The sequence below is a fragment of the Amia ocellicauda genome, assembly GCF_036373705.1.
Source record: "Amia ocellicauda isolate fAmiCal2 chromosome 11 unlocalized genomic scaffold, fAmiCal2.hap1 SUPER_11_unloc_3, whole genome shotgun sequence".
In the NCBI taxonomy this organism is placed as follows: domain Eukaryota; kingdom Metazoa; phylum Chordata; class Actinopteri; order Amiiformes; family Amiidae; genus Amia; species Amia ocellicauda.
This window is the reverse complement of record NW_027102661.1, coordinates 556702-628560: the sequence shown is the minus strand read 5'-3', so window position 1 is coordinate 628560 and position 71859 is coordinate 556702. Positions and strand designations below refer to the sequence as shown.

Below are 71859 nucleotides of genomic sequence, written 5' to 3'. Positions count from 1 at the left end.
AGAAACGTGGTTCGAGACAACGAAAGGCCTTCCACATCGAGGGCTTGTTTCGTTTTACCTTCGAGAACCGTAACCTTTCAAGAATCTGAAAGGCCGTTAGCCCCGGTATCTGATAGCTGTGAGTATATGTCTGCAGCCTGTAAGAGGTTAAAGCTTTTTATAAAGCGGTGTGGTTAAAGGTTAAACATGTCTCTTACCTTCACAGCGGTGCAAAAAGCTAAACCAGCCGAAAAACATAAGAAACGATTATTCTGTGGAGGTAAGTAAGATCTTTCAAACTTTAATGTTTTTAAAAGGGCTTTGTTTGCCCGTTGATGGCTAATATTTAAGCGATGGGTGACCGTTTCCTGTAGGGCGGGGGGTTCTGGGAAAGATCTTTAGAAGTCCGGACAGGTCTATGCTTGTTTCTGGGGAACGTGTTTAGAAATGACCGATTGCCGTACCGTCTGGTTAGGAAGTAAAGACGTCCGAAAGGGTTTAGTAAGTTGTTTGGCTTATCTCCCGCTATTATACTTCTGTTTTAAAGTGGTTGTAGGAAAAGGCTTGAAGGTGTTCATTGTATTTAATATTTAAACAGATCGTGAAAACGTTTGTGAAACAGGAAGTCCCGGGATCAGGAAGCGTTTACACTTGGAAGGTTCGTTTAAAAATGAAATGTTGTTGTGTGTGTGTGTGTTTTATTAACAATATTACAGTTTTTAAAGAAACATTTAAGAAACAGTTTATTTACAGCGGCTTCTCTGTTTTACATTTATTATCAAGTCCTAATAAATATATTGTCTGTAAATAATAAGGCGTTGTAGTGAATGTCTAAGGCTATTTTCAAAGGTCTAAAAAAGCTAAAGGTTTTGAATGTCCTGGACATGTTGTTTTAAGTTTGATTTCTGTCACCGTTTAAAGATGTAAATGTAATGTATATTTTTATTCTTCCCAAGACTCTTGGGATAGTCATTCTGTGGATGAGCTATTGAGGACAATTACCCCGTCTAAGTGGGATCAAACATCTTCCCCGGTGAGATCACCGATAGGATCCCCCACGGTGGTCTTGGAGACCCCCCAACATCTACTCAGGCCACAGCCTTCTGGGGGTAATTCAACACCCCAGATTCAGCCCGCCGCATTGTCGGGCGGAACAAATACAGGCATCCAACAACCTCAGGGGTCGCCGTCAGTCAGGGCTGACACACCACCCAACGACGGCCTGGTTTCAACATCGTCCCCCCAGACCCGTTTCTTGGCTACAGAAACGCGGAACAGTACCCCGCGCTTGGCCAGGGTGTCACCGCAAAGGCCTTCTTGGTCTCCGTCCATGAGTATACGCTCGCTCCCTGCCTCCTTCGACCGAGATTTACCGGAGCGACCATCCTTTGAAGCTGAGCCAGGCCACCAGCCCCCGGAGCTACTTCCTGAAGGTCGGCATGAGTTGCTACATACTTTGTTACAAAATCAAAGACTTGTGTTAGTGGGGCAAAACCTGGTGATAGAGAGCCAAAACACCCTTATTAATACCCTTACTAACGAATTGTACCGTATTTAATGTTTTAATAGACACAAAACGCCTTACTATTGTGGGTTGTTGGAAAAATAAAAAATAAATTAAAAAATGTCCTGACTTGGTAAAAGAACTCACAAACTAAAGGATTATGAACAAGCTAGGGCCCCAAAAAGACCTTCCCGAGAGAACATCCCCGGCCCTGTTGTGAACTCCTCTGATGTCCCAATGAACCTGGAACTATTACAAATGATAAATGATTTAAATAACCCCCAATTACCACCAATAGAATGTGAATTAACAGACTTACCGGTGAACCCCGACCTGTTACAGATGGTCAATGATCTAAATAACCACCTCCCACCGGTAGCGCTTATAGAGGTTCACCCCCTAGTTCACCCCGATTTGTTTGAAATGGTGGAGGCTTTGGAGGAGCTACCCCTACCAAATTCTGCCCCTATTATAAATGATTTGAGACAATTAGAACACAGGATGGCGGCAGAAGCAGCCATCACTATAGAGGAGGGTCTTGACATTAACCGGTTGGATATCTTTGAAGGACTTTTACAGGCTTTAAATGAGCCTCCTCAAAAAGGGGGTTTTGTAGATGTCAGCAGTGGGGGTGTTCGGAATGTGGAGGGTTCTGAGACTGATAAGGCTGTGGAGGACATGCTCTGTGAGAATGTAGGGGGTGAAGGCTTTGTTCAAAATGATGATGTGTCCAAGAGTACCAGTGATCCCGTGATTATAGATAGACCGGCCTATAACAATTTTGAAATGATTCAGCGTTTTAATTTTGCAGAACTTTTAAATTGTGACAATTATGCAGAAATATTTGTCAACATACACGAGGCCTTGCAGAAAATGCTTGAACAGGTTGCTGAAAGGGTCAGACCTCGAGATGTTGTACAGTTAGAACTCAGAGGGGATGATTTGTTTAGCAACCTATCTGTAATGCTGAGTGGAGATAATTTAGACGTCTGGCTAAAATCGAAGCGTTATTGCAAAGTAACGCAGCCATCTTAGCTGATGAAAGTCTGTCTCTGGTAATGAATGTGGTTCGTAACCCTGAGGGTGGGGCGCTTAGAAGACTGTCGAAATGCTTGAAGAACGACATAATTAGGACCAAGCTCAGGCAATTAGTGGTGAGTTCCAGTGGGGACAATAAGCTCTGTTTTGCTTACAGTTTAATAAAACTACTCACCCCCGACATGCCTGAACCCCAAGCTCTGCAAGAGGCTTTAATGCTTCATCAGAGGGCCGGCTTAAACTCTCAACAGATGGTTGCCTTTTCAGACATCACCAAGTTTGAGGAGTTGTTGTCTTTAAAAATTGTTGTGTGGTACCGTTGTGAGGTAAAGGAAAGTATTTGTGAAATTTCAGACACATCCTGAAACCCATACACAGACACTGTTTCTCTTCCTAAGTGATAGTCATTACTTTGGAATAAAGAGTTTGACGGCTTTTTTGGGTTGTTCGTATGTTTGTCATTGGTGTTATAAGGCCTTCAATGATAAGCTTAAGCACCGCTGTGACGGTTACTGTAACGTCTGTTTCAATCCGCAATGTCGTAAGGGTTTGGCCCCTACCATCCGATGTAAAGATTGCTTAAGGATTTGTCTCTCAGCGTTCTGTTTTTCCGAGCATAAGGTACAGAGGGCCGCTGCTGAGAGGGGTTAAAAAATGGAGTTATTGTGATCAAACTAAATGTTGCCCGCAGTGTTGCCTCCAGTACCGTTTTCATGAGGTTAAACCACACAAATGTCTGGAGCCGAGATGCAGGATCTGTAATGCTGATTTAACCCCGGGGTCCGAACACCAGTGCTTTATTCAGCCGGTTACAAAGGAGCCGCCGCACAACCGGTATGTCTTTTTTGATTTTGAATGCCGGCAAGAAAACGGGGTCCACGTTGCTAATTATATACACTGTATTGACATGTTGGATCGTGAGTGGTCAGCTAGCGGTGAGAGTTGTGTCAGGGATTTCTTTACGCGGTATCGCGGTCCAAAATACCTCAATTACACATTTGTTGCCCACAATGCTAAGGGTTATGATTCTTACATTTTGATGAAGTATCTGGTGGAAAATGGGGTGACCCCAAAAATAATAGCTCAGGGTAGCAAGATCATGTGTTTCACCGACGAAGCTTTCAACTAACGTTACATAGACTCGTTAAATTTCCTCCCCATGAAATTGAGCGCTTTGCCTAAGGCTCTGGGTTTTGAGGCTCAGAAGAAAGGTTGGTTCTGCCATTTTTTTAATACTAAGGACACTCAAAATTATCGAGGGTCCTACCCGCCCGCCTCTTATTATGGGGTTGATACTATGATGTCTCATGAGAGGGAGGAATTCTTTAAATGGTACAATACGGTTAAGGGAGGTGTTTTTGATTTCCGAGAAGAGATGGCCGCTTATTGTAAAAATGATGTGGTGATCCTTAAAGAAGCCTGTGTGCGTTTCCGCGCCGAGGTTATCAACACATCGGGTCTCGACCCTTTGCAAAGTGTGACCATAACGTCTCTCTGCATGAAAATGTATCGGTCCAATTTCTTGCAGAAAAACACTATAGCGGTCACCACTTCTGACAACTATCGTGCTAGACAAAAGAACTTTTCGACTGTCTCCATACAGTGGCTGGAATACCTGAGTGCCCGGGATAACATCTTCATCAGACATGCTTTAAATCAAGGGGAAGTCAAAATGGGGCCTTACTACTTAGACGGTTTTAGCGACGTGTTCGGGCGGCGTACCGCTTATGAGTTTGCAGGTTGTATTTACCATGGCTGTCCTCAGTGCTTCGACCCAAACACCTTTAACCCCGTAACACAAAAACTCTGCGGTGATATGTACTATGATTTCCAGGAACGAATTGATACTTTAAAAAACACCTATGGTTTGAACGTGCTGGTGATTTGGAAACACGAGTGGACGACCCTGAAGCAACAGGAAGCGGGGGTACAACGGTTTATGGAAACCTTGGACTTTCCTGAACGTCTAGAGCCCCGGGATGCGTTATTTGGGGGTCGAACCAACGCCCTCTGTTTACATTATGAGGTAAAGGAGGGTGAGAGAGTAGATTACTATGATTTCACCAGTCTGTACCCTTATGTCAACAAGACCAAAATGTACCCGGTGGGGCGTCCAACCATTGTTTATCGTGACTTTCTCGAAATTGGACATTACTTTGGTTTGATCAAAGTCACCATGTACCCTCCTCGCGAGCTGTTCTTACCCGTGTTGCCTTACAGGTGTTCGGGAAAATTGATGTTCCCTCTGTGTAGAACGTGTGTGGAAACTGAAAATCAAACTACCTCTTGTCTGCACAGTGATGAAGATAGAGCGCTGACGGGTGTCTGGTGTAGCATTGAGCTTGACAAGGCGGTGTAGAAAGGTTACAGAGTCGGTAAGGTGTATGAGGTTTGGCATTTTTCTGAAAAATCTGATACTCTTTTTGCTGATTACATTATGACCCATCTGAAAGGGAAACAGGAGGCATCGGGCTATCCCTCATGGTGTGTTGACTCCGCGGCCAAAGAGCGATACGTTCATCAATATTTTGAAAAGGAAGGGATCCGTCTAGAGCCGGGGAACATAACTGTAAACCCCGCCAAGAGACAAATGTCCAAACTGATTTTAAACAGTCTGTGGGGTAAGTTTGGGGAAAGAAATTACCGTCTAAACACAACCTTGATTAAAACCCCTGAACAGTTTATAGAATTTACGTTTTCCAAACAACATGCAGTATCACACTTTCAATTCTTAAATGACCACGTGGCACAGGTCCAGTGGAGGGCCCCTAAAGATTTCCCCACCAAACAGGGGAACGTTAATGTTTTCATAGCGGTTTTTACCACGGCTTACGCCCGGCTTGAATTGTACAACTTAATGGATCAGTTGCAGGAACGCACGCTCTATCATGATACTGACTCTGTAATCTTTGTCACCAGGCCAGGGGATTGGGTCCCTCCCCTCGGGGACTACCTTGGGGAGTTAACGAGCGAACTAGATCCTCAGGACCACATAGTGGAGTTTGTTTCAGGGGGTCCTAAGACGCATACAGAACGGCTGCGGGTAAGACCTGTATGAAAGTTAAGGGTTTCACTCTGAACCATTGTAACAACAAGCTCATTAACATCAAGTCTCTGACGACCCTGGTAGAAAGTTTTGTAACCGAGAAAGACGCGCCTCCTCGTGAGATTATTACAGCCGGAAATCATATCTATCGCAATAAAAAGGGGTACACGTTGGAAAATAGATCACTAAACAAACGGTTCAGGGTGGTGTACAATAAAAGAGTCTTGAAGACTGATTATACCACTCTGCCTTATGGATATTAGTGGTGGTTTTGATAACAGACTTCAACACCCTTTCTCCTGTATTATAGCCGGTCCCTCCAATTCGGGGAAGAGCTATCTTATAAAGAACATCATAGAAGATGTGGACGCAACCGTGTCCCAAGCTCTTGACAACATAGTGTGGTGTTACTCTTGCTGGCAACCTCTCTACGATGATTTGGCTTCGAAAAAAAATAATCTGTAATTTGTGCAAGGTCTCCCCGCCTCGTTGTGTGACGATGACTTGTTCCCGCCCGGTCAAACTAATCTAGTGATCCTTGATGACCTGATGGAGCAGGCCGGTGACAACAGTGAAGTGGAAAAAGCTTTCACAAAGTACACTCATCATAGGAATTTAAGTATTATTTATTTAGTTCAAAATCTATTTTTTCAAGGTAAAAAAAGCCGCACTATTAATTTATATGCCAATTATATAATTCTTTTTAAAAACCCCAGAGATAAACTACAGGTCACCGTCTTGGCTCGTCAAATGTACCCTAACCAGACCAAGTTCTTTTTGGAGGCATTTGAGGATGCCACCAAAAAACCCTACGGGTACTTGATTGCGGACTTAAAAGCACAAACCCCAGAAGACTTTCGCCTCAGAACAGGTTTGTGCCCGCCCGATTGGCCGGCAGTGTATGTGCTAAAGAAAAGGAAATAAATAAGAATGTCTGTTCGGATTAAAAGAAATCTGCCACTTTTGCAAATGTTATTTGAGGGGAGCCCGCGCCATAGGAAAGCTGTGCTGGCAGGGGCCCCCTCGGATTTGATCGAGACCCTGTGTGAAATAGCTTTTAACATCTTACGCGGTAATATACCCCTAACCCCTTCTCAACAATCTAAACTCAAAAAACAAAAAGCGGTTATCAAGATCATCGCTAATAAGAAGTATTCTATTAAAAGAAAAAGAAAGAAGATTAATCAAACCGGGGGTTTTATAGGACCGCTGTTGAGCATAGCCGTGCCTTTCCTAACCAGTCTTCTAGCTTCCAGAGTGGGTTAATAATGGAATATGCTCAGAAAATGTTTTTGATCCCTAAGGAGCAGCTTGAGAAACTGAGAAAAAATGTTGTCGGGCCAGAGCCCATTAGACAAATGGCCGAAAACAACCTGGACTCTGAAATGAAAGCTATACAGGCCAGGGCCGATTTAAATCAGTATTCCAAAGCCCAGTTGTATACCAACATGTTACAGCGCTACCTCCGTCTGGTTAGACAGGGTGAAAAAGATCAATACATTTTAACTTTAACCATGGCCTCTCAAGAAAATGGTTCTGGGGCTGATGCGGGGGGTTCGGTTGATAAAGATGTTGCGGTGACCGAACCTGTTGAGAGTTCAGAGGGAGATGTTGTAACGGATGTTTTGAGAAACATGCTGGCCAGAAGCAAAAGACATGCAGAATATATCCTGCACAAAATGGTTCAGAAACCGCGGGTAACGGCTTGGAATGAACAGGGTGAATTTGTTTTTAAGGGACAACTGATCAAAGGTTCACACGTTTGATTTGTTGAAGAGTGTCACTAGCACTAATAAGGTACCCGATAGTCGCCGACCTGTAGGCTGGAATGCTTTCCTACAGGCGATGGCCTGTCTGAACATGCCCCAATCAACAGTTCCTAACCAGGAAACGCGATAAAAAATCCATCTGTGTAAAGAGGTGGAGCCTGATCTGACTCCGATATCTCATTACTCTGACCGTGCTGAGCGACCATCCTCAGGATCTATCCATCGTTGGGAAGCTTATTAATCTCATGTTTTTATTTGTCTCCCCTGTAAATAATGACCCGACAAACAATTTTTTTTTTTTTTTTTTTTTTTTTCAAATGTTGTACATTTATTTATACCATAACCCCTGCTTTGTATAAGAATTGTGTTGAATAAAAACAAAACTAATGATTCAAAGGCTGTTTTCATTATTTTTTCACCTTAACACGCATGACATCTTTTAAAATCCTCACAAGAACACCCCATCTGTATACATGGCTGGCTAGGGTCGTAAGTCATTGTGTTATAAGGGGGGTCCACAGTGTACTGACAAACTCTGCCACTTTTTTATCATTTTGGCCTAAATCCTCACTGTACAAGGCCATAATATCGGGGTATGACCTTCCTTTAGATCTATGATATAAGAAAAACACACAGTGCTGACCACAAGTGAAGGTCTGAAGACTTTGTACTTGACGACCGCTGTAAATGGTTTCTTGACAGTTGTTGAGCAGAAAGTTATTGATCTTCCGAGGGAAAGGTCTGAAATCCGGGGGGTTTCCATAGGAATCAAAAAATTCACCACGGTGGTCCTACCTTAGATAAATAGCCAGCCAATGTTCTCCGGGCATATTTTTAGGGTGTGTGTTGATTATGTACATTGCAGGTAAATTCTTGATCTTAAATTTAGGTAGCTGATCGCAGGCGTAGACTCCTTGAAACAGTTTCCGTGAGCCGGCCAGGGCATTCATGATGTGGTTGAGCTCTCTGGTGTTCATTTTAATAATAATCATACAGAACGTTTCTCCTCTGATTCACCTCAATAATGTTGTCAAACACAGCATACACGACCATATTTACAGTGCGTGGTAGAGGCTGCTTGAAACGCATCTCCAAACGCATATTGCCCGTCTTCATCAGTGAAAAATGTTGTCCACACTCTTCGTCAGGGGTCAGGTTGAAACCGTACAGGGTGTAACCGCTGCAGTATTCCCGGCGATCGATCAGCAGAGTTTGATCCTTGAGATGGCGACCCGTAGCCAGTACTACACTGTAATATTCACGAACCGCATTGCCGTTTTCAAAGTCAGGTTGAAAAGGTCTGGATGGAACCTGCACACCATCGACGTACAACGCTATAAATTCCGCGTTATAATGTTTAAAGTTAAAGGGGTTCTTGTTGTAAACCCCGGTAAATGCATCATTATCCACGAGACCAATAATAACCTGTTTTGGGAGCTGTCCTAGAAACAGATTTTCCTGGTTCATCACCCGTGTCCCTGCAGTCATATAGACTCTTTCGATCGGGTACTTAACGCCTGCGCGTGTCCTAGTTTAACCGCCGGGGAGACGGACACTTTTTTCACAAACAGCGAGGCCGATAATATGGTCAGTTTATATTTTTCAGTATCAGGGGTCATCAGATAAAAAGCACTTTTACTACGGATCATTTTAATTTTAATGTCTACCCCGTTGAGCATGAGTTTTTCTTGGAAAAATATGTCTGCATTGATATGCCCCATTAGCTCAAAGGTCCTCCCTTCTGTTGAAGAGGCCGTTCTTTTTTGCAAACCCTTATTGAGTCCCTCTGGATCCTTGTCGTCCATAGCTTCCGGGTTGTCTTTGAAGAAAAGGCCGGGGCTGAACTGTTTGCTTAGGGTCTCCTCACTATAATTAAGTTTACACTCCATCATGGCTCTATAGGGGTAAGTATTGCTGCTTTGACTAATGAGCCGATCTCCCAGGGTCACATCCACCTGTGAAAACATGGTGGCCACCGGGTAATTGATGACCCCAGCGTTGGCCGTCTTCTCGATTGCATCGCCATCCTCATTAGTCACTTTACAGTTCATTAAAATAAATGTGTTATTCAAATCATTATAATCCTCGCCATTGCCAGCTATAAAAAACTCCAGAGGGGCCATGTCTGAAATTGCAGAAAGAGGGGGAATCTCTACATATATGCTCTTATCTATACTCGTTTGAGTGTATGGAACTGTAAACAGATCCAGTTCTGATTTGACGCATTCTTCCAATAGACTGTGGACAAAAGACATGTTTAAAAGATATATCCTGAGGCTCTATTTTTCTTTCTTTGAGACTTTCTTTTTGCAGGTTTTTTCTTGTGCTGCTTCCTTCTCCGAGTGTTTCCACGATATGTTGGAGAATGAGAGATTCTTCGTTTTTTGTTAGCCACGGATCTTCGTCGCCCTGGTGGACACATGCTGTTTCTTCTTTTACCCCCCCTCCTCGCCATTACCATGAGACCCGAACCCTCCTGATGCTCATGGCTAGCTGCCCGGTTCATAACATTGGTGAACACGTCACTAACAATATTTTTAGCCGCTGATTTCAAGTGGGGTCTGGCTATAGCAAAGCCTCTCTTAAGCAGGGGTACGGCCATTCTAAAGAGACCACGAAAGAGTCCTCCTAGACCGGCGCCATACATTGTGGGGGCTCCTACAAAACCGGGCAAGCCGTTCCATCTTGCATCTTGTAATAATCCACATTGGCGCTAGGATCTACATAACCCCTCGAGGTAGCCATTTTAATAATGTACACACTGTTTCAGGGGTCGAAAATGTAGTTTGACAACTTAACTTTACCGAAGCGGAAGGGTACGTTGATATTCTGATCCGATTTGACTTCGATCGTGATGTTGTCAAAGTGGGTCTTTGAGACTGGTACGTAGTGTGGCTTGTCATAAGTAATTGTGACCATGTCATTGCTTTTACCTTTAATAAGTACATTTCTCAAAAGGGGGACATAACTATCCCCGACCCTCTGGTGGGTTATGATATCCGTATACACATAAAGAGTGTAAAAGCCGCCCCACCACTTCTGAGAACCTGCTCTCTGTGTCAGAATAGAACCCTAATATACGCCCCAGTTGGCCGCTGGTTTGAATGCTAATACCTGGTTTTGACACCTTGTACAATCTGTTTTTAATAGGGTTGTAATATAGCTTGATGTTGGGGGTGCCTTCTGAGAACTGTTTATGCATCTCATCTAATATTTTATCTACATTGTCATAATTACCTCCTTGTATCGTGAATGTCCATTGACTCTTTTTAACATCATCAAAAATGGCGAAGGTGGCATCCTTATCTTGTAAAACAGCCCAAGTGTAAGGATACTGTATTTCCGCCAACCCCACTTCCCACGACCCTCTTAGATCTATAGATTTTCCAAATTGTACCGTGTAACTGGATATTTCATTTTTAGGGTATATATCGAGAGAGGCGTTACTGGGTAGAGTCACGTAGAAGCCTCCTGATTCCATCTTGAGTATCGAGAGTAATGCCCCCAACACACCCGCGGGCATGTTGTTATAAGGATTGAATATCGCAAACCTGTTGTTCCGGGACCCAACTATTGAACTTTTCAGGCCATCCAAGCCATTTCACCAACACATATTTTTTCCGGTTCTGGGTTTTTTCAGCTAATATCTTTTCAACTCTGTATACACTGTCTTTACCCACAATAATTTTTTGTAACTCGGCTTCGTAAAACGTTCCTTCTATATCCTCCCCGTCATAGTCTTTTAACCGGTACACGGGGGGGTCTCTAGCCAACTGTTCGGTAACTGTAAAATATTCGTCAGAAAATGTTTGTTCATAACCTTTGGCAAAAGTACTCCTTAGCTTTGAAACGCGAACCACATCACCGATGTTGAACTTATAAGTAGTTTTTCCCTTCTTAATAAATGGTCCGTATAATTTTGTATAGACCTGAAAAGAATTACTTTGATCAACATCTATAGACTTCATTTTAATACTGGTGTGATACCCTTGGTTGTAAGCATCAATAAAATCCTGAACTTTATCAAAATACTTGAACGTGTTGACCGCTGTAAAATATCTCCACATTTTGGTCTTTATGGTGCGGTTAAACCTCTCCACTACCGATGCTTTAAGCTCATTTCCGGTGGTGAAATGATGTATTTTGTGTCTCTTCAGTAGATTCTGAAATTCTCTGTTGAGAAACTCTTTTCCTTAATCAGTCTGCAGTTTTTTAGGACATCGACCCTGGGACAATATATCCTCAAAGACCCTCGTCACCGCTCAACCTGTTTTATTATGTAGAATTCGAGCCCAGGCATATTTTGATTAAACATCGATACACATCAACATCAATTTGTGACCATTGTTATGTTTTGATAAATTTGACATATCGACTAGATCCATTTGCCATTGTGAGTCTATGTCAGTTGCATATACGCGGTTTCTTTTAAAGTTAATCCTGAGAGGTTTATGTAAGGTATAGGCGTCTTGTTCCCGTAACCATTCTGAAACAACCACATCATTAACCTTCACTCCGGCCTCAGCGAGTCCTCTTTGAAAACCCTTCTTACCCGCCAAACCCCCAATCTTGGCTGGGTTGTAGTATAGTTCCTGCATTTGGGGAGCTTGCCGAGTCATTCTGTCAAATAACCACACAGACCCACACTATGCGCAAAGTTTTTATACAAGGTTTTTTATTCAACTTCAGGAGAGCAGATACCCCTTTTAAGACATTTGAGAAAAGTATAACATACACAACAATTTTTTCTACGGTCCAGACAAAAAGAAATCAGATGATTGGTTACTTGATCTATATCAACAAATATACCTGTTTCTTTATCTTGTAGGCACACACCTCAGTTACATATGTAAATAAAACAACAATATGACCTATTTTAAAAGTAAACAGAGGTGTATTAAACATGCTCAGTAAAAGGTCATACAGATGTTGATGAAATGGCCTAATATCATTCTTGGCCCCCTTGAGCGCTTCATCCCAGTGTTTGTACCCCCCGATCTTTGTTACAGCAGCCATTAACTTTTCCAGGTTTGAAAGTTGATCCTCATCGATGGTTAAATCTGTAGAGAAAAGGCTCGCGTTGGCTACTTTTCTGTCAAGCACATGGTGTAATAGCGCTCTCAGGTTAGCTGCAGAGTGTTGATGACAGAACCAGTTGCAGAAGCAGTCCAGAACATTCCCCATGTTCAAAGTCCCTTAGTTCAGGTCAGAGTCTGAATCAGTGGCGTAGATGTCGAATTCTTCGTCGCTGTCCCCAGCTTTAACTTCTTTACGGAAGAAATAAGCTTTTAGCTTGCCAGCGGTTTTTCTACTCGGCTCATCCAGGTCATTGAGCAGCTGCCCAAGTTTCTCTATTATAAACGGCTCCTTTTTCAGCTCCAGCAAAATCTCATCTATGATTTTCTGGACTTGTCCCGCAGTGACATGTATGTGGGAGTAAGACAGCGCCTTGATTAGTGCCGGTTTCAGCCACGGTTTGTTCAGTCTTCTGTAAAACACGTTGAAATAGAACAGGAAATAGTAACGGTCTGGTTCAAACAAACAACTGTGTCTCAACTGACTGGGGTGATTCACTTCACACCCCCGACAGACTTCTTTCAGAGCTCGGTCGATGAGAGCACTCAGAATATACACCAGGGTGCTTTTAACCACTCTGCTTACTTGGTCACATACCCCGGGCATAAATCCTTCATCTTCATCACGCCCCCGGGACTGTCCGATGCTCATTGGTTCGCCTGGTGGTTTGTGGGGTGTTTCTACATCCATTGGACTGACCCCCTCCTGAGACGCACAGACGGTAGACAGTTCGGCAAAATCGAGGCCCTCCATGAGCTCCAGAGGCTGGGGATCCCCGAGACTCATTTGGACATCCATCGCACCGCATGTTGTTTCGTCCTGAGGGACCGGGGTCTGAGGTCTTGGAGAGTAACCGCAGTCAAAGGGTTCCAGAGTGTATACAAAATCTGGGGAATAGAACAAGGGGTGATCCCGGGTTTGAAGAGGCCTGTAGAGCCTGTCGACGTCCGCAGCTTTCGGGTAAGACATTCTCTTTAATTTTAAACCATGAATGAATTGTTGCGCCTTTTATCCTATCTCTTCACTACGTCATGACACACCGCCCTCTTAGAAGAGAGTAGCCCCTGAGCCGTCAGACCCCCCTCCAAAACCCCACACGTCGTCTGTTTTATCATCGTCGTCGTCATTCAAGGGGGATATATAATCCATAATCCAGCATATTCTCCTTCTAACCAAATCCAGTTGCGAACATTTGGTCAAGATGTCAAAACCATCATTTATACAGTTTATGACCTCTTTCAAGAACGGCCAGTCCACGGCGTCAAACATCATTTCAGTAACCTGTTTTTCTGGATCCTCCACACCCCTTTCAATAGGGTTTGTAATCAGGGTACTGCTAAACAAAATCTTACGATCTGTAGTTAGAGATAGACTCTTCACCACTCTACCGTAGTTCTGCAAGCTTTCCCATTCACACCTTTCAAAACCCTGAGTCGGAGACTCCATTTCGCATTCTCTTGGACCCTCTTGCAAGCCTTCTAGAGTCTTATCCACAAGCCCCAGATATTTCCAGGCCATCACCTTCAACCAGTCCTCATAAGAGTATTCAATTACCGTCTCAAAAGGTTCCAACGTACCCTCCTTCTCTCCCAAAGCAAAAAGCTCCACTCCAACATAGCCGGGATCCCTTTTAAAGCGGTAACCCTGTCGAGCCCCCCAGAACAACACCCAGGAGCGTTCAATCTTCAAATTGGTGAGTACAGGAACCCTTGCCCGGGATTGTTTCTTGCGGGGTTTCATGTTGATGTCGCTGGACATGTTGAAGAAGCGGGATGTTTCAGAAGCTGAGAATTAAAGAGGTATTGCCTAAAAGAAGCGCGGGTTCTTAAATAGAGAGGAGAGTTTCGGGGCGTTGCCTTCAGAGGGGTGGGGGTATTTATGGGTGGCCTTGTTGTTCAGGGTTTTATGGGTGTACACTTTCTGACGGATATGACGTAGGAATAATTAAGGAAATAACTCTACCTAAAATCACGCCCCCCAATTATGACTTAGGAATATTAATAAGCTTAGGGCATACGTCATAACAAAATAGGCCGCGCCCAAAAAACCCTACTATCTACTCTTATGTAGTTGAAGGCGCAGTGAAACAACCCGCGGTGCACGCGTGCCAGTACCGTGTTACCCGTCCTCATCTCCCTGCCCCAAGGCCGGCCGTCGTTTTCTCTTCCTCGGAGTGGCAAGAAATCCTGACCTTGAGAAGAAATGATCGCAAAAGGGTAGCTTTGCGAGGCGCTGGAACTGACACTTTTAAAATTGATACATGTTGTTGCTGTTACAATACAACCGTAGCAGGATCGGCGACATTGCTGTTACTCTTATGTAGTTGAAGGCGCAGTATAGCTCTCATAGTCTGGTGGTGACGGAAGACCACCAGCCGTTTGAACAAGCCATTCAACATCACCTTGTTGGGCTAAGTGCAGGCACTGTCAGAGCGCAGGGCGTCCTGCCTTTGAATGAGTTTCCGAAGTGTCCTGATGTGCCCTTTAGCAATGCCAAACAGGTCTGTGAAAATGGCATCCTTTCACGGCACTTCAGACGCCATCTCACAGTCTAGCCGACCTGAAATGCCTGAGCCCGTTTTACCAGCAGGCTTCAACGGTAACCGTTTGAAGCAAGACGCGGCGGTGTCAGTTTCCATATTGTAGCGGTTATCACGTTCGCTTAACACGCGAAAGGTCCCCGGTTCGAAACCGGGCGGAAACAGCCTGCTGTGGGCCGGCCCTTTTCGTCCTGTTTGCCCTCGTGGTTCCCCGGAGGCGGTGGGTAGCTTTTCTTCATTGGAGTGCCCGAAATCGGTGCACTCACAGCGTCCGTCCGTCGACAGGTTGAAATTGTTATCGCTGGTGTAGCCACTTTTAATTAAAATCTGATGATGATGTTGTTGTTCTTGTTCTTGTTGTTGTTGTTGTTCTTGTTTTTCTTGTTGTTCTTGTTGTCGTCGTGGTCGCCGTCATTATTATTGTTAAAGTAAAGCAGTAGTTAGATTTGTAGCTACCGTAAGGTGTAGAAGGCACAATAGCTCTGTGATTGTCTGATGGTGGCACAAGACGAGCAGCAGCTGTTTGAACAAGCCATTGAGCATCACCTTGTTGGGGTAAGTGTTAGTCTTGTCATAGCTCAGGGCGTTCTTCCTTTGAAAGAGTTTCCAAAGTGTCCTGATGTGCCCTTGAGCAATGCAAAATAGGTCAGTGAAAATAGAAACCTTTATCTCACAGGCTGGCCCACGGGAAACGCCTGTGTGTGTTTTACCATCCGGCTTCGATGGGAGCCATTCGAAACGCCAGGACGGGTCGGATTCCGTAGTGTAGTGGCTATCACGTTCGCCTCACACGCGAAAGGTCCCCGATTCGAAACCGGGTGGAAACAACCCGCGGTGCACATGTGCCAGTGCCGTGTTACCCGTCCCCATCTCTCTGCCCCAAGGCTGGCTGTCGTTTTCTCTTCCTCGGAGTGGCAAGAAATCCTGACCTTGAGAACAAACGATGTAAGAAGGGTAGCTTTGCGAGGCGCTGGAACTGACACTTTTAAAATCGATACATGTTGTTGCTGTTACAATACGACCGTAGCAGGATCGGCGACATTGCTGTTACTCTTATGTAGTTGAAGGCGCAAAATAGCTCTGATAGTCTGGTGGTGACGGAAGACCACCAGCCGTTTGAACAAGCCATTCAGCATCACCTTGTTGGGCTAAGTGCAGGCACTGTCTGATCGCAGAGCGTCCTGCCTTTGAAAGAGTTTCCGAAGTATCCCGAAATCGGTGCACTCAGAGCGTCCGTCCGTCGACAGGTTGAAATTGTAAACGCTGGTGTAGCCACTTTTAATTAAAATCTGATGATGATGTTGTTGTTCTTGTTCTTGTTGTTGTTGTTGTTCTTGTTTTTCTTGTTGTTCTTGTTGTCGTCGTGGTCGCCATCATTATTAATGTTAAAGTAAAGCAGTAGTTAGATTTGTTGCTACCATAAGGTGTAGAAGGCACAATAGCTCTGTGATTGTCTGATGGTGGCACAAGACGAGCAGCAGCTGTATGAACAAGCCATTGAGCATCACCTTGTTGGGGTAAGTGTAAGTCTTGTCATAGCTCAGGGCGTTCTTCCTTTGAAAGAGTTTCCAAAGTGTCCTGATGTGCCCTTGAGCAATGCAAAATAGGTCAGTGAAAATAGAAACCTTTATCTCACAGGCTGGCCCACGGGAAACGCCTGTGTTCGTTTTACCAGCCGGCTTCGATGGGAGCCATTCGAAACGCCAGGACGGGTCAGTTTCTGTAGTGTAATGGCTATCACGTTCGCATCCCACGCGAAAGGTCCCCGGTTTGAAACCGGGCGGGAACAACCTGCGGTGCAGGCGTGCCAGTGCCGTGTTACCCGTCCCCATCTCTCTGCCCCAAGGCTGGCCGTCGTTTTCTCTTCCTCGGAGTGGCAAGAAATCCTGACCTTTAGAACAAACGATTGCAGAAGGGTAGCTTTGCGAGGCACTGGAACTGACACTTTTAAAATCGATACATGTTGTTGCTGTTACAATACGACCGTAGCAGGATCGGCGACATTGCTGTTACTCTTATGTAGTTGAAGGCGCAGTATAGCTCTGATAGTCTGGTGGTGACGGAAGACCACCAGCCGTTTGAACAAGCCATTCAGCATCACCTTGTTGGGCTAAGTGCAGGCACTGTCTGAGCGCAGGGCGTCCTGCCTTTGAATGAGTTTCCGAAGTGTCCTGATGTGCCCTTTAGCAATGCCAAACAGGTCAGTGAAAACGGCATCCTTTCGCGGCACTACAGACGCCATCTCACAGCCTAGCCGACCTGAAACGCCTGAGCCCGTTTTACCAGCAGGCTCCAACGGTAACCGTTCGAAGCAAGAGGCCACAGTGTCAGTTTCCGTAGTGTAGCGGTTATCACGTTCGCCTAACGCGCAAAAGGTCCCCTGTTTGAAACCGGGCGGATACAGCCTGCTGTGGGCCGGTCCTTTTCGTCCTGCTTGCCCTCGTGGTTCCCTGGAGGTGGTGGGTGGCTTTTCTTGATTGGAGTGCCCGAAATCGGTGCACCCAGAGCGTCCGTCCGTCGACAGGATGAAATTGTAAATGCTGGTGTAGCCACTTTTAATTAAAATCTGATGATGATGATGATGATGTTGTTGTTCTTGTTGTTGTTGTTGTTGTTCTTGTTGTTCTTGTTGTCGTCGTGGTCGCCGTCATTATTATTGTTAAATAAAGCAGTAGTTAGATTTGTTGCTACCGTAAGGTGTAGAAGGCACAATAGCTCTGATAGTCTGGTGGTGAAGGAATACCACCAGCCGTTTGAACAAGCCATTCAGCATCACCTTGTTGGGCTAAGTGCAGGCACTGTCAGAGCGCAGGGCGTTCTTCCTTTGAAAGAGTTTCCAAAGTGTCCTGATGTGCCCTTGAGCAATGCAAAATAGGTTAGTGAAAACAGAAACCTTTATCTCACAGGCTGGCCCACGGGAAACGCCTGTGCGCGTTTTACCAGCCTGCTTCGATGGGAGCCATTCGAAACGCCAGGACGGGTCGGTTTTACCAGCAGTCTCCAACGGGAACCGTTCTAAGCAAGAGGTGACGGTGTCAGTTTCCGAAGTGTAGCGGTTATCACGTTCGCCTAACGCATGAAAGGTCCCCGGTTTGAAATCGGGCGGAAACAGCCTGCTGTGGGCCGGCCTTTTTCGTCCTGCTTGCCCTCGTGGTTCCCCGGAGGCGGTAGGTGGCTTTTCTTCATTGGAGTGCCCGAAATTGGTGCACTCAGAGCGTCCGTCCGTCGACAGGTTGAAATTGTAAACGCTGGTGTAGCCACATTTTATTAAAATCTGATGATGATGATGATGATGTTGTTGTTGTTGTTCTTGTTGTTGTTCGTGTTGTCATCGTGGTCGCCGTCATTATTATTGTTAAAGTAAAGCAGTAGTTAGATTTGTTGCTACCGTAAGGTGTAGAAGGCACAATAGCTCTGTGATTGTCTGATGGTGGCACAAGACGAGCAGCAGCTGTATGAACAAGCCATTGAGCATCACCTTGTTGGGGTAAGTGTAAGTCTTGTCATAGCTCAGGGCATTCTTCCTTTGAAAGAGTTTCCAAAGTGTCCTGATGTGCCCTTGAGCAATGCAATATAGGTCAGTGAAAATAGAAACCTTTATCTCACAGGCAGGCCCACGGGAAACGCCTGTGCGCGTTTTACCAGCCTGCTTCGATGGGAGCCATTCGAAACCCCAGGACGGGTTGGTTTCAGTAGTGTAGTGGCTATCATGTTCGCCTCACACGCGAAAAGTCCCTGGTTCGAAACTGGGCGGAAACAACCCGCGGTGCACGCGTGCCAGTGCCGTGTTACCCGTCCTCATCTCTCTGCTCCATGGCCGGCCGTCGTTTTCTCTTCCTCGGAGTGGCAAGAAATCCTGACGTTGAGAACAAATGATCGCAGAAGGGTAGCTTTGCGAGGCGCTGGAACTGACACTTTTAAAATCGATACATGTTGTTGCTGTTACAATACGACCGTAGCAGGATCGGCGACATTGCTGTTACTCTTATGTAGTTGAAGGCGCAAAATAGCTCTGATAGTCTGATGGTGACGGAAGACCACCAGCCGTTTGAACAAGCCATTCAGCATCACCTTGTTGGGCTAAGTGCAGGCACTGTCTGATCGCAGGGCGTCCTGCCTTTGAAAGAGTTTCCGAAGTGTCCCGAAATCTGTGCACTCAGAGCGTCCGTCCGTCGACAGGTTGAAATTGTAAACGCTGGTGTAGCCACTTTTAATTAAAATCTGATGATGATGTTGTTGTTGTTGTTGTTGTTCTTGTTTTTCTTGTTGTTCTTGTTGTCGTCGTGGTCGCCGTCATTATTATTGTTAAAGTAAAGCAGTAGTTAGATTTGTAGCTACCGTAAGGTGTAGAAGGCACAATAGCTCTGTGATTGTCTGATGGTGGCACAAGACGAGCAGCAGCTGTTTGAACAAGCCAGTGAGCATCACCTTGTTGGGGTAAGTGTAAGTCTTGTCATAGCTCAGGGCGTTCATCCTTTGAAAGAGTTTCCAAAGTGTCCTGATGTGTCCTTGAGCAATGCAAAATAGGTCAGTGAAAATAGAAACCTTTATCTCACAGGCTGGCCCACGGGAAACGCCTGTGCGCGTTTTACCAGCCGGCTTCGATGGGAGCCATTCTAAACACCAGGGCAGGTCGGTTTCCGTAGTGTAGTGGCTATCACGTTCGCCTCACACGCGAAAGGTCCCTGGTTCGAAACCGGGCAGAAACAACCCGCGGTGCACGCGTGCTAGTGCCTTGTTATCAGTCCCTGTAACGTGGCCGGCCATCGTTTTCTCTTCCTCGGAGTGTCAAGAAATCCTGACCTTGAGAACAAACGATCACAGAAGGGTAGCTTTGCGAGGCGCTGGAACTGACAGTTTTAAAATCGATACATGTTGTTGCTGTTACAATACGACCGTAGCAGGATCGGCGACATTGCTGTTACTCTTATGAGTAGATGGTAGGGTTTTATGGGCGCGGCCTATTTTGTTATGACGTATGCCCTAAGCTTATTAATATTCCTACGTCGTAATTGGGGGGCGTGATTTTAGGTAGAGTTATTTCCTTAATTATTCCTACGTCATATCCGTCAGAAAGTGTACACCCATAAAACCCTGAACAACAAGGCCGCCCATAACCTGTTGTTCTTGTTGTTCTTGTTGGTCAACTGTAGAGTGTGAATGGGTCGGCTCTTCCTGTAGTGTTTGGGGGTCTTTTTTAAATATACATGTAATGGTTTAGTAAATCTAAACCGTTATAAGATCAACAAGTTCTGTTGTCTGTAATGGTCCCAGGTCTTAACAATGCCAGTTTTGAATAGTGCGTTTATCATATTCACACTGTCTCTGTCTGTCTCTCTCTCTCTCTCGCCCAATCATTTTATAAGATCAACAAGTTCTGTTGTCTGTTATGATCCCAGGTCCTAACAATGCCTGTTTTGCATAGGGTACTTATGTTATCCACACTGTATCTGGCTCTGTCTCTCCCCTCAAATTTAATTAAAAATAAAATTAAAAAAGAGGGTGTGTGTGTGGGTGTTTGTGTGTATAGGTTAATTGTTTTTGTAAAAAAAAAAAAAAAAAAGCTGTGGTTATATTTTATCTCTCACATAATGTGTTCAGTCGTTTTACTTAAATACATTCTAGGGTCTTAAAGCTCATAAGAGTTAGACTTAAGATAAGGATATGCTTTTAAGGTATTTTAGCAGTCTCAATCCCTGATGATAAGGAATCGTTTAAAAAATAAAATGCTAAATAGATCACAACACTCAAGGCTAAATCACTCACACCATGGGGGGCGGGGGTGGGCTCAGACAACAGTAGGTATGGCGTGTGGTATCAAAACATTCAGAATACTTTTAACCTATATAATTTATAAGCTTTGTAAAATAAACCCAAATATCTCTTTTGCGGGGATAAACGCTGTTCTGAGTAGTTTGTGACTTGTTTAATACCAAACAAAGCATCGCTATTAAAAAAAAAAAAAAAAATCACTGTAAAAGCGCTAGTTATTTTAGATCTTTATAGTTATTTTCTTGGCTCAGGTTGTTTTTTAGCGCTTATAAAGGCCTGAAATATTCTTAGTGGTTTGTTGACTATAGGTCTTGATGCTTAAAAATGTTTTTTTGAGAGACCTAAAGGTTCTAATAAAAGTTTAGAGTAGAGAGGAAGAGATCGTCTCCATCTTGGTTTCTATTTGAAATTTGATGCAGTGTCATTTTATTGGTTGGTTTTGATATGTTAATTGGTAACAGGGCGGCACAAAGGCCAGACCAGAACAATGCCTTACAAGCAGATCCGGCATGTGGCCATCAGTATAAGTATGAAGGTCTGGTCTTCAGCTCGACAGACTCATACTGACCTTTCGATTTAAGACTAAAGATCAACAATGTCCGGAAACAACATCAGCGACTTCGATTTAAACAAGTTTTTAGGCAAGTCTTCAGATTCTTTTCATTGACTCAGAGCGTGTTGTGTGCATGTATTGTAAATAAGGCTATAACATCTGTTTTAAGTTCTGTAAAATTATTTTTCAGCCAGTCAACAGGAGTTAATTCCAAACGCTGAGGAGATCATCTGGAACAACGACGGTAAGATTTTTGTGTTTGCGCTCATGGGTTCTTATGTATGGGTGTGTGTGGTTTTGAAGCGGCTCATTAGAGTTATGAAAACGTTTTAATATATATTAATGCCGGTCTCTTTAATTACACAGAAACTATCGAAAGGCCTGTGATTAATGTCTCGACCAAGAGAAGTGGTTGTCCCTAGACAGGCTGTCTGCCGACCGGGTAAGAACTAAACCCCTGTTTGTTTGTATAACGTTTCTGTAAGATGTTTGAGTCCAGTTTTGTTAATTTTAAAAAAATTATCCTGTCTAACAGTATTAAGAAACGTGGTTCGAGACAACGAAAGGCCTTCCACATCGAGGGCTTGTTTCGTTTTACCTTCGAGAACCGTAACCTTTCAAGAATCTGAAAGGCCGTCAGCCCCGGTATCTGATAGCTGTGAGTATATGTCTGCAGCCTGTAAGAGGTTAAAGCTTTTTATAAAGCGGTGTGGTTAAAGGTTAAACATGTCTCTTACCTTCACAGCGGTGCAAAAAGCTAAACCAGCCGAAAAACATAAGAAACGATTATTCTGTGGAGGTAAGTAAGATCTTTCAAACTTTAATGTTTTTAAAAGGGCTTTGTTTGCCCGTTGAGGGCTAATATTTAAGCGATGGGTGACCGTTTCCTGTAGGGCGGGGGGTTCTGGGAAAGATCTTTAGAAGTCCGGACAGATCTAGGCTTGTTTCTGGGGAACGTGTTTAGAAATGACCGATTGCCGTACCGTCTGGTTAGGAAGTAAAGCCGTCCGAAAGGGTTTAGTAAGTTGTTTGGCTTATCTCCCGCTATTATACTTCTGTTTTAAAGTGGTTGTAGGAAAAGGCTTGAAGGTGTTCATTGTATTTAATATTTAAACAGATCGTGAAAACGTTTGTGAAACAGGAAGTCCCGGGATCAGGAAGCGTTTACACTTGGAAGGTTCGTTTAAAAATGAAATGTTGTTGTGTGTGTGTGTGTTTTATTAACAATATTACAGTTTTTAAAGAAACATTTAAGAAACAGTTTATTTACAGCGGCTTCTCTGTTTTACATTTATTATCAAGTCCTAATAAATATATTGTCTGTAAATAATAAGGCGTTGTAGTGAATGTCTAAGGCTATTTTCAAAGGTCTAAAAAAGCTAAAGGTTTTGAATGTGCTGGACATGTTGTTTTAAGTTTGATTTCTGTCGCCGTTTAAAGATGTAAATGTAATGTATATTTTTATTCTTCCCAAGACTCTTGGGATAGTCATTCTGTGGATGAGCTATTGAGGACAATTACCCCGTCTAAGTGGGATCAAACATCTTCCCCGGTGAGATCACCGAGAGGATCCCCCACAGTGGTCTTGGAGACCCCCCAACATCTACTCAGGCCACAGCCTTCTGGGGGTAATTCAACACCCCAGATTCAGCCCGCCGCATTGTCGGGCGGAACAAATACAGGCATCCAACAACCTCAGGGGTCGCCGTCAGTCAGGGCTGACACACCACCCAACGACGGCCTGGTTTCAACATCGTCCCCCCAGACCCGTTTCTTGGCTTCAGAAACGCGGAACAGTACCCCGCGCTTGGCCAGGGTGTTACCGCAAAGGCCTTCTTGGTCTCCGTCCATGAGTATACGCTCGCTCCCTGCCTCCTTCGACCGAGATTTACCGGAGCGACCATCCTTTGAAGCTGAGCCAGGCCACCAGCCCCCGGAGCTACTTCCTGAAGGTCGGCATGAGTTGCTACATACTTAGTTACAAAATCAAAGACTTGTGTTAGTGGGGCAAAACCTGGTGATAGAGAGCCAAAACACCCTTATTAATACCCTTACTAACGAATTGTACCGTATTTAATGTATTAATAGACACAAAACGCCTTACTATTGTGGGTTGTTGGAAAAATAAAAAATAAATTAAAAAATGTCCTGACTTGGTAAAAGAACTCACAAACTAAAGGATTATGAACATGCTAGGGCCCCAAAAAGACCTTCCCGAGAGAACATCCCCGGCCCTGTTGTGAACTCCTCTGATGTCCCAATGAACCTGGAACTATTACAAATGATAAATAATTTAAATAACCCCCAATTACCACCGATAGAATGTGAATTAACAGACTTACCGGTGAACCCCGACCTGTTACAGATGGTCAATGATCTAAATAACCACCTCCCACCGGTAGCGCTTATAGAGGTTCACCCCCTAGTTCACCCCGATTTGTTTGAAATGGTGGAGGCTTTGGAGGAGCTACCCCGACCAAATTCTGCCCCTATTATAAATGATTTGAGACAATTAGAACACAGGATGGCGGCAGAAGCAGCCATCACTATAGAGGAGGGTCTTGACATTAACCGGTTGGATATCTTTGAAGGACTTTTACAGGCTTTAAATGAGCCTCCTCAAAAAGGGGGTTTTGTAGATGTCAGCAGTGGGGGTGTTCGGAATGTGGAGGGTTCTGAGACTGATAAGGCTGTGGAGGACATGCTCTGTGAGAATGTAGGGGGTGAAGGCTTTGTTCAAAATGATGATGTGTCCAAGAGTACCAGTGATCCCGTGATTATAGATAGACCGGCCTATAACAATTTTGAAATGATTCAGCGTTTTAATTTTGCAGAACTTTTAAATTGTGACAATTATGCAGAAATATTTGTCAACATACACGAGGCCTTGCAGAAAATGCTTGAACAGGTTGCTGAAAGGGTCAGACCTCGAGATGTTGTACAGTTAGAACTCAGAGGGGATGATTTGTTTAGCAACCTATCTGTAATGCTGAGTGGAGATAATTTAGATGTCTGGCTAAAATCGAAGCGTTATTGCAAAGTAACGCAGCCATCTTAGCTGATGAAAGTCTGTCTCTGGTAATGAATGTGGTTCGTAACCCTGAGGGTGGGGCGCTTAGAAGACTGTCGAAATGCTTGAAGAACGACATAATTAGGACCAAGCTCAGGCAATTAGTGGTGAGTTCCAGTGGGGACAATAAGCTCTGTTTTGATTACAGTTTAATAAAACTACTCACCCCCGACATGCCTGAACCCCAAGCTCTGCAAGAGGCTTTAATGCTTCATCAGAGGGCCGGCTTAAACTCTCAACAGATGGTTACCTTTTCAGACATCACCAAGTTTGAGGAGTTGTTGTCTTTAAAAATTGTTGTGTGGTACCGTTGTGAGGTAAAGGAAGTATTTGTGAAATTTCAGATACATCCTGAAACCCATACACAGACACTGTTTCTCTTCCTAAGTGATAGTCATTACTTTGGAATAAAGAGTTTGACGGCTTTTTTGGGTTGTTCGTATGTTTGTCATTGGTGTTATAAGGCCTTCAATGATAAGCTTAAGCACCGCTGTGACGGTTACTGTAACGTCTGTTTCAATCCGCAATGTCGTAAGGGTTTGGCCCCTACCATCCGATGTAAAGATTGCTTAAGGATTTGTCTCTCAGCGTTCTGTTTTTCCGAGCATAAGGTACAGAGGGCCGCTGCTGAGGGGGTTAAAAAACGGAGTTATTGTGATCAAACTAAATATTGCCCGCAGTGTTGCCTCCAGTACCGTTTTCATGAGGTTAAACCACACAAATGTCTGGAGCCGAGATGCAGGATCTGTAATGCTGATTTAACCCCGGGGTCCGAACACCAGTGCTTTATTCAGCCGGTTAAAAAGGAGCCGCCGCACAACCGGTATGTCTTTTTTGCTTTTGAATGCCGGCAAGAAAACGGGGTCCACGTTGCTAATTATATACACTGTATTGACATGTTGGATCGTGAGTGGTCAGCTAGCGGTGAGAGTTGTGTCAGGGATTTCTTTACGCGGTATCGCGGTCCAAAATACCTCAATTACACATTTATTGCCCACAATGCTAAGGGTTATGATTCTTACATTTTGATGAAGTATCTGGTGGAAAATGGGGTGACCCCAAAAATAATAGCTCAGGGTAGCAAGATCATGTGTTTCACCGACGAAGCTTTCAACTAACGTTACATAGACTCGTTAAATTTCCTCCCCATGAAATTGAGCGCTTTGCCTAAGGCTCTGGGTTTTGAGGCTCAGAAGAAAGGTTGGTTCTGCCATTTTTTTAATACTAAGGACACTCAAAATTATCGAGGGTCCTACCCGCCCGCCTCTTATTATGGGGTTGATACTATGATGTCTCATGAGAGGGAGGAATTCTTTAAATGGTACAATACGGTTAAGGGAGGTGTTTTTGATTTCCGAGAAGAGATGGCCGCTTATTGTAAAAATGATGTGGTGATCCTTAAAGAAGCCTGTGTGCGTTTCTGCGCCGAGGTTATCAACACATCGGGTCTCGACCCTTTGCAAAGTGTGACCATAGCGTCTCTCTGCATGAAAATGTATCGGTCCAATTTCTTGCAGAAAAACACTATAGCGGTCACCACTTCTGACAACTATCGTGCTAGACAAAAGAACTTTTCGACTGTCTCCATACAGTGGCTGGAATACCTGAGTGCCCGGGATAACATCTTCATCAGACATGCTTTAAATCAAGGGGAAGTCAAAATGGGGCCTTACTACTTAGACGGTTTTAGCGACGTGTCCGGGCGGCGTACCGCTTATGAGTTTGCAGGTTGTATTTACCATGGCTGTCCTCAGTGCTTCGACCCAAACACCTTTAACCCCGTAACACAAAAACTCTGCGGTGATATGTACTATGATTTCCAGGAACGAATTGAAACTTTAAAAAACACCTATGGTTTGAACGTGCTGGTGATTTGGAAACACGAGTGGACGACCCTGAAGCAACAGGAAGCGGGGGTACAACGGTTTATGGAAACCTTGGACTTTCCTGAACGTCTAGAGCCCCGGGATGCGTTATTTGGGGGTCGTACCAACGCCCTCTGTTTACATTATGAGGTAAAGGAGGGTGAGAGAGTAGATTACTATGATTTCACCAGTCTGTACCCTTATGTCAACAAGACCAAAATGTACCCGGTGGGGCGTCCAACCATTGTTTATCGTGACTTTCTCGAAATCGGACATTACTTTGGTTTGATCAAAGTCACCATGTACCCTCCTCGCGAGCTGTTCTTACCCATGTTGCCTTACAGGTGTTCGGGAAAATTGATGTTCCCTCTGTGTAGAACGTGTGTGGAAACTGAAAATCAAACTACAGAGTCGGTAAGGTGAATGAGGTTTGGCATTTTTCTGAAAAATCTGATACTCTTTTTGCTGATTACATTATGACCCATCTGAAAGGGAAACAGGAGGCATCGGGCTATCCCTCATGGTGTGTTGACTCCGCGGCCAAAGAGCGATACGTTCAGCAATATTTTGAAAAGGAAGGGATCCGTCTAGAGCCGGGGAACATAACTGTAAACCCCGCCAAGAGACAAATGTCCAAACAGATTTTAAACAGTCTGTGGGGTAAGTTTGGGGAAAGAAATTACCGTCTAAACACAACCTTGATTAAAACCCCTGAACAGTTTATAGAATTTATGTTTTCCAAACAACATGCAGTATCACACTTTCAATTCTTAAATGACCACGTGGCACAGGTCCAGTGGAGGGCCCCTAAAGATTACTATGATTTCACCAGTCTGTACCCTTATGTCAACAAGACCAAAATGTACCCGGTGGGGCGTCCAACCATTGTTTATCGTGACTTTCTCGAAATCGGACATTACTTTGGTTTGATCAAAGTCACCATGTACCCTCCTCGCGAGCTGTTCTTACCCGTGTTGCCTTACTGGTGTTCGGGAAAATTGATGTTCCCTCTGTGTAGAACGTGTGTGGAAACTGAAAATCAAACTACCTCTTGTCTGCACAGTGATGAAGAGAGAGCGCTGACGGGTGTTACCACGGCTTACGCCCGGCTTGAACTGTACAACTTAATGGATCAGTTGCAGGAACGCACGCTCTATCATGATACTGACTCTGTAATCTTTGTCACCAGGCCAGGGGATTGGGTCCCTCCCCTCGGGGACTACCTTGGGGAGTTAACGAGCGAACTAGATCCTCAGGACCACATAGTGGAGTTTGTTTCAGGGGGTCCTAAGACTTACGCATACAGAACGGCTGCGGGTAAGACCTGTATGAAAGTTAAGGGTTTCACTCTGAACCATTGTAACAACAAGCTCATTAACATCAAGTCTCTGACGACCCTGGTAGAAAGTTTTGTAACCGAGAAAGACGCGCCTCCTCGTGAGATTATTACAGCCGGAAATCAGATCTATCGCAATAAAAAGGGGTAAATGTTGGAAAATAGATCACTAAACAAACGATTCAGGGTGGTGTACAATAAAAGAGTGTTGAAGACTGATTATACCACTCTGCCTTATGGATATTAGCGGTGGTTTTGATAACAGACTTCAACACCCTTTCTCCTGTATTATAGCTGGTCCCTCCAATTCGGGGAAGAGCTATCTTATAAAGAACATCATAGAAGATGTGGACGCAACCAAGTCCCAAGCTCTTGACAACATAGTGTGGTGTTACTCTTGCTGGCAACCTCTCTACGATGATTTGGCTTCGAAAAAAAATAATCTGAAATTTGTGCAAGGTCTCCCCGCCTTGTTGTGTGACGATGACTTGTTCCCGCCCGGTCAAACTAATCTAGTGATCCTTGATGACCTGATGGAGCAGGCCGGTGACAACAGTGAAGTGGAAAAAGCTTTCACAAAGTACACTCATCATAGGAATTTAAGTATTATTTATTTAGTTCAAAATCTATTTTTTCAAGGTAAAAAAAGCCGCACTATTAATTTAAATGCCAATTATATAATTCTTTTTAAAAACCCCAGAGATAAACTACAGGTCACCGTCTTGGCTCGTCAAATGTACCCTAACCAGACCAAGTTCTTTTTGGAGGCATTTGAGGATGCCACCAAAAAACCCTACGGGTACTTGATTGCAGACTTAAAAGCACAAACCCCAGAAGACTTTCGCCTCAGAACAGGTTTGTGCCCGCCCGATTGGCCGGCAGTGTATGTGCTAAAGAAAAGGAAATAAATAAGAATGTCTGTTCGGATTAAAAGAAATCTGCCACTTTTGCAAATGTTATTTGAGGGGAGCCCGCGCCATAGGAAAGCTGTGCTGGCAGGGGCCCCCTCGGATTTGATCGAGACCCTGTGTGAAATAGCTTTTAACATCTTACGTGGTAATATACCCCTAACCCCTTCTCAACATTCTAAACTCAAAAAACAAAAAGCGGTTATCAAGATCATCGCTAATAAGAAGTATTCTATTAAAAGAAAAAGAAAGAAGATTAATCAAACCGGGGGTTTTATAGGACCGCTGTTGAGCATAGCCGTGCCTTTCCTAACCAGTCTTCTAGCTTCCAGAGTGGGTTAATAATGGAATATGCTCAGAAAATGTTTTTGATCCCTCAGGAGCAGCTTGAGAAACTGAGAAAAAATGTTGTCGGGCCAGAGCCCATTAGACAAACGGCCGAAAACAACCTGGACTCTGAAATGAAAGCTATACAGGCCAGGGCCGATTTAAATCAGTATTCCAAAGCCCAGTTGTATACCAACACGTTACAGCGCTACCTCCATTTGGTTAGACAGGGTGAAAAAGATCAAAACATTTTAACTTTAACCATGGCCTCTCAAGAAAATGGTTCTGGGGCTGATGCGGGGGGTACGGTTGATAAAGATGTTGCGGTGACCGAACCTGTTGAGAGTTCAGAGGGAGATGTTGTAACGGATGTTTTGAGAAACATGCCGGCCAGAAGCAAAAGACATGCAGAATATATCCTGCACAAAATGGTTCAGAAACCGCGGGTAACGGCTTGGAATGAACAGGGTGAATTTGTTTTTAAAGGACAACTGATCAAAGGTTCACACATGTTTGATTTGTTGAAGAGTGTCACTAGCACTAATAAGGTACCCGATAGTCGCCGACCTGTAGGCTGGAATGCTTTCCTACAGGCGATGGCCTGTCTGAACATGCCCCAATCCACAGTTCCTAACCAGGAAACGCGACAAAAATTCCATCTGTGTAAAGAGGTGGAGCCTGATCTGACTCCGATATCTCATTACTCTGACCGTGCTGAGCGACCATCCTCAGGATCAATCCATCGTTGGGAAGCTTATTAATCTCATGTTTTTATTTGTCTCCCCTGTAAATAATGACCCGACAAACAATTTTTTATTTAATTTGTTTTATTTTCAAATGTTGTACATTTATTTATAACATAACCCCTGCTTTGTATTAGAATTGTTTTGAATAAAAACAAAACTAATGATTCAAAGGCTGTTTTCATTATTTTTTCATCATCTTTTAAAATCCTCACAAGAACACCCCATCTGTATACATGGCTGGCTAGGGTCGTAAGTCATTGTGTTATAAGGGGGGGTCCACAGTGTACTGACAAACTCTGCCACTTTTTTATCATTTTGGCCTAAATCCTCACTGTACAAGGCCATAATATCGGGGTATGACCTTCCTTTAGATCTATGATATAAGAAAAACACACAGTGTTGACCACAAGTGAAGGTCTGAAGACTTTGTACTTGACGACCGCTGTAAATGGTTTCTTGACAGTTGTTGAGCAGAAAGTTATTGATCTTCCGAGGGAAAGGTCTGAAATCCGGGGGGTTTCCATAGGAATCAAAAAATTCACCACGGTGGTCCTCCCTTAGATAAATAGCCAGCCAATGTTCTCCGGGCATATTTTTAGGGTGTGTGTTGATTATGTACATTGCAGGTAAATTCTTGATCTTAAATTTAGGCAGCTGATCGCAGGCGTAGACTCCTTGAAACAGTTTCCGTGAGCCGGCCAGGGCATTCATGATGTGGTTGAGCTCTCTGGTGTTCATTTTAATAATAATCATACAGAACGTTTCTCCTCTGATTTACCTCAATAATGTTGTCAAACACAGCATACACGACCATATTTACAGTGCGTGGTAGAGGCTGCTTGAAACGCATCTCCAAACGCATATTGCCCGTCTTCATCAGTGAAAAATGTTGTCCACACTCTTCATCAGGGGTCAGGTTGAAACCGTTCAGGGTGTAACCGCTGCAGTATTCCCGGCGATCGATCAGCAGAGTTTGATCCTTGAGATGACGACCCGTAGCCAGTACTAGACTGTAATATTCACGAACCGCATTGCCGTTTTCAAAGTCAGGTTGAAAAGGTCTGGATGGAACCTGCACACCATCGACGTACAACGCTATAAATTCCGCGTTAAAATGTTTAAAGTTAAAGGGGTTCTTGTTGTAAACCCCGGTAAATGCATCATTATCCACGAGACCTATAATAACCTGTTTTGGGAGCTGTCCTAGAAACAGATTTTCCTGGTTCATCACCCGTGTCCCTGCGGGGATACTGTGGACTTTCATATAGACTCTTTCGATCGGGTACTTGGCGTTTGCCGTCATTAACGCCTGCGTGTGTCCTAGTTTAACCGCCGGGGAGACGGACACTTTCTTCACAAACAGCGAGGCCAATAATATGGTCAGTTTATATTTTTCAGTATCAGGGGTCATCAGACAAAAAGCACTTTTACTACGGATCATTTTAATTTTAATGTCTACCCCGTTGAGCATGAGTTTTTCTTGGAAAAATATGTCTGCATGGATATGCCCCATTAGCTCAAAGGTCCTCCCTTCTGTTGAAGAGGCCGTTCTTTTTTGAAAACCCTTATTGAGTCCCTCTGGATCCTTGTCGTCCATAGCTTCCGGGATGTCTTTGAAGAAAAGGCCGGGGCTGAACTGTTTGCTCAGGGTCTCCTCACTATAATTAAGGATACACTCCATCATGGCTCTATAGGGGTAAGTATTGCTGCTTTGACTAATGAGCCGATCTCCCAGGGTCACATCCACCTGTGAAAACATGGTGGCCACCGGGTAATTGATGACCCCAGCGTTGGCCGTCTTCTCGATTGCATCGCCATCCTCATCAGTCACTTTACAGTTCATTAAAATAAATGTGTTATTCAAATCAATATAATCCTCGCCATTGCCAGCTATAAAAAACTCCAGAGGGGCCGTGTCTGAAATTTCCACGATATGTTGGAGAATGAGAGATTCTTCGTTTTTTGTTAGCCACGGATCTTCGTCGCCCTGGTGGACACATGCTGTTTCTTCTTTTACCCCCCCTCCTCGCCATTACCATGAGACCCGAACCCTCCTGATGCTCATGGCTAGCTGCCCGGTTCATAACATTGGTGAACACGTCACTAACAATATTTTTAGCCGCTGATTTCAAGTGGGGTCTGGCTATAGCAAAGCCTCTCTTAAGCAGGGGTACGGCCATTCTAAAGAGACCACGAAAGAGTCCTCCTAGACCGGCGCCATACATTGTGGGGGCTCCTACAATACCGGGCAAGCCGTTCCCGGCTTGCATCTTGTAATAATCCACATAGGCGCTAGGATCTACATAACCCCTCGAGGTAGCCATTTTAATAATGTACACACTGTTTCAGGGGTCGAAAATGTAGTTTGACAATAACTTTACCGAAGCGGAAGGGTACGTTGATATTCTGATCCGATTTGACTTCGATCATGATGTTGTCAAAGTGGGTCTTTGAGACTGGTACGTAGTGTGGCTTGTCATAAGTAATTGTGACCATGTCATTGCTTTTACCTTTAATAAGTACATTTCTCAAAAGGGGGACATAACTATCCCCGACCCTCTGGTGGGTTATGATATCCGTATACACATAAAGAGTGTAAAAGCCGCCCCACCACTTCTGAGAACCTGCTCTCTGTGTCAGAATAGAACCCTAATATACGCCCCAGTTGGCCGCTGGTTTGAATGCTAATACCTGGTTTTGACACCTTGTACACTCTGTTTTTAATAGGGTTGTAATATAGCTTGATGTTGGGGGTGCCTTCTGAGAACTGTTTATGAATCTCATCTAATATTTTATCCACATTGTCATAATAACCTCCTTGTATCGTGAATATCCATTGATTTTAACATCATCAAAAATGGCGAAGGTGGCATCCTTATCTTGTAAAACAGCCCAAGTGTAAGGATACTGTATTTCCGCCAACCCCACTTCCCACGACCCCCTTAGATCTATAGATTTTCCAAATTGTACCGTGTAACTGGATATTTCATTTTTAGGGTATATATCGAGAGAGGCGTTACTGGGTAGAGTCACGTAGAAGCCTCCTGATTCCATCTTGAGTACCGAAAGTAATGCCCCCAACACACCCACGGGCATGTTGTTATAAGGATTGAATATCGCAAACCTGTTGTTCCGGGACCCAACTATTGAACTTTTCAGGCCATCCAAGCCATTTTACCAACACGTATTTTTTCCGGTTCTGGGTTTTTTCAGCTAATATCTTTTCAACTCTGTATACACTGTCTTTACCCACAATCATTTTTTGTAACTCGGCTTCGTAAAACGTTCCTTCTATATCCTCCCCGTCATAGTCTTTTAACCGGTACACGGGGGGGTCTCAAGCCAACTGTTCGGTAACTGTAAAATATTCGTCAGAAAATGTTTGTTCATAACCTTTGGCAAAAGTACTCCTTAGCTTTGAAACGCGAACCACATCACCGATGTTGAACTTATAAGTAGTTTTTCCCTTCTTAATAAATGGTCCGTATAATTCTTTATAGACCTTAAAATAATTACTTTGATCAACATCTATAGGCTTCATTTTAATACTGGTGTGATACCCTTGGTTGTAAGCATCGATAAAATCCTGAACTTTATCAAAATACTTGAACGTGTTGACCGCTGTAAAATATCTCCAGATTTTGGTCTTCATGGTGCGGTTAAACCTCTCCACTACCAATGCCTTAAGCTCATTACCGGTGGTGAAATGATGTATTTTGTGTCTCTTCAGTAGATTCTGAAATTCTCTGTTGAGAAACTCTTTTCCTTTATCAGTCTGCAGTTTTTTAGGACATCGACCCTGGGACAATATATCCTCAAAGGCCCTTGTCACCGCCCGACCTGTTTTTTTATGTAGAATGCGAGCCCAGGCATATTTTGATAACACATCGATACACATCAACATCAATTTGTGACCATTGTTATGTTTTGATAAATTTGACATATCGACTAGATCCATTTGCCATTGTGAGTCTATGTCAGTTGCATATACGCGGTTTCTTTTAAAGTTAATCCTGAGAGGTTTATGTAAGGTATAGGCGTCTTGTTCCCGTAACCATTCTGAAACAACCACATCATTAACCTTCACTCCGGCCTCAGCGAGTCCTCTTTGAAAACCCTTCTTACCCGCCAAACCCCCAATCTTGGCTGGGTTGTAGTATAGTTCCTGCATTTGGGGAGCTTGCCGAATCATTCTGTCAAATAACCAAACAGACCCACACTATGCGCAAAGTTTTTATACAAGGTTTTTTATTCAACTTCAGGAGAGCAGATACCCCTTTTTAGACATTTGAGAAAAGTATAACATACACAACAATTTTTTCTACGGTCCAGACAAAAAGAAATCAGATGATTGGTTACTTGATCTATATCAACAAATATACCTGTTTCTTTATCTTGTAGGCACACACCTCAGTTACATATGTAAATAAAACAACAATATGACCTATTTTAAAAGTAAACAGAGGTGTATTAAACATGCTCAGCAAAAGGTCATACAGATGTTGATGATATGGCCTAATATCATTCTTGGCCCCCTTGAGCGCTTCATCCCAGTGTTCGTACCCCCCGGTCTTTGTTACAGCAGCCATTCACTTTTCCAGGTTTGAAAGTTGATCCTCATCGATGGTTAAATCTGTAGAGAAAAGGCTCGCGTTGGCTACTTTTCTGTCAAGCACATGGTGTAATAGCGCTCTCAGGTTAGCTACAGAGTGTTGATGACAGAACCAGTTGCAGAAGCAGTCCAGAACATTCCCCATGTTCAAAGTCCCTTAGTTCAGGTCAGAGTCTGAATCAGTGGCGTAGATGTCGAATTCTTCGTCGCTGCCCCCAGCTTTAACTTCTTTACGGAAGAAATAAGCTTTTAGCTTGCCAGCGGTTTTTCTACTCGGCTCATCCAGGTCATTGAGCAGCTGCCCAAGTTTCTCTATTATAAACGGCTCCTTTTTCAGCTCCAGCAAAATCTCATCTATGATTTTCTGGACTTGTCCCGCAGTGACATGTATGTGGGAGTAAGACAGCGCCTTGATTAGTGCCGGTTTCAGCCACGGTTTGTTCAGTCTTCTGTAAAACACGTTGAAATAGAACAGGAAATAGTAACGGTCTGGTTCAAACAAACAACTGTGTCTCAACTGACTGGGGTGATTCACTTCACACCCCCGACAGACTTCTTTCAGAGCTCGGTCGATGAGAGCACTCAGAATATACACCAGGGTGCTTTTAACTACTCTGCTTACTTGGTCACATACCCCGGGCATAAATCCTGCGTCTTCATCACGCCCCCGGGACAGTCCGATGCTCATTGGGTCGCCTGGTGGTTTGTGGGGTGTTTCTACATCCATTGGACTGACCCCCTCCTGAGACGCACAGAAGGTAGACAGTTCGGCAAAATCGAGGCCCTCCATGAGCTCCAGAGGCTGGGGATCCCCGAGACTCATTTGGTCATCCATCGCACCTCATGTTGTTTCGTCCTGAGGGACCGGGGTCTGAGGTCTTGGAGGGTAACCGCAGTCAGAGGGTTCCGGAGTGTATACAAAATCTGGGGAATAGAACCAGGGGTGATCCCGGGTTTGAAGAGGCCTGTAGAGCCTGTCGACGTCCGCAGCTTTCGGGTAAGACATTCTCTTTAATTTTAAACCATGAATGAATTGTTGCGCCTTTTATCCTATCTCTTCACTACGTCACGACACACCGCCCTCTTAGAAGAGAGTAGCCCCTGAGCCGTCAGACGGCGTCAAACATAATTTCAGTAACCTGTTTTTCTGGATCCTCCACACCCCCTTCAATAGGGTTTGTAATCAGGGTACTGCTAAGCAAAACCTTACGATCTGTAGTTAGAGATAGACTCTTCACCACTCTACCGTAGTTCTGCAAGCTTTCCCATTCACCACCTTTCAAAACCCTGAGTCGGAGACTCCATTTCGCATTCTCTTGGACCCTCTTGCAAGCCTTCTAGAGTCTTATCCCCAAGCCCCAGATCTCTCCAGGCCATCACCTTCAACCAGTCCTCATAAGAGTATTCAATTACCGTCTCAAAAGGTTCCAACGTACCCTCCTTCTCTCCCAAAGCAAAAAGCTCCACTCCAACATAGCTGGGATCCCTTTTAAAGCGGTAACCCCGTCGAGCCCCCCAGAACAACACCCAGGAGCGTTCAATCTTCAAATTGGTGAGTACAGGAACCCTTGCCCGGGATTGTTTCTTGCGGGGTTTCATGTTGATGTCGCTGGACATGTTGAAGAAGCGGGATGTTTCAGAAGCTGAGAATTAAAGAGGTATTGCCTAAAAGCAGCGCGGGTTCTTAAATAGAGAGGAGAGTTTCGGGGCGTTGCCTTCAGAGGGGTGGGGGTATTTATGGGTGGCCTTGTTGTTCAGGGTTTTATGGGTGTACACTTTCTGACGGATATGACGTAGGAATAATTAAGGAAATAACTCTACCTAAAATCACGCCCCCCAATTATGACGTAGGAATATTAATAAGCTTAGGGCATACGTCATAACAAAATAGGCCGCGCCCAAAAAACCCTACTATCTACTCTTATGTAGTTGAAGGCGCAGTATAGCTCTGATAGTCTGGTGGTGACGGAAGACCACCAGCCGTTTGAACAAGCCATTCAGCATCACCTTGTTGGGCTAAGTGCAGGCACTGTCAGAGCGCAGGGCGTCCTGCCTTTGAAAGAGTTTCCGTAGTGTCCTGATGTGCCCTTTAGCAATGCCAAACAGGTCTGTGAAAATGGCATCCTTTCGCGGCACTTCAGACGCCATCTTACAGCCTAGCCGACCTGAAACGCCTGAGCCCGTTTTACCAGCAGGCTTCAACGGTAACCGTTTGAAGCAAGAGGCGGCGGTGTCAGTTTCCGTAGTGTAGCGGTTATCACGTTCGCCTAACGCGCGAAAGGTCCCCGGGTTCGAAACCGGGCGGAAACAGCCTGCTGTGGGCTGGCCCTTTTCGTCCTGCTTGCCCTCGTGGTTCCCCGGAGGCGGTGGGTGGCTTTTCTTCATTGGAGTGCCCGAAATCGGTGCTTTCAGAGCGTCCGTCCGTCGACAGGTTGAAATTGTAAACGCTGGTGTAGCCACTTTTAATTAAAATCTGATGATGTTGATGTTGTTGTTCTTGTTGTTGTTCTTGTTGTCATCGTGGTCGCCGTCATTATTATTGTTAAAGTAAAGCAGTAGTTAGATTTGTTGCTACCGTAAGGTGCAGAAGGCACAATAGCTCTGTGATTGTCTGATGGTGGCACAAGACGAGCAGCAGCTGTTTGAACAAGCCATTGAGCATCACCTTGTTGGGGTAAGTGTAAGTCTTGTCATTGCTCAGGGCGTTCTTCCTTTGAAAGAGTTTCCAAAGTGTCCTGATGTGCCCTTGAGCAATGCAATATAGGTCAGTGAAAATAGAAACCTTTATCTCACAGGCTGGCCCACGGGAAACGCCTGTGTGCGTTTTACCAGCCGGCTTCGATAGGAGTTATTCGAAATACCAGGACGGGTTGGTTTCCGTAGTGTAGTGGCTATCACGTTTGCCTCACACGCGAAAGGTCCCCGGTTCGAAACCGGGTGGAAACAACCCGCGGTGCACGTGTGCCAGTGCCGTGTTACCCGTCCCCCATCTCTCTGCTCCAAGGGTGGCTGTCGTTTTCTCTTCCTCGGAGTGGCAAGAAATCCTGACCTTGAGAACAAACGATGTAAGAAGGGTAGCTTTGCGAGGCGCTGGAACTGACACTTTTAAAATCGATACATGTTGTTGCTGTTACAATACGACCGTAGCAGGATCGGCGACATTGCTGTTACTCTTATGTAGTTGAAGGCGCAAAATAGCTCTGATAGTCTGGTGGTGACGGAAGACCACCAGCCGTTTGAACAAGCCATTCAGCATCACCTTGTTGGGCTAAGTGCAGGCACTGTCTGATCGCAGGGCGTCCTGCCTTTGAAAGAGTTTCCGAAGTATCCCGAAATCGGTGCACTCAGAGCGTCCGTCCGTCGACAGGATGAAATTGTAAACGCTGGTGTAGCCACTTTTAATTAAAATCTGATGATGATGATGATGATGATGTTGTTGTTCTTGTTGTTGTTCTTGTTGTTCTTGTTGTCGTCGTGGTCGCCGTCATTATTATTGTTAAAGTAAAGCAGTAGTTAGATTTGTTGCTACCGTAAGGTGTAGAAGGCACAATAGCTCTGATAGTCTGGTGGTGAAGGAAGACCACCAGCCGTTTGAACAAGCCATTCAGCATCACCTTGTTGGGCTAAGTGCACGCACTGTCTGATCGCAGGGCGTCCTGCCTTTGAAAGAGTTTCCGAAGTATCCCGAAATCGGTGCACTCAGAGCGTCCGTCCGTCGACAGGTTGAAATTGTAAACGCTGGTGTAGCCACTTTTAATAAAAATCTGATGATGATGTTATTGTTCTTGTTGTTGTTGTTGTTGTTCTTGTTTTTCTTTTTGTCGTCGAGGTCGCCGTCATTATTATTGTTAAAGTAAAGCTACCGTAAGGTGTAGAAGGCACAATAGCTCTGTGATTGTCTGATGGTGGCACAAGACGAGCAGCAGCTGTTTGAACAAGCCAGTGAGCATCACCTTGTTGGGGTAAGTGTAAGTCTTGTCATAGCTCAGGGCGTTCTTCCTTTGAAAGAGTTTCCAAAGTGTCCTGATGTGTCCTTGAGCAATGCAAAATAGGTCAGTGAAAATAGAAACCTTTATCTCACAGGCTGGCCCACGGGAAACGCCTGTGCGCGTTTTACCAGCCGGCTTCGATGGGAGCCATTCGAAACACCACGACAGGTCGGTTTCCGTAGTGTAGTGGCTATCACGTTCGCCTCACACGCGAAAGGTCCCTGGTTCGAAACCGGGCGGAAACAACCCGCGGTGCACGCGTGCTAGTGCTTTGTTATCTGTCCCTGTAACGCGGCCGGCCATCGTTTTCTCTTCCTCGGAGTGTCAAGAAATCCTGACCTTGAGAACAAACGATCACAGAAGGGTAGCTTTGCGAGGCGCTGGAACTGACAGTTTTAAAATCGATACATGTTGTTGCTGTTACAATACGACCGTAGCAGGATCGGCGACATTGCTGTTACTCTTATGAGTAGATAGTAGGGTTTTATGGGCGCGGCCTATTTTGTTATGACGTATGCCCTAAGCTTATTAATATTCCTACGTCATAATTGGGGGGCGTGATTTTAGGTAGAGTTATTTCCTTAATTATTCCTACGTCATATCCGTCAGAAAGTGTACACCCATAAAACCCTGAACAACAAGGCCGCCCATAACCTGTTGTTCTTGTTGTTCTTGTTGGTCAACTGTAGAGTGTGAATGGGTCGGCTCTTCCTGTAGTGTTTGGGGGTCTTTTTTAAATATACATGTAATGGTTTAGTAAATCTAAACCGTTATAAGATCAACAAGTTCTGTTGTCTGTAATGGTCCCAGGTCTTAACAATGCCAGTTTTGAATAGTGCGTTTATCATATTCACACTGTCTCTGTCTGTCTCTCTCTCTCTCTCGCCCAATCATTTTATAAGATCAACAAGTTCTGTTGTCTGTTATGATCCCAGGTCCTAACAATGCCTGTTTTGCATAGGGTACTTATGTTATCCACACTGTATCTGGCTCTGTCTCTCCCCTCAAATTTAATTAAAAATAAAATTAAAAAAGAGGGTGTGTGTGTGGGTGTTTGTGTGTATAGGTTAATTGTTTTTGTAAAAAAAAAAAAAAAAAGCTGTGGTTATATTTTATCTCTCACATAATGTGTTCAGTCGTTTTACTTAAATACATTCTAGGGTCTTAAAGCTCATAAGAGTTAGACTTAAGATAAGGATATGCTTTTAAGGTATTTTAGCAGTCTCAATCCCTGATGATAAGGAATCGTTTAAAAAATAAAAACAACTGATCACTCAATGCTAAATAGATCACAACACTCAAGGCTAAATCACTCACACCATGGGTGGCGGGGGTGGGCTCAGACAACAGTACGTATGGCATGTGGTATCAAAACATTCAGAATACTTTTAACCTATATAATTTATAAGCTTTGTAAAATAAACCCAAATATCTCTTTTGCGGGGATAAACGCTGTTCTGAGTAGTTTGTGACTTGTTTAATACCAAACAAAGCATCGCTATTAAAAAAAAAAAAAAAATCACTGTAAAAGCGCTAGTTATTTTAGATCTTTATAGTTATTTTCTTGGCTCAGGTTGTTTTTTAGCGCTTATAAAGGCCTGAAATATTCTTAGTGGTTTGTTGACTATAGGTCTTGATGCACAAAGGCCAGACCAGAACAATGCCATACACGCAGATCCGGCATGTGGCCATCAGTATAAGTATGAAGGTCTGGTCTTCAGCTCGACAGACTCTTACTGACCTTTCGATTTAAGACTAAAGATCAACAATGTCCGGAAACAACATCAGCGACTTCGATTTAAATGAGTTTTTAGGCAAGTCTTCAGATTATTTTCATTGACTCAGAGCGTGTTGTGTGCATGTATTGTAAATAAGGCTATAACATCTGTTTTAAGTTCTGTAAAATTATTTTTCAGCCAGTCAACAGGAGTTAATTCCCAACGCTGAGGAGATCATCTGGAACAACGACGGTAAGATTTTTGTGTTTGCGCTCATGGGTTCTTATGTATGGGTGTGTGTGGTTTTGAAGCGGCTCATTAGAGTTATGAAAACGTTTTAATATATATTAATGCCGGTCTCTTTAATTACACAGAAACTATCGAAAGGCCTGTGATTAATGTCTCCGAGGATCGACCAAGAGAAGTGGTTGTCCCTAGACAGACTGTCTGCCGACCGGGTAAGAACTAAATCCCTGTTTGTTTGTATAACGTTTCTGTAAGATGTTTGAGTCCAGTTTTGTTAATTTTAAAAAATTATCCTGTCTAACAGTATTAAGAAACGTGGTTCGAGACAACGAAAGGCCTTCCACATCGAGGGCTTGTTTCGTTTTACCTTCGAGAACCGTAACCTTTCAAGAATCTGAAAGGCCGTCAGCCCCGGTATCTGATAGCTGTGAGTATATGTCTGCAGCCTGTAAGAGGTTAAAGCTTTTTATAAAGCGGTGTGGTTAAAGGTTAAACATGTCTCTTACCTTCACAGCGGTGCAAAAAGCTAAACCAGCCGAAAAAAATAAGAAACGATTATTCTGTGGAGGTAAGTAAGATCTTTCAAACTTTAATGTTTTTAAAAGGGCTTTGTTTGCCCGTTGAGGGCTAATATTTAAGCGATGGGTGACCGTTTCCTGTAGGGCGGGGGGTTCTGGGAAAGATCTTTAGAAGTCCGGACAGGTCTAGGCTTGTTTCTGGGGAACGTGTTTAGAAATGACCGATTGCCGTACCGTCTGGTTAGGAAGTAAAGCCGTCCGAAAGGGTTTAGTAAGTTGTTTGGCTTATCTCCCGCTATTATACTTCTGTTTTAAAGTGGTTGTAGGAAAAGGCTTGAAGGTGTTCATTGTATTTAATATTTAAACAGATCGTGAAAACGTTTGTGAAACAGGAAGTCCCGGGATCAGGAATCGTTTACACTTGGAAGGTTCGTTTAAAAATGAAATGTTGTTGTGTGTGTGTGTGTTTTATTAACAATATTACAGTTTTTAAAGAAACATTTAAGAAACAGTTTATTTACAGCGGCTTCTCTGTTTTACATTTATTATCAAGTCCTAATAAATATATTGTCTGTAAATAATATTGCGTTGTAGTGAATGTCTAAGGCTATTTTCAAAGGTCTAAAAAAGCTAAAGGTTTTGAATGTCCTGGACATGTTGTTTTAAGTTTGATTTCTGTCGCCGTTTAAAGATGTAAATGTAATGTATATTTTTATTCTTCCCAAGACTCTTGGGATAGTCATTCTGTGGATGAGCTATTGAGAACAATTACCCCGTCTAAGTGGGATCAAACATCTTCCCCGGTGAGATCACCGAGAGGATCCCCCACGGTGGTCTTGGAGACCCCCCAACATCTACTCAGGCCACAGCCTTCTGGGGGTAATTCAACACCCCAGATTCAGCCCGCCGCATTGTCGGGCGGAACAAATACAGGCATCCAACAACCTCATGGGTCGCCGTCAGTCAGGGCTGACACACCACCCAACGACGGCCTGGTTTCAACATCGTTCCCCCAGACCCATTTCTTGGCTACAGAAACGCGGAACAGTACCCCGCGCTTGGCCAGGGTGTCACCGCAAAGGCCTTCTTGGTCTCCGTCCATGAGTATACGCTCGCTCCCTGCCTCCTTCGACCGAGATTTACCGGAGCGACCATCCTTTGAAGCTGAGCCAGGCCACCAGCCCCCGGAGCTACTTCCTGAAGGTCGGCATGAGTTGCTACATACTTTGTTACAAAATCAAAGACTTGTGTTAGTGGGGCAAAACCTGGTGATAGAGAGCCAAAACACCCTTATTAATACCCTTACTAACGAATTGTACCGTATTTAATGTTTTAATAGACACAAAACGCCTTACTATTGTGGGTTGTTGGAAAAATAAAAAATAAATTAAAAAATGTCCTGACTTGGTAAAAGAACTCACAAACTAAAGGATTATGAACAAGCTAGGGCCCCAAAAAGACCTTCCCGAGAGAACATCCCCGGCCCTGTTGTGAACTCCTCTGATGTCCCAATGAACCTGGAACTATTACAAATGATAAATGATTTAAATAACCCCCAATTACCACTGATAGAATGTGAATTAACAGACTTACCGGTGAACCCCGACCTGTTACAGATGGTCAATGATCTAAATAACCACCTCCCACCGGTAGCGCTTATAGAGGTTCACCCCCTAGTTCACCCCGATTTGTTTGAAATGGTGGAGGCTTTGGAGGAGCTACCCCGACCAAATTCTGCCCCTATTATAAATGATTTGAGACAATTAGAACACAGGATGGCGGCAGAAGCAGCCATCACTATAGAGGAGGGTCTTGACATTAACCGGTTGGATATCTTTGAAGGACTTTTACAGGCTTTAAATGAGCCTCCTCAAAAAGGGGGTTTTGTAGATGTCAGCAGTGGGGGTGTTCGGAATGTGGAGGGTTCTGAGACTGATAAGGCTGTGGAGGACATGCTCTGTGAGAATGTAGGGGGTGAAGGCTTTGTTCAAAATGATGATGTGTCCAAGAGTACCAGTGATCCCGTGATTATAGATAGACCGGCCTATAACAATTTTGAAATGATTCAGCGTTTTAATTTTGCAGAACTTTTAAATTGTGACAATTATGCAGAAATATTTGTCAACATACACGAGGCCTTGCAGAAAATGCTTGAACAGGTTGCTGAAAGGGTCAGACCTCGAGATGTTGTACAGTTAGAACTCAGAGGGGATGATTTGTTTAGCAACCTATCTGTAATGCTGAGTGGAGATAATTTAGACGTCTGGCTAAAATCGAAGCGTTATTGCAAAGTAACGCAGCCATCATAGCTGATGAAAGTCTGTCTCTGGTAATGAATGTGGTTCGTAACCCTGAGGGTGGGGCGCTTAGAAGACTGTCGAAATGCTTGAAGAACGACATAATTAGGACCAAGCTCAGGCAATTAGTGGTGAGTTCCAGTGGGGACAATAAGCTCTGTTTTGCTTACAGTTTAATAAAACTACTCACCCCCGACATGCCTGAACCCCAAGCTCTGCAAGAGGCTTTAATGCTTCATCAGAGGGCCGGCTTAAACTCTCAACAGATGGTTGCCTTTTCAGACATCACCAAGTTTGAGGAGTTGTTGTCTTTAAAAATTGTTGTGTGGTACCGTTGTGAGGTAAAGGAAGTATTTGTGAAATTTCAGATACATCCTGAAACCCTTACACAGACACTGTTTCTCTTCCTAAGTGATAGTCATTACTTTGGAATAAAGAGTTTGACGGCTTTTTTGGGTTGTTCGTATGTTTGTCATTGGTGTTATAAGGCCTTCAATGATAAGCTTAAGCACCGCTGTGACGGTTACTGTAACGTCTGTTTCAATCCGCAATGTCGTAAGGGTTTGGCCCCTACCATCCGATGTAAAGATTGCTTAAGGATTTGTCTCTCAGCGTTCTGTTTTTCCGAGCATAAGGTACAGAGGGCCGCTGCTGAGGGGGTTAAAAAACGGAGTTATTGTGATCAAACTAAATATTGCCCGCAGTGTTGCCTCCAGTACCGTTTTCATGAGGTTAAACCACACAAATGTCTGGAGCCGAGATGCAGGATCTGTAATGCTGATTTAACCCCGGGGTCCGAACACCAGTGCTTTATTCAGCCGGTTAAAAAGGAGCCGCCGCACAACCGGTATGTCTTTTTTGCTTTTGAATGCCGGCAAGAAAACGGGGTCCACGTTGCTAATTATATACACTGTATTGACATGTTGGATCGTGAGTGGTCAGCTAGCGGTGAGAGTTGTGTCAGGGATTTCTTTACGCGGTATCGCGGTCCAAAATACCTCAATTACACATTTATTGCCCACAATGCTAAGGGTTATGATTCTTACATTTTGATGAAGTATCTGGTGGAAAATGGGGTGACCCCAAAAATAATAGCTCAGGGTAGCAAGATCATGTGTTTCACCGACGAAGCTTTCAACTAACGTTACATAGACTCGTTAAATTTCCTCCCCATGAAATTGAGCGCTTTGCCTAAGGCTCTGGGTTTTGAGGCTCAGAAGAAAGGTTGGTTCTGCCATTTTTTTAATACTAAGGACACTCAAAATTATCGAGGGTCCTACCCGCCCGCCTCTTATTATGGGGTTGATACTATGATGTCTCATGAGAGGGAGGAATTCTTTAAATGGTACAATACGGTTAAGGGAGGTGTTTTTGATTTCCGAGAAGAGATGGCCGCTTATTGTAAAAATGATGTGGTGATCCTTAAAGAAGCCTGTGTGCGTTTCCGCGCCGAGGTTATCAACACATCAGGTCTCGACCCTTTGCAAAGTGTGACCATAGCGTCTCTCTGCATGAAAATGTATCGGTCCAATTTCTTGCAGAAAAACACTATAGCGGTCACCACTTCTGACAACTATCGTGCTAGACAAAAGAACTTTTCGACTGTCTCCATACAGTGGCTGGAATACCTGAGTGCCCGGGATAACATCTTCATCAGACATGCTTTAAATCAAGGGGAAGTCAAAATGGGGCCTTATGACTTAGACGGTTTTAGCGACGTGTCCGGGCGGCATACCGCTTATGAGTTTGCAGGTTGTATTTACCATGGCTGTCCTCAGTGCTTCGACCCAAACACCTTTAACCCCGTAACACAAAAACTCTGCGGTGATATGTACTATGATTTCCAGGAACGAATTGAAACTTTAAAAAACACCTATGGTTTGAACGTGCTGGTGATTTGGAAACACGAGTGGACGACCCTGAAGGAACAGGAAGCGGGGGTACAACGGTTTATGGAAACCTTGGACTTTCCTGAACGTCTAGAGCCCCGGGATGCGTTATTTGGGGGTCGTACCAACGCCCTCTGTTTACATTATGAGGTAAAGGAGGGTGAGAGAGTAGATTACTATGATTTCACCAGTCTGTACCCTTATGTCAACAAGACCAAAATGTACCCGGTGGGGCGTCCAACCATTGTTTATCGTGACTTTCTCGAAATCGGACATTACTTTGGTTTGATCAAAGTCACCATGTACCCTCCTCGCGAGCTGTTCTTACCCGTGTTGCCTTACAGGTGTTCGGGAAAATTGATGTTCCCTCTGTGTAGAACGTGTGTGGAAACTGAAAATCAAACTACCTCTTGTCTGCACAGTGATGAAGAGAGAGCGCTGACGGGTGTCTGGTGTAGCATTGAGCTTGACAAGGCGGTGGAGAAAGGTTACAGAGTCGGTAAGGTGAATGAGGTTTGGCATTTTTCTGAAAAATCTGATACTCTTTTTGCTGATTACATTATGACCCATCTGAAAGGGAAACAGGAGGCATCGGGCTATCCCTCATGGTGTGTTGACTCCGCGGCCAAAGAGCGATACGTTCAGCAATATTTTGAAAAGGAAGGGATCCGTCTAGAGCCGGGGAACATAACTGTCAACCCCGCCAAGAGACAAATGTCCAAACTGATTTTAAACAGTCTGTGGGGTAAGTTTGGGGAAAGAAATTACCGTCTAAACACAACCTTGATTAAAACCCCTGAACAGTTTATAGAATTTATGTTTTCCAAACAACATGCAGTATCACACTTTCAATTCTTAAATGACCACGTGGCACAGGTCCAGTGGAGGGCCCCTAAAGATTTCCCCACCAAACAGGGGAACGTTAATGTTTTCATAGCGTTTTTTACCACGGCTTACGCCCGGCTTGAACTGTACAACTTAATGGATCAGTTGCAGGAACGCACGCTCTATCATGATACTGACTCTGTAATCTTTGTCACCAGGCCAGGGGATTGGGTCCCTCCCCTCGGGGACTACCTTGGGGAGTTAACGAGCGAACTAGATCCTCAGGACCACATAGTGGAGTTTGTTTCAGGGGGTCCTAAGACTTACGCATACAGAACGGCTGCGGGTAAGACCTGTATGAAAGTTAAGGGTTTCACTCTGAACCATTGTAACAACAAGCTCATTAACATCAAGTCTCTGACGACCCTGGTAGAAAGTTTTGTAACCGAGAAAGACGCGCCTCCTCGTGAGATTATTACAGCCGGAAATCAGATCTATCGCAATAAAAAGGGGTACACGTTGGAAAATAGATCACTAAACAAACGATTCAGGGTGGTGTACAATAAAAGAGTGTTGAAGACTGATTATACCACTCTGCCTTATGGATATTAGCGGTGGTTTTGATAACAGACTTCAACACCCTTTCTCCTGTATTATAGCCGGTCCCTCCAATTCGGGGAAGAGCTATCTTATAAAGAACATCATAGAAGATGTGGACGCAACCGTGTCCCAAGCTCTTGACAACATAGTGTGGTGTTACTCTTGCTGGCAACCTCTCTACGATGATTTGGCTTCGAAAAAAAATAATCTGAAATTTGTGCAAGGTCTCCCCGCCTCGTTGTGTGACGATGACTTGTTCCCGCCCGGTCAAACTAATCTAGTGATCCTTGATGACCTGATGGAGCAGGCCGGTGACAACAGTGAAGTGGAAAAAGCTTTCACAAAGTACACTCATCATAGGAATTTAAGTATTATTTATTTAGTTCAAAATCTATTTTTTCAAGGTAAAAAAAGCCACACTATTAATTTAAATGCCAATTATATAATTCTTTTTAAAAACCCCAGAGATAAACTACAGGTCACCGTCTTGGCTCGTCAAATATACCCTAACCAGACCAAGTTCTTTTTGGAGGCATTTAAAGATGCCACCAAAAAACCCTACGGGTACTTGATTGCGGACTTAAAAGCACAAACCCCAGAAGACTTTCGCCTCAGAACAGGTTTGTGCCCGCCCGATTGGCCGGCAGTGTATGTGCTAAAGAAAAGGAAATAAATAAGAATGTCTGTTCGGATTAAAAGAAATCTGCCACTTTTGCAAATGTTATTTGAGGGGAGCCCGCGCCATAGGAAAGCTGTGCTGGCAGGGGCCCCCTCGGATTTGATCGAGACCCTGTGTGAAATAGCTTTTAACATCTTACGCGGTAATATACCCCTAACCCCTTCTCAACATTCTAAACTCAAAAAACAAAAAGCGGTTATCAAGATCATCGCTAATAAGAAGTATTCTATTAAAAGAAAAAGAAAGAAGATTAATCAAACCGGGGGTTTTATAGGACCGCTGTTGAGCATAGCCGTGCCTTTCCTAACCAGTCTTCTAGCTTCCAGAGTGGGTTAATAATGGAATATGCTCAGAAAATGTTTTTGATCCCTCAGGAGCAGCTTGAGAAACTGAGAAAAAATGTTGTCGGGCCAGAGCCCATTAGACAAACGGCCGAAAACAACTTGGACTCTGAAATGAAAGCTATACAGGCCAGGGCCGATTTAAATCAGTATTCCAAAGCCCAGTTGTATACCAACACGTTACAGCGCTACCTCCGTCTGGTTAGACAGGGTGAAAAAGATCAATACATTTTAACTTAAACCATGGCCTGTCAAGAAAATGGTTCTGGGGCTGATGCGGGGGGTACGGTTGATAAAGATGTTGCGGTGACCGAACCTGTTGAGAGTTCAGAGGGAGATGTTGTAACGGATGTTTTGAGAAACATGCCGGCCAGAAGCAAAAGACATGCACAATATATCCTGCACAAAATGGTTCAGAAACCGCGGGTAACTGCTTGGAATGAACAGGGTGAATTTGTTTTTAAAGGACAACTGATCAAAGGTTCACACATGTTTGATTTGTTGAAGAGTGTCACTAGCACTAATAAGGTACCCGATAGTCGCCGACCTGTAGGCTGGAATGCTTACCTACAGGCGATGGCCTGTCTGAACATGCCCCAATCAACAGTTCCTAACCAGGAAACGCTACAAAAAATCCGTCTGTGTAAAGAGGTGGAGCCTGATCTGACTCCGATATCTCATTACTCTGACCGTGCTGAGCGACCATCCTCAGGATCTATCCATCGTTGGGAAGCTTATTAATATCATGTTTTTATTTGTCTCCCCTGTAAATAATGACCCGATAAACAATTTTTTTTTTTTTTTTTTTTTTCAAATGTTGTACATTTATTTATACCATAACCCCTGCTTTGTATAAGAATTGTGTTGAATAAAAACAAAACTAATGATTCAAAGGCTGTTTTCATTATTTTTTCACCTTAACACGCATGACATCTTTTAAAATCCTCACAAGAACACCCCATCTGTATACATGGCTGGCTAGGGTCGTAAGTCATTGTGTTATAAGGGGGGGTCCACAGTGTCCTGACAAACTCTGCCACTTTTTTATCATTTTGGCCTAAATCCTCACTGTACAAGGCCATAATATCGGGGTATGACCTTCCTTTAGATCTATGATATAAGAAAAACACACAGTGTTGACCACAAGTGAAGGTCTGAAGACTTTGTACTTGACGACCGCTGTAAATGGTTTCTTGACAGTTGTTGAGCAGAAAGTTATTTATCTTCCGAGGGAAAGGTCTGAAATCCGGGGGGTTTGCATAGGAATCAAAAAATTCACCACGGTGGTCCTCCCTTAGATAAATAGCCAGCCAATGTTCTCCGGGCATATTTTTAGGGTGTGTGTTGATTATGTACATTGCAGGTAAATTCTTGATCTTAAATTTAGGCAGCTGATCGCAGGCGTAGACTCCTTGAAACAGTTTCCGTGAGCCGGCCAGGGCATTCATGATGTGGTTGAGCTCTCTGGTGTTCATTTTAATAATAATCATACAGAACGTTTCTCCTCTGATTCACCTCAATAATGTTGTCAAACACAGCATACACGACCATATTTACAGTGCGTGGTAGAGGCTGCTTGAAACGCATCTCCAAACGCATATTGCCCGTCTTCATCAGTGAAAAATGTTGTCCACACTCTTCGTCAGGGGTCAGGTTGAAACCGTACAGGGTGTAACCGCTGCAGTATTCCCGGCGATCGATCAGCAGAGTTTGATCCTTGAGATGGTGACCCGTAGCCAGTACTAGACTGTCATATTCACGAACCGCATTGCCGTTTTCAAAGTCAGGTTGAAAAGGTCTGGATGGAACCTGCACACCATCGACGTACAACGCTATAAATTCCGCGTTATAATGTTTAAAGTTAAAGGGGTTCTTGTTGTAAACCCCGGTAAATGCATCATTATCTTCGAGACCTATAATAACCTGTTTTGGGAGCTGTCCTAGAAACAGATTTTCCTGGTTCATCACCCGTGTCCCTGCGGGGATACTGTGGACTTTCATATAGACTCTTTCGATCGGGTACTTGGCGTTTGCCGTCATTAACGCCTGCGCGTGTCCTAGTTTAACCGCCGGGGAGACGGACACTTTTTTCACAAACAGCGAGGCCGATAATATGGTCAGTTTATATTTTTCAGTATCAGGGGTCATCAGACAAAAAGCACTTTTACTACGGATCATTTTAATTTTAATGTCTACCCCGTTGAGCATGAGTTTTTCTTGGAAAAATATGTCTGCATGGATATGCCCCATTAGCTCAAAGGTCCTCCCTTCTGTTGAAGAGGCCGTTCTTTTTTGCAAACCCTTATTGAGTCCCTCTGGATCCTTGTCGTCCATAGCTTCCGGGATGTCTTTGAAGAAAAGGCCGGGGCTGAACTGTTTGCTCAGGGTCTCCTCACTATAATTAAGGATACACTCCATCATGGCTCTATAGGGGTAAGTATTGCTGCTTTGACTAATGAGCCGATCTCCCAGGGTCACATCCACCTGTGAAAACATGGTGGCCACCGGGTAATTGATGACCCCAGCGTTGGTCGTCTTCTCGATTGCATCGCCATCCTCATCAGTCACTTTACAGTTCATTAAAATAAATGTGTTATTCAAATCAATATAATCCTCGCCATTGCCAGCCATAAAAAACTCCAGAGGGGCCGTGTCTGAAATTGCAGAAAGAGGGGGAATCTCTACATATATGATCTTATCTATACTCGTTTGAGTGTATGGAACTGTAAACAGATCCAGTTCTGATTTGACGCATTCTTCCGATAGACTGTGGACAAAAGACATGTTTAAAAGATGTATCCTGAGGCTCTATTTTTCTTTCTTTTAGACTTTCTTTTTGCAGGTTTTTTCTTGTGCTGCTTCCTTCTCCGAGTGTTTCCACGATATGTTGGAGAATGAGAGATTCTTCGTTTTTTGTTAGCCACGGATCTTCGTCGCCCTGGTGGACACATGCTGTTTCTTCTTTTACCCCCCCTCCTCGCCATTACCATGAGACCCGAACCCTCCTGATGCTCATGGCTAGCTGCCCGGTTCATAACATTGGTGAACACGTCACTAACAATATTTTTAGCCGCTGATTTCAAGTGGGGTCTGGCTATAGCAAAGCCTCTCTTAAGCAGGGGTACGGCCATTCTAAAGAGACCACGAAAGAGTCCTCCTAGACCGGCGCCATACATTGTGGGGGCTCCTACAAAACCGGGCAAGCCGTTCCATCTTGCATCTTGTAATAATCCACATAGGCGCTAGGATCTACATAACCCCTCGAGGTAGCCATTTTAATAATGTACACACTGTTTCAGGGGTCGAAAATGTAGTTTGACATTAACTTTACCGAAGCGGAAGGGTACGTTGATATTCTGATCCGATTTTACTTCGATCGTGATGTTGTCAAATTGGGTCTTTGAGACTGGTACGTAGTGTGGTTTGTCATAAGTAAATGTGACCATGTCATTGCTTTTACCTTTAATAAGTACATTTCTCAAAAGGGGGACATAACTATCCCCGACCCTCTGGTGGGTTATGATATCCGTATACACATAAAGAGTGTAAAAGCCGCCCCACCACTTCTGAGAACCTGCTCTCTGTGTCAGAATAGAACCCAAATATACGCCCCAGTTGGCCGCTGGTTTGAATGCTAACACCTGGTTTTGACACCTTGTACACTCTGTTTTTAATAGGGTTGTAATATAGCTTGATGTTGGGGGTGCCTTCTGAGAACTGTTTATGCATCTCATCTAATATTTTATCCACATTGTCATAATAACCTCCTTGTATCGTGAATATCCATTGATTTTAACATCATCAAAAATGGCGAAGGTGGCATCCTTATCTTGTAAAACAGCCCAAGTGTAAGGATACTGTATTTCCGCCAACCCCACTTCCCACGACCCCCTTAGATCTATAGATTTTCCAAATTGTACCGTGTAACTGGATATTTCATTTTTAGGGTATATATCGAGAGAGGCGTTACTGGGTAGAGTCATGTAGAAGCCTCCTGATTCCATCTTGAGTACCGAAAGTAATGCCCCCAACACACCCACGGGCATGTTGTTATAAGGATTGAATATCGCAAACCTGTTGTTCCGGGACCCAACTATTGAACTTTTCAGGCCATCCAAGCCATTTCACCAACACGTATTTTTTCCGGTTCTGGGTTTTTTCAGCTAATATCTTTTCAACTCTGTATACACTGTCTTTACCCACAATCATTTTTTGTAACTCGGCTAACCTTTGGCAAAAGAACTCCTTAGCTTTGAAACGCGAACCACATCACCGATGTTGAACTTATAAGTAGTTTTTCCCTTCTTAATAAATGGTCCGTATAATTCTTTATAGACCTTAAAAGAATTACTTTGATCAACATCTATAGGCTTCATTTTAATACTGGTGTGATACCCTTGGTTGTAAGCATCGATAAAATCCTGAACTTTATCAAAATACTTGAACGTGTTGACCGCTGTAAAATATCTCCAGATTTTGGTCTTCATGGTGCGGTTAAACCTCTCCACTACCAATGCCTTAAGCTCATTACCGGTGGTGAAATGATGTATTTTGTGTCTCTTCAGTAGATTCTGAAATTCTCTGTTGAGAAACTCTTTTCCTTTATCAGTCTGCAGTTTTTTAGGACATCGACCCTGGGACAATATATCCTCAAAGGCCCTTGTCACCGCCCGACCTGTTTTTTTATGTAGAATGCGAGCCCAGGCATATTTTGATAACACATCGATACACATCAACATCAATTTGTGACCATTGTTATGTTTTGATAAATTTGACATATCGACTAGATCCATTTGCCATTGTGAGTCTATGTCAGTTGCATATACGCGGTTTCTTTTAAAGTTAATCCTGAGAGGTTTATGTAAGGTATAGGCGTCTTGTTCCCGTAACCATTCTGAAACAACCACATCATTAACCTTCACTCCGGCCTCAGCGAGTCCTCTTTGAAAACCCTTCTTACCCGCCAAACCCCCAATCTTGGCTGGGTTGTAGTATAGTTCCTGCATTTGGGGAGCTTGCCGAGTCATTCTGTCAAATAACCAAACAGACCCACACTATGCGCAAAGTTTTTATACAAGGTTTTTTATTCAACTTCAGGAGAGCAGATACCCCTTTTTAGACATTTGAGAAAAGTATAACATACACAACAATTTTTTCTACGGTCCAGACAAAAAGAAATCAGATGATTGGTTACTTGATCTATATCAACAAATATACCTGTTTCTTTATCTTGTAGGCACACACCTCAGTTACATATGTAAATAAAACAACAATATGACCTATTTTAAAAGTAAACAGAGGTGTATTAAACATGCTCAGCAAAAGGTCATACAGATGTTGATGAAATGGCCTAATATCATTCTTGGCCCCCTTGAGCGCTTCATCCCAGTGTTCGTACCCCCCGGTCTTTGTTACAGCAGCCATTCACTTTTCCAGGTTTGAAAGTTGATCCTCATCGATGGTTAAATCTGTAGAGAAAAGGCTCGCGTTGGCTACTTTTCGGTCAAGCACATGGTGTAATAGCGCTCTCAGGTTAGCTGCAGAGTGTTGATGACAGAACCAGTTGCAGAAGCAGTCCAGAACATTCCCCATGTTCAAAGTCCCTTAGTTCAGGTCAGAGTCTGAATCAGTGGCGTAGATGTCGAATTCCTCGTCGCTGCCCCCAGCTTTAACTTCTTTACGGAAGAAATAAGCTTTTAGCTTGCCAGCGGTTTTTCTACTCGGCTCATCCAGGTCATTGACCAGCTGCCCAAGTTTCTCTATTATAAACGGCTCCTTTTTCAGCTCCAGCAAAATCTCATCTATGATTTTCTGGACTTGTCCCGCAGTGACATGTATGTGGGAGTAAGACAGCGCCTTGATTAGTGCCGGTTTCAGCCACGGTTTGTTCAGTCTTCTGTAAAACACGTTGAAATAGAACAGGAAATAGTAACGGTCTGGTTCAAACAAACAACTGTGTCTCAACTGACTGGGGTGATTCACTTCACACCCCCGACAGACTTCTTTCAGAGCTCGGTCGATGAGAGCACTCAGAATATACACCAGGGTGCTTTTAACCACTCTGCTTACTTGGTCACATACCCCGGGCATAAATCCTGCGTCTTCATCACGCCCCTGGGACAGTCCGATGCTCATTGGGTCGCCTGGTGGTTTGTGGGGTGTTTCTACATCCATTGGACTGACCCCCTCCTGAGACGCACAGACGGTAGACAGTTCGGCAAAATCGAGGCCCTCCATGAGCTCCAGAGGCTGGGGATCCCCGAGACTCATTTGGACATCCATCGCACCGCATGTTGTTTCGTCCTGAGGGACCGGGGTCTGAGGTCTTGGAGGGTAACCGCAGTCAGAGGGTTCCAGAGTGTATACAAAATCTGGGGAATAGAACCAGGGGTGATCCCGGGTTTGAAGAGGCCTGTAGAGCCTGTCGACGTCCGCAGCTTTCGGGTAAGACATTCTCTTTAATTTTAAACCATGAATGAATTGTTGCGCCTTTTATCCTATCTCTTCACTACGTCACGACACACCGCCCTCTTAGAAGAGAGTAGCCCCTGAGCCGTCAGACCCCCCTCCAAAACCCCACACGTCGTCGGTTTTATCATCGTCGTCGTCATTCAAGGGGGATATATAATCCATAATCCAGCATATTCTCCTTCTAACCAAATCCAGTTGCGAACATTTGGTCAAGATGTCAAAACCATCATTTATACAGTTTATGACCTCTTTCAAGAACGGCCAGTCCACGGCGTCAAACATAATTTCTGTAACCTGTTTTTCTGGATCCTCCACACCCCCTTCAATAGGGTTTGTAATCAGGGTACTGCTAAACAAAACCTTACGATCTGTAGTTTGAGATAGACTCTTCACCACTCTACCGTAGTTCTGCAAGCTTTCCCATTCACACCTTTCAAAACCCTGAGTCGGAGACTCCATTTTGCATTCTCTTGGACCCTCTTGCAAGCCTTCTAGAGTCTTATCCACAAGCCCCAGATCTCTCCAGGCCATCACCTTCAACCAGTCCTCATAAGAGTATTCAATTACCGTCTCAAAAGGTTCCAACGTACCCTCCTTCTCTCCCAAAGCAAAAAGCTCCACTCCAACACAGCTGGGATCCCTTTTAAAGCGCAGGGCGACCTGCCTTTGAAAGAGTTTCCAAAGTGTCCTGATGTGCCCTTTAGCAATGCCAAACAGGTCTGTGAAAATGGCATCCTTTCGCGGCACTTCAGACGCCATCTCACAGTCTAGCCGACCTGAAATGCGTGAGCCCGTTTTACGAGCAGGCTTCAACGGTAACCGTTTGAAGCAAGACGTTGCGGTGTCAGTTTCCGTAGTGTAGCGGTTATCACGTTCGCCTAACACGCGAAAGGTCCCCGGTTCGAAACCGGGCGGAAACAGCCTGCTGTGGGCCGGTCCGTTTCATCCTGTTTGCCCTCGTGGTTCCCCGGAGGCGGTGGGTAGCTTTTCTTCATTGGAGTGCCCGAAATCGGTGCTCTCAGAGCGTCCGTCCGTCGACAGGTTGAAATTGTAAACGCTGGTGTAGCCACTTTTAATTAAAATCTGATGATGATGATGATGATGATGTTGTTGTTGTTGTTGTTCCTGTTGTTGTTCTTGTTGTCATCGTGGTCGCCGTCATTATTATTGTTAAAGTAAAGCAGTAGTTAGATTTGTTGCTACCGTAAGGTGCAGAAGGCACAATAGCTCTGTGATTGTCTGATGGTGGCACAAGACGAGCAGCAGCTGTTTGAACAAGCCATTGAGCATCACCTTGTTGGGGTAAGTGTAAGTCTTGTCATTGCTCAGGGCGTTCTTCCTTTGAAAGAGTTTCCAAAGTGTCCTGATGTGCCCTTGAGCAATGCAATATAGGTCAGTGAAAATAGAAACCTTTATCTCACAGGCTGGCCCACGGGAAACGCCTGTGTGCGTTTTACCAGCCGGCTTCGATAGGAGTTATTCGAAATACCAGGACGGGTTGGTTTCCGTAGTGTAGTGGCTATCACGTTTGCCTCACACGCGAAAGGTCCCCGGTTCGAAACTGGGTGGAAACAACCCGCGGTGCACGTGTGCCAGTGCCGTGTTACCCGTCCCCCATCTCTCTGCCCCAAGGGTGGCTGTCGTTTTCTCTTCCTCGGAGTGTCAAGAAATCCTGACCTTGAGAACAAACGATCACAGAAGGGTAGCTTTGCGAGGCGCTGGAACTGACAGTTTTAAAATCGATACATGTTGTTGCTGTTACAATACGACCGTAGCAGGATCGGCGACATTGCTGTTACTCTTATGAGTAGATAGTAGGGTTTTATGGGCGCGGCCTATTTTGTTATGACGTATGCCCTAAGCTTATTAATATTCCTACGTCATAATTGGGGGGCGTGATTTTAGGTAGAGTTATTTCCTTAATTATTCCTACGTCATATCCGTCAGAAAGTGTACACCCATAAAACCCTGAACAACAAGGCCGCCCATAACCTGTTGTTCTTGTTGTTCTTGTTGGTCAACTGTAGAGTGTGAATGGGTCGGCTCTTCCTGTAGTGTTTGGGGGTCTTTTTTAAATATACATGTAATGGTTTAGTAAATCTAAACCGTTATAAGATCAACAAGTTCTGTTGTCTGTAATGGTCCCAGGTCTTAACAATGCCAGTTTTGAATAGTGCGTTTATCATATTCACACTGTCTCTGTCTGTCTCTCTCTCTCTCTCGCCCAATCATTTTATAAGATCAACAAGTTCTGTTGTCTGTTATGATCCCAGGTCCTAACAATGCCTGTTTTGCATAGGGTACTTATGTTATCCACACTGTATCTGGCTCTGTCTCTCCCCTCAAATTTAATTAAAAATAAAATTAAAAAAGAGGGTGTGTGTGTGGGTGTTTGTGTGTATAGGTTAATTGTTTTTGTAAAAAAAAAAAAAAAAAGCTGTGGTTATATTTTATCTCTCACATAATGTGTTCAGTCGTTTTACTTAAATACATTCTAGGGTCTTAAAGCTCATAAGAGTTAGACTTAAGATAAGGATATGCTTTTAAGGTATTTTAGCAGTCTCAATCCCTGATGATAAGGAATCGTTTAAAAAATAAAAACAACTGATCACTCAATGCTAAATAGATCACAACACTCAAGGCTAAATCACTCACACCATGGGTGGCGGGGGTGGGCTCAGACAACAGTACGTATGGCATGTGGTATCAAAACATTCAGAATACTTTTAACCTATATAATTTATAAGCTTTGTAAAATAAACCCAAATATCTCTTTTGCGGGGATAAACGCTGTTCTGAGTAGTTTGTGACTTGTTTAATACCAAACAAAGCATCGCTATTAAAAAAAAAAAAAAAATCACTGTAAAAGCGCTAGTTATTTTAGATCTTTATAGTTATTTTCTTGGCTCAGGTTGTTTTTTAGCTCTTATAAAGGCCTGAAATATTCTTAGTGGTTTGTTGACTATAGGTCTTGATGCACAAAGGCCAGACCAGAACAATGCCTTACACGCAGATCCGGCATGTGGCCATCAGTATAAGTATGAAGGTCTGGTCTTCAGCTCGACAGACTCTTACTGACCTTTCGATTTAAGACTAAAGATCAACAATGTCCGGAAACAACATCAGCGACTTCGATTTAAATGAGTTTTTAGGCAAGTCTTCAGATTATTTTCATTGACTCAGAGCGTGTTGTGTGCATGTATTGTAAATAAGGCTATAACATCTGTTTTAAGTTCTGTAAAATTATTTTTCAGCCAGTCAACAGGAGTTAATTCCCAACGCTGAGGAGATCATCTGGAACAACGACGGTAAGATTTTTGTGTTTGCGCTCATGGGTTCTTATGTATGGGTGTGTGTGGTTTTGAAGCGGCTCATTAGAGTTATGAAAACGTTTTAATATATATTAATGCCGGTCTCTTTAATTACACAGAAACTATTGAAAGGCCTGTGATTAATGTCTCCGAGGATCGACCAAGAGAAGTGGTTGTCCCTAGACAGACTGTCTGCCGACCGGGTAAGAACTAAATCCCTGTTTGTTTGTATAACGTTTCTGTAAGATGTTTGAGTCCAGTTTTGTTAATTTTAAAAAATTATCCTGTCTAACAGTATTAAGAAACGTGGTTCGAGACAACGAAAGGCCTTCCACATCGAGGGCTTGTTTCGTTTTACCTTCGAGAACCGTAACCTTTCAAGAATCTGAAAGGCCGTCAGCCCCGGTATCTGATAGCTGTGAGTATATGTCTGCAGCCTGTAAGAGGTTAAAGCTTTTTATAAAGCGGTGTGGTTAAAGGTTAAACATGTCTCTTACCTTCACAGCGGTGCAAAAAGCTAAACCAGCCGAAAAAAATAAGAAACGATTATTCTGTGGAGGTAAGTAAGATCTTTCAAACTTTAATGTTTTTAAAAGGGCTTTGTTTGCCCGTTGAGGGCTAATATTTAAGCGATGGGTGACCGTTTCCTGTAGGGCGGGGGGTTCTGGGAAAGATCTTTAGAAGTCCGGACAGGTCTAGGCTTGTTTCTGGGGAACGTGTTTAGAAATGACCGATTGCCGTACCGTCTGGTTAGGAAGTAAAGCCGTCCGAAATGGTTTAGTAAGTTGTTTGGCTTATCTCCCGCTATTATACTTCTGTTTTAAAGTGGTTGTAGGAAAAGGCTTGAAGGTGTTCATTGTATTTAATATTTAAACAGATCGTGAAAACGTTTGTGAAACAGGAAGTCCCGGGATCAGGAATCGTTTACACTTGGAAGGTTCGTTTAAAAATGAAATGTTGTTGTGTGTGTGTGTGTTTTATTAACAATATTACAGTTTTTAAAGAAACATTTAAGAAACAGTTTATTTACAGCGGCTTCTCTGTTTTACATTTATTATCAAGTCCTAATAAATATATTGTCTGTAAATAATATTGCGTTGTAGTGAATGTCTAAGGCTATTTTCAAAGGTCTAAAAAAGCTAAAGGTTTTGAATGTCCTGGACATGTTGTTTTAAGTTTGATTTCTGTCGCCGTTTAAAGATGTAAATGTAATGTATATTTTTATTCTTCCCAAGACTCTTGGGATAGTCATTCTGTGGATGAGCTATTGAGAACAATTACCCCGTCTAAGTGGGATCAAACATCTTCCCCGGTGAGATCACCGAGAGGATCCCCCACGGTGGTCTTGGAGACCCCCCAACATCTACTCAGGCCACAGCCTTCTGGGGGTAATTCAACACCCCAGATTCAGCCCGCCGCATTGTCGGGCGGAACAAATACAGGCATCCAACAACCTCATGGGTCGCCGTCAGTCAGGGCTGACACACCACCCAACGACGGCCTGGTTTCAACATCGTTCCCCCAGACCCATTTCTTGGCTACAGAAACGCGGAACAGTACCCCGCGCTTGGCCAGGGTGTCACCGCAAAGGCCTTCTTGGTCTCCGTCCATGAGTATACGCTCGCTCCCTGCCTCCTTCGACCGAGATTTACCGGAGCGACCATCCTTTGAAGCTGAGCCAGGCCACCAGCCCCCGGAGCTACTTCCTGAAGGTCGGCATGAGTTGCTACATACTTTGTTACAAAATCAAAGACTTGTGTTAGTGGGGCAAAACCTGGTGATAGAGAGCCAAAACACCCTTATTAATACCCTTACTAACGAATTGTACCGTATTTAATGTTTTAATAGACACAAAACGCCTTACTATTGTGGGTTGTTGGAAAAATAAAAAATACATTAAAAAATGTCCTGACTTGGTAAAAGAACTCACAAACTAAAGGATTATGAACAAGCTAGGGCCCCAAAAAGACCTTCCCGAGAGAACATCCCCGGCCCTGTTGTGAACTCCTCTGATGTCCCAATGAACCTGGAACTATTACAAATGATAAATGATTTAAATAACCCCCAATTACCACTGATAGAATGTGAATTAACAGACTTACCGGTGAACCCCGACCTGTTACAGATGGTCAATGATCTAAATAACCACCTCCCACCGGTAGCGCTTATAGAGGTTCACCCCCTAGTTCACCCCGATTTGTTTGAAATGGTGGAGGCTTTGGAGGAGCTACCCCGACCAAATTCTGCCCCTATTATAAATGATTTGAGACAATTAGAACACAGGATGGCGGCAGAAGCAGCCATCACTATAGAGGAGGGTCTTGACATTAACCGGTTGGATATCTTTGAAGGACTTTTACAGGCTTTAAATGAGCCTCCTCAAAAAGGGGGTTTTGTAGATGTCAGCAGTGGGGGTGTTCGGAATGTGGAGGGTTCTGAGACTGATAAGGCTGTGGAGGACATGCTCTGTGAGAATGTAGGGGGTGAAGGCTTTGTTCAAAATGATGATGTGTCCAAGAGTACCAGTGATCCCGTGATTATAGATAGACCGGCCTATAACAATTTTGAAATGATTCAGCGTTTTAATTTTGCAGAACTTTTAAATTGTGACAATTATGCAGAAATATTTGTCAACATACACGAGGCCTTGCAGAAAATGCTTGAACAGGTTGCTGAAAGGGTCAGACCTCGAGATGTTGTACAGTTAGAACTCAGAGGGGATGATTTGTTTAGCAACCTATCTGTAATGCTGAGTGGAGATAATTTAGACGTCTGGCTAAAATCGAAGCGTTATTGCAAAGTAACGCAGCCATCATAGCTGATGAAAGTCTGTCTCTGGTAATGAATGTGGTTCGTAACCCTGAGGGTGGGGCGCTTAGAAGACTGTCGAAATGCTTGAAGAACGACATAATTAGGACCAAGCTCAGGCAATTAGTGGTGAGTTCCAGTGGGGACAATAAGCTCTGTTTTGCTTACAGTTTAATAAAACTACTCACCCCCGACATGCCTGAACCCCAAGCTCTGCAAGAGGCTTTAATGCTTCATCAGAGGGCCGGCTTAAACTCTCAACAGATGGTTGCCTTTTCAGACATCACCAAGTTTGAGGAGTTGTTGTCTTTAAAAATTGTTGTGTGGTACCGTTGTGAGGTAAAGGAAGTATTTGTGAAATTTCAGATACATCCTGAAACCCTTACACAGACACTGTTTCTCTTCCTAAGTGATAGTCATTACTTTGGAATAAAGAGTTTGACGGCTTTTTTGGGTTGTTCGTATGTTTGTCATTGGTGTTATAAGGCCTTCAATGATAAGCTTAAGCACCGCTGTGACGGTTACTGTAACGTCTGTTTCAATCCGCAATGTCGTAAGGGTTTGGCCCCTACCATCCGATGTAAAGATTGCTTAAGGATTTGTCTCTCAGCGTTCTGTTTTTCCGAGCATAAGGTACAGAGGGCCGCTGCTGAGGGGGTTAAAAAACGGAGTTATTGTGATCAAACTAAATATTGCCCGCAGTGTTGCCTCCAGTACCGTTTTCATGAGGTTAAACCACACAAATGTCTGGAGCCGAGATGCAGGATCTGTAATGCTGATTTAACCCCGGGGTCCGAACACCAGTGCTTTATTCAGCCGGTTAAAAAGGAGCCGCCGCACAACCGGTATGTCTTTTTTGCTTTTGAATGCCGGCAAGAAAACGGGGTCCACGTTGCTAATTATATACACTGTATTGACATGTTGGATCGTGAGTGGTCAGCTAGCGGTGAGAGTTGTGTCAGGGATTTCTTTACGCGGTATCGCGGTCCAAAATACCTCAATTACACATTTATTGCCCACAATGCTAAGGGTTATGATTCTTACATTTTGATGAAGTATCTGGTGGAAAATGGGGTGACCCCAAAAATAATAGCTCAGGGTAGCAAGATCATGTGTTTCACCGACGAAGCTTTCAACTAACGTTACATAGACTCGTTAAATTTCCTCCCCATGAAATTGAGCGCTTTGCCTAAGGCTCTGGGTTTTGAGGCTCAGAAGAAAGGTTGGTTCTGCCATTTTTTTAATACTAAGGACACTCAAAATTATCGAGGGTCCTACCCGCCCGCCTCTTATTATGGGGTTGATACTATGATGTCTCATGAGAGGGAGGAATTCTTTAAATGGTACAATACGGTTAAGGGAGGTGTTTTTGATTTCCGAGAAGAGATGGCCGCTTATTGTAAAAATGATGTGGTGATCCTTAAAGAAGCCTGTGTGCGTTTCCGCGCCGAGGTTATCAACACATCAGGTCTCGACCCTTTGCAAAGTGTGACCATAGCGTCTCTCTGCATGAAAATGTATCGGTCCAATTTCTTGCAGAAAAACACTATAGCGGTCACCACTTCTGACAACTATCGTGCTAGACAAAAGAACTTTTCGACTGTCTCCATACAGTGGCTGGAATACCTGAGTGCCCGGGATAACATCTTCATCAGACATGCTTTAAATCAAGGGGAAGTCAAAATGGGGCCTTATGACTTAGACGGTTTTAGCGACGTGTCCGGGCGGCATACCGCTTATGAGTTTGCAGGTTGTATTTACCATGGCTGTCCTCAGTGCTTCGACCCAAACACCTTTAACCCCGTAACACAAAAACTCTGCGGTGATATGTACTATGATTTCCAGGAACGAATTGAAACTTTAAAAAACACCTATGGTTTGAACGTGCTGGTGATTTGGAAACACGAGTGGACGACCCTGAAGGAACAGGAAGCGGGGGTACAACGGTTTATGGAAACCTTGGACTTTCCTGAACGTCTAGAGCCCCGGGATGCGTTATTTGGGGGTCGTACCAACGCCCTCTGTTTACATTATGAGGTAAAGGAGGGTGAGAGAGTAGATTACTATGATTTCACCAGTCTGTACCCTTATGTCAACAAGACCAAAATGTACCCGGTGGGGCGTCCAACCATTGTTTATCGTGACTTTCTCGAAATCGGACATTACTTTGGTTTGATCAAAGTCACCATGTACCCTCCTCGCGAGCTGTTCTTACCCGTGTTGCCTTACAGGTGTTCGGGAAAATTGATGTTCCCTCTGTGTAGAACGTGTGTGGAAACTGAAAATCAAACTACCTCTTGTCTGCACAGTGATGAAGAGAGAGCGCTGACGGGTGTCTGGTGTAGCATTGAGCTTGACAAGGCGGTGGAGAAAGGTTACAGAGTCGGTAAGGTGAATGAGGTTTGGCATTTTTCTGAAAAATCTGATACTCTTTTTGCTGATTACATTATGACCCATCTGAAAGGGAAACAGGAGGCATCGGGCTATCCCTCATGGTGTGTTGACTCCGCGGCCAAAGAGCGATACGTTCAGCAATATTTTGAAAAGGAAGGGATCCGTCTAGAGCCGGGGAACATAACTGTCAACCCCGCCAAGAGACAAATGTCCAAACTGATTTTAAACAGTCTGTGGGGTAAGTTTGGGGAAAGAAATTACCGTCTAAACACAACCTTGATTAAAACCCCTGAACAGTTTATAGAATTTATGTTTTCCAAACAACATGCAGTATCACACTTTCAATTCTTAAATGACCACGTGGCACAGGTCCAGTGGAGGGCCCCTAAAGATTTCCCCACCAAACAGGGGAACGTTAATGTTTTCATAGCGTTTTTTACCACGGCTTACGCCCGGCTTGAACTGTACAACTTAATGGATCAGTTGCAGGAACGCACGCTCTATCATGATACTGACTCTGTAATCTTTGTCACCAGGCCAGGGGATTGGGTCCCTCCCCTCGGGGACTACCTTGGGGAGTTAACGAGCGAACTAGATCCTCAGGACCACATAGTGGAGTTTGTTTCAGGGGGTCCTAAGACTTACGCATACAGAACGGCTGCGGGTAAGACCTGTATGAAAGTTAAGGGTTTCACTCTGAACCATTGTAACAACAAGCTCATTAACATCAAGTCTCTGACGACCCTGGTAGAAAGTTTTGTAACCGAGAAAGACGCGCCTCCTCGTGAGATTATTACAGCCGGAAATCAGATCTATCGCAATAAAAAGGGGTACACGTTGGAAAATAGATCACTAAACAAACGATTCAGGGTGGTGTACAATAAAAGAGTGTTGAAGACTGATTATACCACTCTGCCTTATGGATATTAGCGGTGGTTTTGATAACAGACTTCAACACCCTTTCTCCTGTATTATAGCCGGTCCCTCCAATTCGGGGAAGAGCTATCTTATAAAGAACATCATAGAAGATGTGGACGCAACCGTGTCCCAAGCTCTTGACAACATAGTGTGGTGTTACTCTTGCTGGCAACCTCTCTACGATGATTTGGCTTCGAAAAAAAATAATCTGAAATTTGTGCAAGGTCTCCCCGCCTCGTTGTGTGACGATGACTTGTTCCCGCCCGGTCAAACTAATCTAGTGATCCTTGATGACCTGATGGAGCAGGCCGGTGACAACAGTGAAGTGGAAAAAGCTTTCACAAAGTACACTCATCATAGGAATTTAAGTATTATTTATTTAGTTCAAAATCTATTTTTTCAAGGTAAAAAAAGCCACACTATTAATTTAAATGCCAATTATATAATTCTTTTTAAAAACCCCAGAGATAAACTACAGGTCACCGTCTTGGCTCGTCAAATATACCCTAACCAGACCAAGTTCTTTTTGGAGGCATTTAAAGATGCCACCAAAAAACCCTACGGGTACTTGATTGCGGACTTAAAAGCACAAACCCCAGAAGACTTTCGCCTCAGAACAGGTTTGTGCCCACCCGATTGGCCGGCAGTGTATGTGCTAAAGAAAAGGAAATAAATAAGAATGTCTGTTCGGATTAAAAGAAATCTGCCACTTTTGCAAATGTTATTTGAGGGGAGCCCGCGCCATAGGAAAGCTGTGCTGGCAGGGGCCCCCTCGGATTTGATCGAGACCCTGTGTGAAATAGCTTTTAACATCTTACGCGGTAATATACCCCTAACCCCTTCTCAACATTCTAAACTCAAAAAACAAAAAGCGGTTATCAAGATCATCGCTAATAAGAAGTATTCTATTAAAAGAAAAAGAAAGAAGATTAATCAAACCGGGGGTTTTATAGGACCGCTGTTGAGCATAGCCGTGCCTTTCCTAACCAGTCTTCTAGCTTCCAGAGTGGGTTAATAATGGAATATGCTCAGAAAATGTTTTTGATCCCTCAGGAGCAGCTTGAGAAACTGAGAAAAAATGTTGTCGGGCCAGAGCCCATTAGACAAACGGCCGAAAACAACTTGGACTCTGAAATGAAAGCTATACAGGCCAGGGCCGATTTAAATCAGTATTCCAAAGCCCAGTTGTATACCAACACGTTACAGCGCTACCTCCGTCTGGTTAGACAGGGTGAAAAAGATCAATACATTTTAACTTAAACCATGGCCTGTCAAGAAAATGGTTCTGGGGCTGATGCGGGGGGTACGGTTGATAAAGATGTTGCGGTGACCGAACCTGTTGAGAGTTCAGAGGGAGATGTTGTAACGGATGTTTTGAGAAACATGCCGGCCAGAAGCAAAAGACATGCACAATATATCCTGCACAAAATGGTTCAGAAACCGCGGGTAACTGCTTGGAATGAACAGGGTGAATTTGTTTTTAAAGGACAACTGATCAAAGGTTCACACATGTTTGATTTGTTGAAGAGTGTCACTAGCACTAATAAGGTACCCGATAGTCGCCGACCTGTAGGCTGGAATGCTTACCTACAGGCGATGGCCTGTCTGAACATGCCCCAATCAACAGTTCCTAACCAGGAAACGCTACAAAAAATCCGTCTGTGTAAAGAGGTGGAGCCTGATCTGACTCCGATATCTCATTACTCTGACCGTGCTGAGCGACCATCCTCAGGATCTATCCATCGTTGGGAAGCTTATTAATATCATGTTTTTATTTGTCTCCCCTGTAAATAATGACCCGATAAACAATTTTTTTTTTTTTTTTTTTTTTCAAATGTTGTACATTTATTTATACCATAACCCCTGCTTTGTATAAGAATTGTGTTGAATAAAAACAAAACTAATGATTCAAAGGCTGTTTTCATTATTTTTTCACCTTAACACGCATGACATCTTTTAAAATCCTCACAAGAACACCCCATCTGTATACATGGCTGGCTAGGGTCGTAAGTCATTGTGTTATAAGGGGGGGTCCACAGTGTCCTGACAAACTCTGCCACTTTTTTATCATTTTGGCCTAAATCCTCACTGTACAAGGCCATAATATCGGGGTATGACCTTCCTTTAGATCTATGATATAAGAAAAACACACAGTGTTGACCACAAGTGAAGGTCTGAAGACTTTGTACTTGACGACCGCTGTAAATGGTTTCTTGACAGTTGTTGAGCAGAAAGTTATTTATCTTCCGAGGGAAAGGTCTGAAATCCGGGGGGTTTGCATAGGAATAAAAAAATTCACCACGGTGGTCCTCCCTTAGATAAATAGCCAGCCAATGTTCTCCGGGCATATTTTTAGGGTGTGTGTTGATTATGTACATTGCAGGTAAATTCTTGATCTTAAATTTAGGCAGCTGATCGCAGGCGTAGACTCCTTGAAACAGTTTCCGTGAGCCGGCCAGGGCATTCATGATGTGGTTGAGCTCTCTGGTGTTCATTTTAATAATAATCATACAGAACGTTTCTCCTCTGATTCACCTCAATAATGTTGTCAAACACAGCATACACGACCATATTTACAGTGCGTGGTAGAGGCTGCTTGAAACGCATCTCCAAACGCATATTGCCCGTCTTCATCAGTGAAAAATGTTGTCCACACTCTTCGTCAGGGGTCAGGTTGAAACCGTACAGGGTGTAACCGCTGCAGTATTCCCGGCGATCGATCAGCAGAGTTTGATCCTTGAGATGGCGACCCGTAGCCAGTACTAGACTGTCATATTCACGAACCGCATTGCCGTTTTCAAAGTCAGGTTGAAAAGGTCTGGATGGAACCTGCACACCATCGACGTACAACGCTATAAATTCCGCGTTATAATGTTTAAAGTTAAAGGGGTTCTTGTTGTAAACCCCGGTAAATGCATCATTATCTTCGAGACCTATAATAACCTGTTTTGGGAGCTGTCCTAGAAACAGATTTTCCTGGTTCATCACCCGTGTCCCTGCGGGGATACTGTGGACTTTCATATAGACTCTTTCGATCGGGTACTTGGCGTTTGCCGTCATTAACGCCTGCGCGTGTCCTAGTTTAACCGCCGGGGAGACGGACACTTTTTTCACAAACAGCGAGGCCGATAATATGGTCAGTTTATATTTTTCAGTATCAGGGGTCATCAGACAAAAAGCACTTTTACTACGGATCATTTTAATTTTAATGTCTACCCCGTTGAGCATGAGTTTTTCTTGGAAAAATATGTCTGCATGGATATGCCCCATTAGCTCAAAGGTCCTCCCTTCTGTTGAAGAGGCCGTTCTTTTTTGCAAACCCTTATTGAGTCCCTCTGGATCCTTGTCGTCCATAGCTTCCGGGATGTCTTTGAAGAAAAGGCCGGGGCTGAACTGTTTGCTCAGGGTCTCCTCACTATAATTAAGGATACACTCCATCATGGCTCTATAGGGGTAAGTATTGCTGCTTTGACTAATGAGCCGATCTCCCAGGGTCACATCCACCTGTGAAAACATGGTGGCCACCGGGTAATTGATGACCCCAGCGTTGGTCGTCTTCTCGATTGCATCGCCATCCTCATCAGTCACTTTACAGTTCATTAAAATAAATGTGTTATTCAAATCAATATAATCCTCGCCATTGCCAGCCATAAAAAACTCCAGAGGGGCCGTGTCTGAAATTGCAGAAAGAGGGGGAATCTCTACATATATGATCTTATCTATACTCGTTTGAGTGTATGGAACTGTAAACAGATCCAGTTCTGATTTGACGCATTCTTCCGATAGACTGTGGACAAAAGACATGTTTAAAAGATGTATCCTGAGGCTCTATTTTTCTTTCTTTTAGACTTTCTTTTTGCAGGTTTTTTCTTGTGCTGCTTCCTTCTCCGAGTGTTTCCACGATATGTTGGAGAATGAGAGATTCTTCGTTTTTTGTTAGCCACGGATCTTCGTCGCCCTGGTGGACACATGCTGTTTCTTCTTTTACCCCCCCTCCTCGCCATTACCATGAGACCCGAACCCTCCTGATGCTCATGGCTAGCTGCCCGGTTCATAACATTGGTGAACACGTCACTAACAATATTTTTAGCCGCTGATTTCAAGTGGGGTCTGGCTATAGCAAAGCCTCTCTTAAGCAGGGGTACGGCCATTCTAAAGAGACCACGAAAGAGTCCTCCTAGACCGGCGCCATACATTGTGGGGGCTCCTACAAAACCGGGCAAGCCGTTCCATCTTGCATCTTGTAATAATCCACATAGGCGCTAGGATCTACATAACCCCTCGAGGTAGCCATTTTAATAATGTACACACTGTTTCAGGGGTCGAAAATGTAGTTTGACATTAACTTTACCGAAGCGGAAGGGTACGTTGATATTCTGATCCGATTTTACTTCGATCGTGATGTTGTCAAATTGGGTCTTTGAGACTGGTACGTAGTGTGGTTTGTCATAAGTAATTGTGACCATGTCATTGCTTTTACCTTTAATAAGTACATTTCTCAAAAGGGGGACATAACTATCCCCGACCCTCTGGTGGGTTATGATATCCGTATACACATAAAGAGTGTAAAAGCCGCCCCACCACTTCTGAGAACCTGCTCTCTGTGTCAGAATAGAACCCAAATATACGCCCCAGTTGGCCGCTGGTTTGAATGCTAATACCTGGTTTTGACACCTTGTACACTCTGTTTTTAATAGGGTTGTAATATAGCTTGATGTTGGGGGTGCCTTCTGAGAACTGTTTATGCATCTCATCTAATATTTTATCCACATTGTCATAATAACCTCCTTGTATCGTGAATATCCATTGATTTTAACATCATCAAAAATGGCGAAGGTGGCATCCTTATCTTGTAAAACAGCCCAAGTGTAAGGATACTGTATTTCCGCCAACCCCACTTCCCACGACCCCCTTAGATCTATAGATTTTCCAAATTGTACCGTGTAACTGGATATTTCATTTTTAGGGTATATATCGAGAGAGGCGTTACTGGGTAGAGTCATGTAGAAGCCTCCTGATTCCATCTTGAGTACCGAAAGTAATGCCCCCAACACACCCACGGGCATGTTGTTATAAGGATTGAATATCGCAAACCTGTTGTTCCGGGACCCAACTATTGAACTTTTCAGGCCATCCAAGCCATTTCACCAACACGTATTTTTTCCGGTTCTGGGTTTTTTCAGCTAATATCTTTTCAACTCTGTATACACTGTCTTTACCCACAATCATTTTTTGTAACTCGGCTAACCTTTGGCAAAAGAACTCCTTAGCTTTGAAACGCGAACCACATCACCGATGTTGAACTTATAAGTAGTTTTTCCCTTCTTAATAAATGGTCCGTATAATTCTTTATAGACCTTAAAAGAATTACTTTGATCAACATCTATAGGCTTCATTTTAATACTGGTGTGATACCCTTGGTTGTAAGCATCGATAAAATCCTGAACTTTATCAAAATACTTGAACGTGTTGACCGCTGTAAAATATCTCCAGATTTTGGTCTTCATGGTGCGGTTAAACCTCTCCACTACCAATGCCTTAAGCTCATTACCGGTGGTGAAATGATGTATTTTGTGTCTCTTCAGTAGATTCTGAAATTCTCTGTTGAGAAACTCTTTTCCTTTATCAGTCTGCAGTTTTTTAGCGCTTCATCCCAGTGTTCGTACCCCCCGGTCTTTGTTACAGCAGCCATTCACTTTTCCAGGTTTGAAAGTTGATCCTCATCGATGGTTAAATCTGTAGAGAAAAGGCTCGCGTTGGCTACTTTTCGGTCAAGCACATGGTGTAATAGCGCTCTCAGGTTAGCTGCAGAGTGTTGATGACAGAACCAGTTGCAGAAGCAGTCCAGAACATTCCCCATGTTCAAAGTCCCTTAGTTCAGGTCAGAGTCTGAATCAGTGGCGTAGATGTCGAATTCCTCGTCGCTGCCCCCAGCTTTAACTTCTTTACGGAAGAAATAAGCTTTTAGCTTGCCAGCGGTTTTTCTACTCGGCTCATCCAGGTCATTGACCAGCTGCCCAAGTTTCTCTATTATAAACGGCTCCTTTTTCAGCTCCAGCAAAATCTCATCTATGATTTTCTGGACTTGTCCCGCAGTGACATGTATGTGGGAGTAAGACAGCGCCTTGATTAGTGCCGGTTTCAGCCACGGTTTGTTCAGTCTTCTGTAAAACACGTTGAAATAGAACAGGAAATAGTAACGGTCTGGTTCAAACAAACAACTGTGTCTCAACTGACTGGGGTGATTCACTTCACACCCCCGACAGACTTCTTTCAGAGCTCGGTCGATGAGAGCACTCAGAATATACACCAGGGTGCTTTTAACCACTCTGCTTACTTGGTCACATACCCCGGGCATAAATCCTGCGTCTTCATCACGCCCCTGGGACAGTCCGATGCTCATTGGGTCGCCTGGTGGTTTGTGGGGTGTTTCTACATCCATTGGACTGACCCCCTCCTGAGACGCACAGACGGTAGACAGTTCGGCAAAATCGAGGCCCTCCATGAGCTCCAGAGGCTGGGGATCCCCGAGACTCATTTGGACATCCATCGCACCGCATGTTGTTTCGTCCTGAGGGACCGGGGTCTGAGGTCTTGGAGGGTAACCGCAGTCAGAGGGTTCCAGAGTGTATACAAAATCTGGGGAATAGAACCAGGGGTGATCCCGGGTTTGAAGAGGCCTGTAGAGCCTGTCGACGTCCGCAGCTTTCGGGTAAGACATTCTCTTTAATTTTAAACCATGAATGAATTGTTGCGCCTTTTATCCTATCTCTTCACTACGTCACGACACACCGCCCTCTTAGAAGAGAGTAGCCCCTGAGCCGTCAGACCCCCCTCCAAAACCCCACACGTCGTCGGTTTTATCATCGTCGTCGTCATTCAAGGGGGATATATAATCCATAATCCAGCATATTCTCCTTCTAACCAAATCCAGTTGCGAACATTTGGTCAAGATGTCAAAACCATCATTTATACAGTTTATGACCTCTTTCAAGAACGGCCAGTCCACGGCGTCAAACATAATTTCTGTAACCTGTTTTTCTGGATCCTCCACACCCCCTTCAATAGGGTTTGTAATCAGGGTACTGCTAAACAAAACCTTACGATCTGTAGTTTGAGATAGACTCTTCACCACTCTACCGTAGTTCTGCAAGCTTTCCCATTCACACCTTTCAAAACCCTGAGTCGGAGACTCCATTTTGCATTCTCTTGGACCCTCTTGCAAGCCTTCTAGAGTCTTATCCACAAGCCCCAGATCTCTCCAGGCCATCACCTTCAACCAGTCCTCATAAGAGTATTCAATTACCGTCTCAAAAGGTTCCAACGTACCCTCCTTCTCTCCCAAAGCAAAAAGCTCCACTCCAACACAGCTGGGATCCCTTTTAAAGCGCAGGGCGACCTGCCTTTGAAAGAGTTTCCAAAGTGTCCTGATGTGCCCTTTAGCAATGCCAAACAGGTCTGTGAAAATGGCATCCTTTCGCGGCACTTCAGACGCCATCTCACAGTCTAGCCGACCTGAAATGCGTGAGCCCGTTTTACGAGCAGGCTTCAACGGTAACCGTTTGAAGCAAGACGTTGCGGTGTCAGTTTCCGTAGTGTAGCGGTTATCACGTTCGCCTAACACGCGAAAGGTCCCCGGTTCGAAACCGGGCGGAAACAGCCTGCTGTGGGCCGGTCCGTTTCATCCTGTTTGCCCTCGTGGTTCCCCGGAGGCGGTGGGTAGCTTTTCTTCATTGGAGTGCCCGAAATCGGTGCTCTCAGAGCGTCCGTCCGTCGACAGGTTGAAATTGTAAACGCTGGTGTAGCCACTTTTAATTAAAATCTGATGATGATGATGATGATGATGTTGTTGTTGTTGTTGTTCCTGTTGTTGTTCTTGTTGTCATCGTGGTCGCCGTCATTATTATTGTTAAAGTAAAGCAGTAGTTAGATTTGTTGCTACCGTAAGGTGCAGAAGGCACAATAGCTCTGTGATTGTCTGATGGTGGCACAAGACGAGCAGCAGCTGTTTGAACAAGCCATTGAGCATCACCTTGTTGGGGTAAGTGTAAGTCTTGTCATTGCTCAGGGCGTTCTTCCTTTGAAAGAGTTTCCAAAGTGTCCTGATGTGCCCTTGAGCAATGCAATATAGGTCAGTGAAAATAGAAACCTTTATCTCACAGGCTGGCCCACGGGAAACGCCTGTGTGCGTTTTACCAGCCGGCTTCGATAGGAGTTATTCGAAATACCAGGACGGGTTGGTTTCCGTAGTGTAGTGGCTATCACGTTTGCCTCACACGCGAAAGGTCCCCGGTTCGAAACCGGGTGGAAACAACCCGCGGTGCACGTGTGCCAGTGCCGTGTTACCCGTCCCCCATCTCTCTGCCCCAAGGGTGGCTGTCGTTTTCTCTTCCTCGGAGTGTCAAGAAATCCTGACCTTGAGAACAAACGATCACAGAAGGGTAGCTTTGCGAGGCGCTGGAACTGACAGTTTTAAAATCGATACATGTTGTTGCTGTTACAATACGACCGTAGCAGGATCGGCGACATTGCTGTTACTCTTATGAGTAGATAGTAGGGTTTTATGGGCGCGGCCTATTTTGTTATGACGTATGCCCTAAGCTTATTAATATTCCTACGTCATAATTGGGGGGCGTGATTTTAGGTAGAGTTATTTCCTTAATTATTCCTACGTCATATCCGTCAGAAAGTGTACACCCATAAAACCCTGAACAA

The 71859-nt window shown here is 44.1% G+C and overlaps 9 non-coding genes across 9 annotated transcripts; all 9 read left to right on the top strand.

The window, feature by feature from the left end:
• The first annotated feature begins 15042 nt into the window (after positions 1–15042).
• Positions 15043–15115, top strand: trnav-aac (transfer RNA valine (anticodon AAC)). Its single transcript has one exon. It is a non-coding gene; the product is annotated as a tRNA-Val (tRNA).
• Positions 15116–16667: 1552 nt separating this feature from the next.
• On the top strand, positions 16668–16740 carry trnag-ccc (transfer RNA glycine (anticodon CCC)). Its single transcript has one exon. It is a non-coding gene; the product is annotated as a tRNA-Gly (tRNA).
• Positions 16741–19587: 2847 nt separating this feature from the next.
• Positions 19588–19660, top strand: trnav-cac (transfer RNA valine (anticodon CAC)). Its single transcript has one exon. It is a non-coding gene; the product is annotated as a tRNA-Val (tRNA).
• Positions 19661–36376: 16716 nt separating this feature from the next.
• On the top strand, positions 36377–36450 carry trnav-aac (transfer RNA valine (anticodon AAC)). Its single transcript has one exon. It is a non-coding gene; the product is annotated as a tRNA-Val (tRNA).
• A 563-nt stretch (positions 36451–37013) lies between these two features.
• On the top strand, positions 37014–37086 carry trnav-cac (transfer RNA valine (anticodon CAC)). Its single transcript has one exon. It is a non-coding gene; the product is annotated as a tRNA-Val (tRNA).
• A 1215-nt stretch (positions 37087–38301) lies between these two features.
• trnav-cac (transfer RNA valine (anticodon CAC)) lies at positions 38302–38374 on the top strand. Its single transcript has one exon. It is a non-coding gene; the product is annotated as a tRNA-Val (tRNA).
• Positions 38375–54560: 16186 nt separating this feature from the next.
• Positions 54561–54633, top strand: trnav-aac (transfer RNA valine (anticodon AAC)). The gene has a single exon. It is a non-coding gene; the product is annotated as a tRNA-Val (tRNA).
• A 16097-nt stretch (positions 54634–70730) lies between these two features.
• Positions 70731–70803, top strand: trnav-aac (transfer RNA valine (anticodon AAC)). The gene has a single exon. It is a non-coding gene; the product is annotated as a tRNA-Val (tRNA).
• Positions 70804–71384: 581 nt separating this feature from the next.
• Positions 71385–71457, top strand: trnav-cac (transfer RNA valine (anticodon CAC)). The gene has a single exon. It is a non-coding gene; the product is annotated as a tRNA-Val (tRNA).
• The last annotated feature ends 402 nt before the right edge of the window (positions 71458–71859 follow it).